The sequence below is a fragment of the Periplaneta americana genome, chromosome 6 (assembly GCF_040183065.1).
Source record: "Periplaneta americana isolate PAMFEO1 chromosome 6, P.americana_PAMFEO1_priV1, whole genome shotgun sequence".
In the NCBI taxonomy this organism is placed as follows: Eukaryota; Metazoa; Arthropoda; class Insecta; order Blattodea; family Blattidae; genus Periplaneta; species Periplaneta americana.
Window position 1 is genome coordinate 128506758 of NC_091122.1, and position 72089 is coordinate 128578846.

A 72089-nucleotide genomic window follows, 5' to 3' on the forward strand; every position below is an offset into this window, starting at 1 on the left:
AGTTGTCTTTCATGTATATATGAGAAAACATATTACAAAAATATAGTCTTAAAATAAATAGTAGTCAATGAAAAGTCAGCACTCCGAAGATTGGTTGGAACCTCGTAAGTAACACCAATAAGGCATGACCTCAAACGGTACGCAGTAAAATGTGATTTCATGGTTTACACGTGTCTCTAACAAATAGCCACAGTCATTTTCTTTTTAAATCGCACTTTTGTTCGTAAGTCAGTCTTGATAATAGAATTGTCCTAAAAATTCAAGTAAACTGGTGTCAGGAACTGTTATTTCACTCATTATTTATTATATCAGCCACAGTGCACACTAACACTTCAACTGAACACAATTCACAAAAAGGATAACTCGGAAACTAAATTATTTTCAATGTAAAAGCTAGCTTCTTGCGACCAGGGTAGTTCAGTTAGAAAGGGATGAAAATCTGCGGGGTGGGTTACACAGAAGAATGAGTGAAAGAAACCAGTCTGCTTGGAAGCTGGTGTGTGCAGGCTTCTTGTTTACTGCTGCATCACGAATCATCTTGAGCTGCCGCATCACAATATTTAACGCATAAATATAAATTCTATTAAAATTAATAAATAATTCTGTTCATAAACTGCACGTTTATTATGAAATTATTATTAACTCGGGAAGCTGTGCTTTTTAGCTTACATTGACGCTACGCCACTGGTTTCAATTATGACATGCCTAATTTAAACTTTCACATCAAATATGCTTTCTTTTAAATCACCACTTGAGATACGTTTGAATTTGAATACTTACACATATGTATATTAGGCAGAGTAACCTTCAATAGTACATTATGCAACGAGCCTATAATGGTAGTAATTAAGACGCAAGTATGATTGAGTCTTAATTACCATTATAGGCAAGTTTCATACGACTTTTTATGCTCGACCATATATCTAATTTGAAAGTATTGAAAATTAGGTCTTTTTATGGTTATGTGCGAACTGACCTGAATTGTGAGATGTGCGCAGACGCGAAAGTATTGATTTTTTTCCGAGGCCGAATGTCATTGACCTTGGCACAGAATAAGAATGAACATTAGTCTGATAATCCGCTCAGGTCTGATATAACCTGGAAATTGATTTAGAATTGAAAAACGAGATGACAAACTGAATTTATTTGAATATTATTTACAATTAACGCTAATTATTATAGTAACAGAACATAACCTTCTGCGACAGTATTGGATTTCCAGCCTCCGTGACTTTTCGCTAATTGTCTGTCGATTGCATATCCGAGAATAATCGATATAACGGTACAAAGCTGACTTGTGATTGGCTGAAGACCTGTACTTTAATGAGTAGGTGTACTTTAATGACATGATTAAAGGACTGCTACCAGGTGTATAATTACTACATTTCGGCATGGTCGAACATAAAGATATATTCAATCCTATTATATCCTTGTGTTAAATTAATAGTAAGCTTAGAAAGTTATCTTATTTCATTGACAAAATGTTTCCAAATCTCTATAAATATTACATAGTAGTTAACTAGGATCAACAGAATTATTTATGATATAGTTATTCTAAGTTGCAAAAGTAGGCCTAGAAGTAAATTTTTCAAGTGTCATATTGAGCTTTGGCACATCCAGGTGAGCTTCATGCTCTACTAAATATTACCAATATACTTAGACTTTTTCCTGGAGAGGACGATACAATACCAAGGCTTTAAACCTCTAATCCGCCAACATTCTCGCTGCCATAACTCCGCCGTATGTGTAGTGAGAAAAAAGGTGATAAGTGGGGGAATAGAACTCTTCGAACTCTATCTGTGGTGCAAAGGACAACCCTCTGCCCCCAGACATATGGACGGTAGAGGCCGGCAAATTTAAAAACAAATGGTCATTACACTATGACTTTCCAAAACAGACACTTACAAGATTTTTCTCTACACAAGGAGAATGAAGGGGCTCAGAGACCCGTCCGTTTAATAGTAGCATCCTCACATGTTCAATAATAATCACCACTAAAATCCAGAAAACCGTGGCAATTTTTTCTAGTCTAATTTTTTTGGTACCTAAAATATTTCAGTCTCTAATCCAAGAAATAATGGCCATACCGACGAACGGGATGTGGACCTGTAGTCCCCTTACACTTACTTCATACATAGTAGCATCAAAATAGGAATCCCGAACACAAGCTGATTTTCCCGCCGACATACCTCCGCAGTACGTGTAGTGAGAACAAACCTGATGAGTGCGTTGAATTCAGCTCATCGAACTCTATCCTCAGTATACAGGACAACTCTCTATCCCCGTACGTTTGAACGGGAGAGGCCGGCAAAATTTAAAAAAATTGTCATTTTGACCTTCCAAAACAGAATTTTCTCTACACAAGGAGAACGAAGCGGCTCAGAGGCCCGCCCTTTTAACGGTAGCGTCCCCCCATGTTGACTAATAATCACCGCTAAAATCGAGCAAATCCGTCGTACTTTTTTCTAGTCTTATTTTTTGTGTATCTCAAATATTGCAGTCTCTAATTCCGGAAATAATGGCCATACCGAGGAACGGGATGCGACCCTGTATTCCCCCTTGACTTACTTCTTACACGATAGCATCAAAATGGCAATTGCGAACACTTTCTGATCTTCGAGACATTCTAACAGCCATAACTCCGCAGTACAAGTAGTGAGAACAAAGCCGATGAGTGCGTTGAATTCAGTTCATCGAACTCTATCCTCACTATAAAGGACAACTCTCTATCCCAGTGCCTTTGAACGGGAGAGGCCGGCAAAATTAAAAAAAATGGTCATTTTGACCTTCCAAAACAGAATGTTCTCTACACAAGGAGAACGAAGCGGCTCGGAGGGGCGTCCTTTTAACGGTAGCATCCTCGCATGTTCACTAATAATCACCGCCAAAATCGAGCAAATCCGTCGCACTTTCTTCTAGCCTTACTTTTTTGGTACCTAAAATATAGCAGTCTCTAATTCCGGAAATAAAGGCCATACCGAGGAACGGGATGCGGCCCTGTATGCCCCCTTGACTTACTTCTTACACGATAGCATCAAAATGGGAATCGCGAACACACCGCCGACATTCTAGCCGCCATAACTTCGCAGTACATGTAGTGAGAACGAAGCCGATGAGTGCGTTGAATTCAGCTCCTCGAACTGTATCTTCAGTATAAAGAGCAACTCTCTATCCCCGTGCGTTTGGACGGGAGAGGGCGACAAATAAAAAAAAATAGTAGTTTTGACCTTCCAAAACAGAATTTTCTCTACACTAGGAGAACGAAGCGGCTCAGAGCATACCAGCATGTTCACTAATAATCACCGCTAAAATCGAGCAAATCCGTCGCACTTGTTTCTAGCCTTATTTTTTGGGTATCTAAAATATTGCAGTCTCTAATTCCGGAAATAATGGCCATACCGAGGAACGTGATGCGGCCCTGTATTCCCCTTTGACTTACTTCTTACACGATAGCATGAAAATGGCATTCGGGAATGCTTTAGTAGTAGTAGTAGTAGTAGTAGTAGTAGTAGTAGTAGTAGTAGTAATAATAATAATAATAATAATAATAATAATAATAATAATAATAATTCTTTATTTATACTGGCAGACTTAAGGCCATAGGGCCTTCTCTTACACTGTACCAGGTCACAAAGTATACAAGCAGTTAAAATTTCTTTCTGATTTTCGAGAAAAAAAAAAAAAAGGGAAGGGTTTAAACCACTATTCCGCCGACATTCTAGCCTCCATAACTCCGCAGTACGTGTAGTGAGAACAAAGCCGATGAGTGCGTTGAATTCAGCTCCTGGAAATCTATCTTCAGTATAACTCTCTATAGGCCTACTCGTGCGTTTGGACGGGAGAGGCAGGCAAAATTAAAAAAAATGGTCATTTTCCCTTCCAAAACAGAAATTTCTCTACACAAGGAGAACGAAGCGGCTCAGAGGCCCGTCAATTTGACGGTAGCATCCCCGCATGTTCACTAATAATCTCCATTAAAATCGAGCACTTTCTTCTAGCCTTATTTTTTGGGTACCTAAAATATTGCAGTCTGTAATTCCGGAAATAATGGCCATACCGAGGAGCAGGATGCGGCCCTGTATGCCCCCTTGACTTACTTCTTACACGACAGCATCAAAATGGCAATCGCGAACACATTCTGATTTTCGAGAAAAAAAAAGAAGGGGCGAGAGAGAAAGAACCACTACCCCTCCGACATTCTAGCCGCCATAACTCCGCAGTACATGTAGTGAGAGAAAACCGATGAGTGCGTTGAATTCAGCTCCTCGAACTCTATCTTTGGTATAAAGAACAACTCTCCATCCCTATGCGTTTGGACGGGAGAGGCCGGCAAAATTAAAAAAAATGGTAATTTTGACCTTCCAAAGAGAATTTTCTACACACAAGGAGATCGAAGCGGCTCAGAGGCCTGTCCTTTTAACGGTAGCATCCCCGCATGTTCACTAATAATCACCGCTAAAATCGAGCCAATCCGTCGCACTTTCTTCTAGCCTTATTTTTTGGGCACCTAAAATATCGGAGTCTATAATTCCGGGAAAGATGGGCATACCGAGGAATGGGATGCGGCCCTGTATTCCCCCTTGACTTACTTCTTACACGATAGCATCAAAATAGCAATCGCGAACACTTTCTGGTTTTCGAGAAAAAAGGGGGAAGGTTTAACCACTACTCCGCCGACATTCTAGCCACCACAAGTCCGCAGTACATGTAGTGAGAAACAAAGCCGATGAGTGTGTTGAATTCAGCTCCTTTTCATCCCTGTAGTTCTTTGAAGAGAGACTGCTGCTCTTTTTATAACACTATCCCTGACCCCTTCTTGGAGTGAATAGGGACACATTCTTAATTTAAATATTTAAAATTCTGAAAACACCATGATCTCAGTAAGTAAATGTATAAAATAATATGTTTTATATACTGTATTTCTAAAGAAAGCAAAAAATAAACACTAACTCTCATATTACCGGGTATATTCTTAACAAACATTAAAAACTGTCTCTGTTCACCCCAGTTTACAGTATTTAATAAAAACCCATTTGATTTCAACCATATATATCATTTAACATTCAGTTCACTACGCATTTTAAATCATTTAAATTGGTATCAGCATACACAGTGGTTAAGGAATTCACATTATAAAGTAAGCCCTAAATCATTAATTGCCATCAGGAAGAGCAGCAGACTTAATATTGATCCCTGAGGTATATCACAACAAATATGTGATTCTTTTGAGCATTTCTCGAAAAATCGAAAGAGAATTGGGAGGAAAAATTTTAAAAGGTACGCAAAACGCGTCCTTGCAAGGGGTTGGGGGCTGTACAAAACTAAATATGTGAGCTCCAAGCCTGTTGGCCACTAGTCTCACTCCGGGTTACGCTGCTCCACTCAAGGAACTCTAGAAAATTTTGAAGGGGAAGCCGAAATTGGACGTAACCTCTTAGGTACCACATACGCGAGGGGGACTGAGATATGATCAAGTGATCACGGAACGGGAAGAGGAAGAGCTGGCTGGTGTTTGCCGTTAGGATGGCAAGATGCTGTCATCTGTTGTTCGATGACAAAGCATGTGAAGGCCGTCGGAAGAAGCGCCGTGAAATCTAAATCTGCAATTTGAGAGGTCCCTGTCCTTTCAATTTGCGACTAATTGAGTGACCTCGTATATTTAATAGACTATTTATAGGTTCTGAACTAGGGCATACGTCGTTTATAATAAAGGGGAATATATATGGGGAAGGGCATATAGGTCCGTGGCCCATTTCTTATAGGGCTCATCCCGACATTTGTCTTACGCCTGAGGAAAACCACGGAATACCTTAGGCAGGATGAGTTGTCTCATATAAGAGACTAGCCAATTTGGCTATTATGTAGGAGATGATTGTTGTCATGAGTCTTGTTGATTTGTCTCCATTTCGAGACCAGCATGAGCATTTCTCATTATAATACTGTAATATATAGGTACAGGTAGTAAGTTGGCACTACAGTAGCAGGAGTGTGGAAGCTTAACAGGGCATGTGTTTACCTAGTATTGTAGATTGTATTAAATAGTTTACTGAGTTTCACATTCATTTTTAATAACAATAATACATACATAACATAAGATAAAACAGTAACTATGTAAGTTCTATTTTTAAAATAAGATTTAAAAATAATATTAAGGGCGCCATCTTTAATTCCATAATAATTTAACTCATCTATATTTAAATTGTGTTCAATGCAATTGAAGGTCTTACTAAGATCACAGAAGAGGTACTGGTTACTAATTTGTTTTCTAAGTTATCAAAAATAAATTACTCCAAGTAAAGCACCTATTGCTTCATATGTAGACAATTCATTTCTCAAGCCAAATTGATTCTGATTAATAATACCAAGGTTTCAAAGTAGTGGTATACTTGATTAAATACAACATATTAAAAAACTTTGGATATAACTGAAATCAAGGAGATTGGTCTATAGTTGCTAGGTGATAGCCTATTACATTTTTTATATTCAATTCAATTCAATTTATTTAGGCATTAGACATACAGTTTTAGGCTTCGTCACAATACATTGAAAAACATATAAATACATTTAAAAAACACTAATAAAAGACACAGTAAAATTTAAATAATACAATGAAAACCTGAAGTAATTTGAAACTTTTAGATTAAAGAAAACTAACTAAATTGGAATTAAACTTATTTATTAAAATGCAATTTCATACAAATTTGTGTTGAAAAACTCAGCAACAGAATAAAAAGGATTATTTAATAACGAATTGTAAAATCTAGTTTTGAAGTTATTGATTGGTAATTTATAATATTGACTGGGGAACTTATTATATAATTTCATCCCCATAATTAAAAAGTTTGTTAATAATTATATATAATAATAATAAGTTTTCAGTCAAATACACTTTTCAATTTGTGAGGTCAGATAATCTGTTACATCACAATATTTAGTACGAAGTCACTAATATTTTCGACTTTAAAAAGTCATCTTCAGGTGCATAAGATGCAAACAATATTTAAAAATAGGTGATAAGTTGATCTAGCAATTAATAACATGGTAAGTAATGCACGTACTGGCATTTACAATTATATAAATTTCGTGTCTCTTGAGGTAAACTGTACATGGTAAAAGCTGAACACTGATGCTAGATTCTCGTGTGTATATAAGACAAGGAGAAGGCACAGCATGATATTAACCTTATACAATTAAAGGCTAAGTATTCTCATTAGATCGTATCATTAAAATTAAATTTGTACAGTTTGATATTAACTACGTTAAAATGTTAAATATAATGTATAAATTTAAAAGAGATGGAGAAGCTGTGATGCAAATGCTGTTGGTAGGAGAGCACGCAGTCTAATTCGTCGTGGTGAATGTCATAGTTGTATAGTTGTTCAGTTGTTTGCATCCAGACAAGGGGGCGTGTTTCACCCGACGTTACATGTTGGTTCAGAAAAGTGTGAATACAATTAATAATTATATATAATACAACGTCGGGTGAAACACGCCCCCTTGTCTGGATGCAAACAACTGAACAACTATAACTTACAACTATGGCATTCACCACGACGAATTAGACTGCGTGCTCTCCTACCAACAGCATTTGCATCACAGCTTCTCCATCTCCTTTAAATTTATACATTATATTTAACATTTTAACATAGTTAATATCAAACTGTACAAATTTAATTTTAATGATACGATCTAATGAAAATATTTAGCCTTAATATTGTATAAGGTTAATATCATGCTGTGCCTTCTCCTTGTCTTATATACACACGAAAATCTAGCATCAGTGTCCAGCTTTACCATGTACAGTTTACCTCAAGAGGCACGAAATTTATATAATTGTAAATGCCAGTACGTGCATTACTTACCATGTTATTAATTGCTAGATCAACTTATCACCTATTTTTAAATACTGTTTGCATCTTATGCATCTGAAGATGACTTTTTAAAGTCGAAAATATTAGTGACTTCGTACTAAATATTGTGATGTAACAGATTATCTGACCTCACCAATTGAAAAGTGTATTTGACTGAAAACTTATTATTATTATTATTATTATTATATATAATTATTCATTGTATTCACACTTTTCTGAACCAACATGTCTTTCAAATTTAAAAAGTTTGTGTTGCTCTTGTGTAATCTACAATATGGGATATTAATTTGTTCACTATTTCTAATTTCATGATCATGTATTTTGGTCACTAATGAACTGGAAGAACCTCTGAAACCTTTAAACTACCAGGGAACTTGCCTTGAATTAAACACAAGTTAATTATGTAACTTATGGGAAGTAAGACAGCACTGCTTATACTCTTTACAAAATAATTAGACATGGTCTATCATAAATATCTTTGAAATATACATTTTTCACAGTCCTTAGTGTATCAAGAATCTCATCATATATAAATTTATGATATAAAATTACATCTTTGGATAACAACTCTATATACATATGTCGAATTTGTTGTCCCAATATCTGATTTAATTTTATCAAAAGAGTTTTTTAAAAAAAAAAACATTAAGTTCCTCTTCAATATACCATGATAATTATTATAAGCATACTTGTCTTTGCTTTCAATTTCATCAATCAATGACCAAGAACTCTGAATTAATGCTTCATTATACAGCAATCTCTCGATTATCCAGTTTTAGAGTTCTCCGCACATAATTTATTTTTGTCATGAAATTTTTAATACATGTGAACCAAGTTTGGAATTCGAGTGTGCAAGTCTCAAAGTGCAAACATCCAAACTCGTGGGAACACATTCTATATATCTGTTCAATTATTGGCATTTGCTGACGACATAGACATTGTGGCAAGATCCAAGAGAGACAACAGGCAAACCTTTAGGGCTATTAAAAACTCAGCAGAAGCGATGGGTCTAAAAATTAATGAACAAAAAATCAAGTATATGGCAGTGGGTAGAAATCAGAGAATAACTGAGACCCACATTACTATCGACGAATTTGATTTTGAGAAAGTACAGAATTTCATCTACCTCAGATCACTAGTAAGCAATACTAATAGCACCACAGAAGAAATTAAGAGGAGAATCCGGCTTCAAATGCTCAAACAATTACGCTGAACATCTAGCCATATTAATCCATTTATGCCCATGCCCCAGTAATGAGGCGGCGTATATTTTAGCCTCCCACTGTTCACAAAGACTTTTTTTCTTGCTGTAACTGTTTCGAGATATTAAGTTGGTACTACTGAAGAACGACAGTGTACAGTTTATATAAGCAGAGCCTTCAGTTCTAGACAGAGCACAAACAAAGGAGATTTTATGAGAAGATGGCATTTTCAAATGTGTAAGTAATTTCTTATGTACAGTTACTGATAATATGATTATATTTTATAGTAAACACTTGCCAAATAATGTAAGAGAATATGCATTCATCATATTATTTCAGTCTACTTCAGTTTTCTTTCTATTACATGTTATATTATACCGTCCCAGAAGTAGAGCACTAGGCACAGTTGAGTAGGGATTTTTTCTGTTATACCTAAGTGACTTTGTCTCGCTGTAGACGAAATTATTGTCATTGTGGAGGAATATAATAACATCCTGGATGCTGATATATTTATTAACCCTCCTGAGGTAACCGTTTTGAAGAAATTTTACGATATTTCCATGTATGTGATAATGGGAAAATAGACAAAAATGACAAATTTGCTAAAGTGAGGCCACTGTGGTCGCTTCTAAATGAGCGCTGGTTGCAGTTCTTTCCAGGAGGAACCAATTTCAACATCGATGAAGCAATGATACCATATTTTGCGCATCACAGCACAAAACAACATATTCAAGGTCAACCCATAAGATTTGGTTACAAGTCATGGCGCTTGTGTACACGTCTTGATTACCTCGTTCAATCTGAATCGTACCCAGGGGGTTCTACTGGCAAGATAATTCCTGGGTGAGTCTGTTGCCAGAATTATCTTGCTAGTCCGTTGTGGTGCACCTTCTTGCTGAATTTCCAGAAGAAAAAATTTTTTTCTTACATATGGATAATTTCTTCACGTCATTGTCACTTTTCAGAAAACTGAAAGAGAATGGTCATGATGTAACTGGCACTATAATGGCAAATCGCACAGCAAAGGCTCTCCTGAAAACTATAGAGGCCATGAAAAAACTTCCGTGTGGTTCACATGACCAAGTGACAGATGATATATCAGGAATCACTCTGGTGCGTTACTACGATAATAGTACCATAACCATTGCATCCACGAGCACAGGCACGGAACCCAGGAGAGAAGCACGACGTTGGCATGCTGTCCAGAAAAAGATGACAAATCCACAGCCTGCCTGTATTGTGAACTATAATCTGTTTATGGGTGGAGTAGACAGGATGGACCAAAATATACAGAATCAATATTCGAAGCAAGAAATGGTATTGGCCTCTCATTGCTTTCGACTTCAACGCCACCATGGGCAATGCTTGGCAACTGTATTGTCTAACACCAAGGATGGTATGGATCTTCTGTCCACGTGATGCATTGTACAAACATATCTAATGCAATACCCCGAGACTAGATTACGTATTACGTCCTGGTCGCTCACCACTCACTAGAAAATGACAGGTTCCTGATGACGCCCACCTCGATGGTCGTAATTACATGAATGAAAGAAGTGAAACTCAAGTAAGATATGCAGTGGCATAAGAATACCTTCAGAAAGTGTAGGAAATGTAATGTAGGCTGTTACATCCATTGCTTTGAAAAATTCCATACCTAAGTTGCAAACTATGACTATTATCTGAACTAAGTGTAAAATAAGAAGTGAATAGCTCAAATAGGCCTATGTTTGTTTGTAATGAAGAATTGCTTATAATTTTCTTATATAGGTGCTATAATATATGAAAAAGAGCTCTACAGCATTTTTTTTTTAGAAAAAAATATCAATTATCAAAACACCCATCCCATTCATGTCCAGTGCCTCTACAAACTGGCCAAGTGAGTTTTGTTTTGAGTAATTTTCTCTTTAGTTATTAAGTCTTATGATTATAATATTGAAGTATTTCTCAAAACTGCAAAAAAAAAAAAAAAAAAAAATTAACTTGGGCATAAATGGGTTAAAACCTATTCGACATGTACAAACCATGGAAAGTCAACAACAAACAATCTTAATATTTACAGACAGCAGAATATTCACGACATGGTAGACTACCTAAGTGGCAATGGAAGAAAGTAACAGATAATTTTTTCATCTGCTACGAGCTTGGGCAGGAGTTGCTGCAACAAAACCTCACTCTCTAGGTACAATGAGATCAAATCGTGGAGAAATCCCAGAAGAAATTCTACCTGCGAAGAACAGAGAGGAGTTGCCGACCATGTTTCGTTATGCAAATAACACACCACTGGCCTCTTATGTGCCCAAGAGAAACAAAGCCGTGATTTTTTTGTCTACACAGCATAAGGTAATGGAGGGTAACTGTATGCAGGTGGCCAAGTATACACAGTCACTTTTTTCGGCATCACTGGACGACAGCTAACAGTCTAGTAGAGTAGTGTGATCTGTAAGAGATTGTGTTAACGATGTGGACACTTTATTCATACGATTACATTATTGAAAATGGTAAGTTGATATGTTTCGCTAACTTGACTGTAATTTCACGAAGAAGTAAGATAAGGTATTGGTCTCTCCGCAATAAATGTATGGAATTACTATTAACACCTTGGACAATGCTAATATTGCTGGTGAGGATGCTGTTATTCCCGCCTGGAGCAAGCAGCACTTATTCCATCTACACCGGATTGAACGAGACAGTATGGGAGCCGGGCAAGTGTGCGCGCTAAATTCAAGTTTGAGTACAATTATTGTCTTTCACCCGGCAGCTTGCGTGACAGGCTAATTTTACGGCACTTTATCTCATAGATCTCATTTTGCTGTTCCATTACCATTTTATATACGATGAAGATAACTGTTTGTATTTATTTCTTGTAGTTAAAGAAGACATGGGGAAGTATGAAAGGAAAACTGAAAAATCATGTCTCACTCAAAGGCAGTTCGATGAGATAAAAAGATTGATTAATGAAGGAGCTAGCCAAAGGGCTGCTGCCAATAAGAAAGACTGAACGCAAGAACTGAAAAGCAGCTTTCAAAATCGGGTTCTCAAGTGTTCAAAATTTAAAAAAGATATAAAAAAATATGGAGGAACCCAATCGAAAACTTCACTGCACGACAGCTGACATTCGGGCCTAGCACATCCTAGTAATAAACAAACTCCATCAGAGAAGACATACATCTGCCCTGGGTGTGATGTATCTAATGAAGAAGTTTGGGTACAGTGTAATGGGTGTGGCGAGTGGTGGCACGAGTTGTGCACGTCATGAATGTTTCTTAGTGATCCTTGTTAATAAGTTGTTGCAATACAGGCCTGTTGTAACTAAGTGAAACTAAAGAAAACATACATTAAAAAGTGCGCACAGTTAGCTGACATTCTGCATACACTTACTCGCATATGTCATCTAGGTGTTCGCATTCGCCAACTTATCTAAACTTGTATGCCACAATAAATGATTATCACTATAGGCAGTTTTAAGAATGTATAAATATTCTTATAGTTTCCTTGTGTATGGACACCTACTTAATGTTACAAAATAATCACAGACGACCACATTATGAGCGAATTAAAACTAAGTGCGCACAGTTACCCGCCATTACCTTATGACTTTCGACATGAATGAGGGAGAGAAGAAGCCAGAAGTTATATTGTACTACAATGCAACAAAATCTGGTGTTAACACTTTTGACATGATGGCACGTCAATATGTAGTGAAGAGGGGCACAAGAAGATGACCTCTAGCTATATTTTATGATATAGGTCTAGTGGATATGGCTGCAATAAATGCATACATACTCCATATAATGGTGTCTCCAACAATAAGTAAAAAGAAGGGTGCGAGAAGGCTTTTCCTCATTGGTGTAGCAAAAGACATGGCAGAAGCAGAAATCAAGAGGCGAATGGAGAACTTTAAAAAAAAAAAGGGCATCAGTCATCAGTAATGCAGTGGTTGCTAGTGGATTTCAACATATTCTTCCAGAATGTCCGAAAAACCCAACCAGAAATTCACTCTAACGATCAAGATGTGCTAGCTGTCCGAGAGGAAGAGACGAAAAAACTAACCAGAGCTGTGATAGTTGTGGGGACTATGTTTGTCAAGATCACTCTGTCAGGAAACTACTATGTAGCAATTGTAACAAGTGTGTATAATGTACAAATTCAAACATAAAACAAAAAAAATTTTAAATAAAAAAAAGTACAGTATGTTTGTAATATTGAATATAAATGTAATTCACCTATAAACTATAAAATGTGTCTCAATTTATGTACAACTGTATTACAACATGTTAGTTACAGTTTGGCCGTTCCTTTTTGGCCGGTGGATTCTGGATGCGCTGTCGTCTCACCACACAGTGCGAGCCTACATTCCGTGGCGCATGAGCAGTGTGACGAAAGCATAAAGTATAGTGAGTAGTGAGTGATACACGAAAGTTGCTACGTGTTGAAATGCCGCCTGTTATTTCAAAACTAGCATCCAAGACATTGCATAGTCAATGCCGTGAAATCGTTTCTAATGTTCACGCATTCATGAAGCGTGAATCAGAGGCCGGAGAGATGCTGATACCTTTGAAGAGGGTTCAGGAGAGAGTTGTAGTGGCGACCTGCGTGTCTGAGAGATCAGTGAGAAGGATTATCAAGGAGAGCCAACGTGCTGAAGAACAGGGAACTTCATTCAAAACGCCTGGTAAAAAACACAATGTTCCGAAACGGATCACTGATATAGATAATTTCAATACAGATTTCATTCGACGAACAATTTATAACTTCTATGTCGAAGTGAAATGCATACCAACAGTAAGCAAACTCCTTTGTAAGCTGAAAGACGGAATCAATTTTTCTGGTGGAAAAACAAGTTTAAAGTTGATATTAAAAAATATGGAGTTCAGATGGAAGAAAACGAGAAACAATCAAGCGGCTCTAACTGAACGACATGACATCAGGTCCATGCATACAGCGTACCTACGGGCTATTAAGAAATATCGAGAAGAGGGTCGTCCGATTGTTTATGGAGATGAGACTTATATACATAGTAGCCACACAAGACCTAACAACTGGAGTGATGACAGCACGGCAGGTTTGATGGCACCAACATCCAAAGGCACCAGATTAATAATCGTGCATGCAGGTGGCCGATCAGGTTTCGTTCCAAACGCACTACTTATTTTTAAATCAGGAATGTCAACAGGTGACTACCATGACATGAACTCCGAAAATTACCAGCGTTGGCTCAAAGAACGATTAATACCAAATTTACAGCCGAATACTGTGTTAGTGGTAGATAATGCTTCCTACCACAATGTACAGATTAATAAACCACCAACATCAAACACTCGGAAAGATGATATGAAAGCATGGTTTACAAGCAATGGCATTGAGTACATGGAAAATATGCTTAAGACCGAGCTTTATGATTTAATAAAATGGCACAAACCCCAACATAAGAAATATCTCATAGATTCAATAATGGAGGAACATGGTCACAGTGTCCTGAGACTACTACCATACCATCCAGAATTGAACCCTTTAGAGATGATTTGGGCTGACGCAAAACAGTGGGTAGCCAGTAGAAACACTACATTCAAGATAGCCAATGTTATGGCGTTATGTCGGCAAAGCTTTGAAGAAATCGGAGTAGATAAGTGGAAAAATGTTTGCTGCCATTCAGAAAAAGTTGAATCTGATTATTTCGAAATGGAAGGGTTGGTAGAAGATGCTATCAAAAGAATAGCATTTACAGTTAATGATAGCAGTGATAGTGACAGCGAGTCAGAAGACGGCGAAGATGGAGCAATATCAGGGATAGAAGAATTGGAGTGAAAAGTTTATTCTTTACTAGTGCAAATGTTCCATATATTTTAGTGGGATGTCCAAATATCTCTGTGCACGTGAAAAAGAGATATGTGTTTTGGTGTAAAACTGTTTGTATAATATTTATAAGTGAAGAAGAAACAATTATTTTAGTGTAGAACTTATGTGTAAATATTCCGAACATTTCATTCGACTTCATTAACTGCTGGTGCTCAACTTTTCCACTGCACTGACTGTACTCACAGTCACTCAACCATCTTGGAGGTGGGCGGGTGGAAGGATCTGCTAAGGGTAAGTCACATGCTAGCTCAGACTCGCTTCAATTTTGTCACACACATCCCACCGGCCAGAAACGACCAGCTGAACTGTAACAATGCGTGTTCCATTACCCTACAATATTAGACCTACATTTTTTGTTTCCAGAAATATCGCTCAGGAAATGAATTTACTCCAGCAGTAACAAAGAAATCGCTTGAGGAAAATGGACCAACTTTACTGCTAAGTACAGGCTAGGTTAAATTACGTGTCGATCCCGTTAGCGAATATAGTTCAGCCTTATGCATTCCAACATAGGTAATGTACAGATGTTTCATTATATCTCTGCCAATCAGTGGTTGTTAAGTTTCAAGTGGCTTATCTTAGTTATGGGTGTCACTGTATTATAAAGCATTACAACTTTTTGTGATCTCCACTATACTCCAGAATAGTGCAAATTAAAAGTAATTAAAAAACGTGTTTCTTTATTGATGGTGCAAGGGTATTAAGTACATAAAAGAGATGTCACTTGCATAAAAAATAAATAATTCAATAATGCAATAACGATATATGTAGTTACGTGATATTCTGATCTCCTTTCCTCCCCACTGCAAATGTGACGTTGCACAGAGGCGGGGATAAAACATAAGATTTGTACTGCTGTGTAAGAAATTTTGGAATAGTTAATTAATTATGTCTGATGTTAACTGTTGCAGATGATCAAAACACCCCCGACAAACATCAGTATAGAGGATGGTGCACGTATGTCTATCAGCTGGCCATACTTTATTGTTCTAGATTCCTTCTTCACAGAGCAGCACCATATTAACCCTCCATATGTAATAGACAACTCCTCAATTCCCTGTTCTTCCACCACATTAGACAAACCATCCCATTCTCTCTCCTTCTCCAACATCCGATATGAATGTCACATATTATGTAACTCCTACTCTTGCTTCTTCAAAATATTTTCCCCAACACCCTGCTGATCAATCGGGTCCATCCTTGGCTATACCTGTCTCATTTCAGGATAGCCAAGCAAGGTGCATAGTACTGACTGCACAGAGAAAGAGATCTACAAGAAAGGAAAAGGAAGAAGCTGAAGAACTTCTGCTAAAATATTTAAAAGAACAGGATGAGAGGGAGCAGCAAAACACCAATCGCTTATTTGCCATAATGGAACAGTTTTTTAGCTCACCCCCAAAATGTATCTCTTTGTTCTAATATACATATTTTAAATAGTCGAGGATTTCAACAAGAAGATGGAAGAAATGCAGCTAGAAAACAAACAAATGAAGAGGAAATTAAAATTCTGGAAGGATAAGCAGAGGAAGAAGAACTTGGTATTTTTGGCATAGAGGAACTGGAACAGGAAAAGAACGAGACAATGTACGACACTGTATTCAAAGTGTGCTGGGGGGTTTTCTTCATGGATGTGAGCGACGGACAAATTGAAGAAGCCTACAGGGTCGGGAGAGGGTTGAATCGATTTTTTTTATTGGGTTATTTTACGACGCTGTATCAACATCTTAGGTTATTTAGCGTCTGAATGATATGAAGGTGATAATGCCAGTGAAATGAGTCCGGGGTCCAGCACCGAAAGTTACCCAGCATTTGCTCCTATTGGGTTGAGGGAAAACCCCAGAAAAAACCTCAACCAGGTAACTTGCCCCGACCGGGATTCGAACCCGGGCCACCTGGTTTCGCAGCCAGACGCGCTGACCGTTACTCCACAGGTGTGGACTGGTTGAATCGACCTATCATGGTCAAATTCAAAAACATGTTAACAAAGGAGAAAATTCTGTGTAGAAGAAAGCACTTAAAAAACACAAATATTCGACTCAAGTTGGAATATGATTATAAGACAAGATGTAGAAGAAGATTGTTGGTACCGTTTATGTGGACGGCTAGGAAGAACAGACATTCCGCCAGGCTGTATGGAGATAAACTGAACATCAATAATGAGACTTTCGATCTAGAATTTTGTTTAGAAAATTTAAATCAAAAGGAATTGGTCAGAGGATATGGAAGGAAACAGGAAGGACTTGAAAATGAAAATGAGGAAGATTATAATTAACCAAATGGATGGAAGAAGTGAGATTAGTAGCCAAGGAAGTGTGGCAGAAGTTTTAAGAAGGAATTCAATTAGTTCCGGACAATCTGAAGCAAGGGCAGTAACCACACAAGGAATGTCTGACACAGCAAGTTCAGGAAGAATGGAAGCAGACACCTATGACGGCACTGAAAGGAGAGATGAGTGGTCACAATTAAGTTCATTGTCACCATGCAAGCAACAATTACTGAAGACTGTTGACAATAGCGGAAGGGATAAGATGACGAATCAGCGGGAAGAGTAGGTCACAGAAAACAGGTCAAGAAGGTGGTTAAGGAGAAACAAACAAGACGTCCGGAGCTGACAAGGAGGGGAAGTAAAGAAGATTTGGGTAGTCCATCTACTTGTGAGGGGAAGAAGGAAGGAAATAAGGAACTGCAGACTACAGTCTACGAAGTTGGTACTTAAGGGGATGGGGGGAAGTGATAAAAGTGTGGCAAAAGACATAGAAACAATTAAGTGAGTGTTCAAGGAGTAAGAGTAACTATCAAAATAATTGGAGGGAAAATGTATGAACGAATAAGTGAATTAGTGTCCAGAGAAACAATAGATGATAAAGGAGGTGAATAGAGGAAATTGGAAGTGTTTGTTAATAGGAATTGGTAGTGAAATGTTACTCTTATTGAAAGTGTCGACTAAGTTAGAGTACAATCAGAGAAATTGAAATGATAGGAAGAGAGGAAATATTTCAATAAGTTTACAAATAAAGGTTGAGTTGACTTACAAAAATAGTGCCTAATGGAAAATTTATAGGGGTGAAAGTGAACAAATAAACATGTGATTCGGTGACTAATGGAGAAATAGGGGACAAGAGTGATGACAGAAGTGAGGAGAGGTAGAAGTGATTGTAAATTAGAGATGAAAGTGAATGATTATGATTAAGTAGAGTTAGTAAAAAAAGGTAAAGGTATCCCCGTAACATACCATGAAGGCACTTGGGGGGCATGGAGGTAGAGCCCCATGCTTTCCATGACCTCGGCACTAGAATGAGGTGGTGTGGTCGGCACCACGCTCTGACCGCCTTTTACCCCCGGGAAAGACCCGGTACTCAATTTTATAGGAGGCTGAGTGAACCTCGGGGCCGTTCTGAAAGTTTGGCAACGAGAAAAAATCCTGTCACCACCTGGGAAGAGTTAGTAAAAGTTCGTTTAAAATTAGGGAAATTTTAGATGATAAGAAGTATTTCAATATAAGTAAACAATAAAAGTAGTGAGGTGTTCACTAGATAGATGGGAAAATTTTAAGGTGAGAGGTTAGAAAGCAAATTGAGGGTATGTATTATAGTAATAGGGGTAGCAAAGGTAAAATAAGATGACTGCACACGTCGATGGAAGTTTGTATGTGTTATTGTAATTAGACGAATACAGAGATGTGGTGGCAACCCATTACTAAATAAGAGCTGTAGAAATAAATATATCATATCATATCAGATATAATTTAATATTACGCCAATTTTTTTTTATTCCTTACATTGTTAATTTTATTTTCAATTTAAATTTTCTTACACTGTTAATTTTATTTTCAATTTAACTTTTTTTACATACATGCAATTACTTCAACATGCAATTTCAATAAAGTAATATCCGTATTGACAGTTATTAAAATAATGTCAATGTAGATTTCATAAGAATGAATATTAAGTCTGATATGGTAAAAATATACAACCATGAACACATTACCGTCTGTTGGGAAGAAGTTAAGTTTAATATTATGGAGGAAAGTTCTACAAAAAGTAGAACAAATTATTCTGTGGTTAGATGTATTAACACAAATAGAAATTATCCCCCTGGGGACCAAGTTTTTCATATTCCCGAACAGTACGTAGCACATAATTAGGGGAAACCTTGGAATGCAGCATTAAAGCGAGACACGATTGATGGGAAGCCATGGAACCCGACAAATATTTAACGTGTTTGTAATCGGCATTTTATAGGTGGAACACTGACAAGAGATCCTGACAATCCTGGTTATATCCTATACCAAGATTGTGTATGAATCCAAATACATCGGCTCAGCAACAACAAAGAGAGGAGAACTGAGTGACGACTAGGTACAAGAGGCGAAAACTTAGACATGAAAATAAGATGGCCGACGTAAGTGATATGGAATTATATTCCTTGCACATTCAGTGACGTGAGTACACAGACAGACGTAGTGACCATAAGTAGTGGCAATGATGTGAATACATTGTTTTCTTCTCTGCGAAATAATTGTGAAGCAGAAGTCCAGACAAACCTGTCAGTGCCTCATGTAAATAACCAGACAATGACTGACAGTGGTTTCAAAAGAGATTGTGGTGTTAATGCAGACTTTGTAGATATCATTCATTTTGTGGGTTTAAAGGAGTGAAAGAAAGAGAACAGCATCTTCCTTCTTGCTGTGTTTCATATCCTGTTATCTTTGTTACCTTCTGTCAATAAAATATGCTATTACTTCTATTAATGAAATGTAAACTCAGTATTAGTTTTGCAGCTCTTGACGTTATTTTTAACTGTCACAGAACTACAGCATCTGCCACTTTCAAATTTACTCTTCATCATATCTGTGAGAAAACAAAGGAATGGATTTTCTGGCCACAGCAATCCACTATTATAAATACTATTGTGGCAACCCTGCTAGAAGCTTCTTGTTGCCTTGGGGTTCGGGCACACGTCCAGCGGAGGGGAGGGCGCACAGGAGGCACGAGGAACGAGGCGAGCTCCGCGGGACACTGAGCGTGACGTAGAGAGGAGAGGGGAACGTCTACATGCCGAGAGGGGAAGGAGGCCGACTGTGGCGGTAGTGGAGAAACTCGAGGCATTTCCAGAAACAGAAACTTCCAGGGTCGAAGGTTCGTGAAGTGTGGTTTAACTAATAAAAAGCGAGCAGCCTTCGAAGAGAGCCAGTTTTAGTTTGGACAGCAAGCCAGTTCAGTTTAGAACAGCGAGTCAGTGAACGTCAAGGAAGCCAGCCTTCGAGACCTGGGTTCGACTTGAAGAGGACTGCAACTATGACAGCGACCAGGTGAGTGCGGCGTATCCAGATGTCTTGAGTTCGATATACTGTGAACTTGAGTGAATGAGCTAGAAGAACTAGCTAAGGCAACGAACTGAGAACTGACAGTTTTGTTTTATAAATAGTGCTTTGTGAACATTAGTCGAGATTAGCAGTACATTGTCGTTCTCAATAATCTAAGTGAATTGTCATTGTCGTCTGTGGAGTGCAATAACGAATATTGTGTTGCTGTGTGGAGTGAAATACCCATTGTTGACAGGAGTGTTTAAATTAAGTTATAGAAAGGCATTATTGTGAATAAAAGCAACATTATTGTTGTGTGAAATAAAAGTAACACTATGCTAAATGCATTTAAACGAAATTTCAAATTATGGCTTCAATTTTTTTTTAAACGACAGCATATTTTTTATTTGCTCGTATAGTTCTGTTTCGTATAAACTTCCTTGTTTTCACTTTCTAACACGCAATAAATAGGTTGTTTTTCTGATTTGTGTTTGAATATTTCTCCTACATTTAAAATATTCTGCAGCAACACTATTAGGCTTCTTCCATTGTTGCAGAAAAGATGTTTTGGAATAATCTCTCTCAGTATTAATGTGCTTGTTTCTCAAGCATAAGCCCGATATTTCTTCTCTCAGCTTCTCTTTTACTGGAAATATGTGATTACTTTTAGCGAGTTTTGCAACTTTCAAGTGTAGAAGCTCTGAAATATGATGCATCCCACTGACTTTTTGTAAAACCCATGCATATCTCTATAGACGACGGCATGAGTATATTCATTTGCATGCTGTGCACTCACATGACTTATCTTCCACATCAGCTGCTAGGGGCGCTCATAGTCAAATTATTGCCATGCGCACACAGTCTATAGCCATGTGCAAGTCAAATTCAAGTTGTCTAGTTATGGAATTCGATTATGCCCAGAACTTTCCAGTACCAAAATTTGAGTGTATAGCAAAAGTTCTACAAATGCCTTCCATGACTTTTTGTGTTTAATGTGTATTTATGTAACGAAGATTCTTCATATATCAACACCTTTATAGAAACCGGAGAAAAGAGATCAAATTCATATATGCAGAGTGCTTCAGGAGGAATAGCAAATATTTTAGGAGTGGTAGTATGGCCTATTCCAAGTAAAAAAAAAAAAAAAAAAATTATTATAAACATGTGTCCAATTTTCAATGGGTGTGGAAATACAGCTATTTCAATGTTACACATAACAAATGTTAGACGTGGCAAGGAGAAAAGATATCAAAACTAACCTAATGCAAATCCTGGAAGCACCAAAATATGATGGCATAAACATGGAAATATTGAAATATGCTTCTCCAGATTTTCTATATAAATTTCTAGATTTAATTAACATGTACTGGAAATATGGATCTGGCAGAGGAATGAATGGAATCAGTGATTGTACCCATTTATAAAAAAATAAATCGTAAAGACTACAATAATTATAGCGAAATCAGTCTTTTGAATTCAGTATATAAAATATACACAAAAATAATAACTAACAGATTGAGCACAATAGCGCATGAAGAACAAAAGAGGTAGAAGTATGGATGCACAGCCATCCTGGACGAGTAGTAATGCTGTATCAGGTGGAAAAATTGTTTGGATCTGTGTATCTTAGAGCAGTGTTTCTCAAACTTTTTTGAAGTGGGGACCACTTTTTTAAGTCAGAACAGTTCCGCGGATCACCTTACTCTTGTTCCCTTCGAAAGCAAATTTATCATTTCTATAGCCTATTTTAGTACCAGTATATCATACCGCAGAATCACGAGTTCAGATTCTCTATAACACCATGGAAGACAGTATCCTACAAGCTACGAACGATTCACTAGTCAGAAATCATGGGATAAAGAATAGACATAAACTAAGCGAAAACACAATAAGCTTAATAGAAGAATGAAAGCAGCCCAAGAGTACTCGTTAACAGAATATGCAGAATTAAACAAAAGGACGAAGAGAGAAATAAGAAAGGATCTGAGAGAGAGTATAATACAGACAAGACCAGGCTAATCTTGGAGGAATGCAGATCGGTAAAGAAATTAAGGATCCACTTGAGCGAAGGCAAACATTGGATGTTAGGAGTGAAGGGGACCGATGGAGACAGGCAAGCCTCGAGGAAAAATATAATAGAAGCCTCCACGAAATTCTACAGAACTCTGTATACAGGCGCCCGAATGCTGAGGAGCGACATCGAAACCATGTATGCAAGGGATGATGAAATTCCACCCATTGTAACCAGCGAAGTCAGAAACACCATAGGCCACTTGAAGAATGGGAAAACGACAGGAGAAGACGGAATACTCAACGAATGTCTGAAGTGGGGCCAGGAAGTAGTAGTCCAAGCAGCTACAAAATTATTCAACACCATACTAGAAACAGAAGAGTTTCCCAGCCAGTGGTATAAAAGCAACATAATACTTCTGCACAAGAAGGGAACAAAAGATGACCTGAACAATTACAGGCCTATCAGTTTGATGTCCAGCTTATATTAGGTATTCACGAAGATATTGACAAGTAGATTAACAAAACTTTTGGACGAAAATCAACCACCTGAACAAGCAGGATTCTGACACAGTTTCAGTACCATCGACCATCTCCAAACAGTAAATCAAATAACAGAAAAAGTCAAAAGTTCAACATGAAGGTATATATTGCATCTGTAGATTACAGCAAGGCCTTTGACTCAGTGAAGCATTCTAAAGTTCTTGAAGCTCTAGACACAATGGGAGTCGAACACAAAATTATAAGATTATTGGGCAAGATCTACATCAACAGTTACGCAAAAATCTGAACAGAGGTGGAAGGAGAAGTATTTAACTTAGGGAGGGGAGTGAAACAAGGAGATCCCATTTCACCGAAATTATTCACCTGTCTGTTAGAAGTACTATTTAGAGAAATGGACTGGGGCAAAAAGAGATACAGGCTGAACATCAACGGTAGAAGACTATCAAATTTACGCTTTGCAAATGACATTGTACTTTTCGCCAAGTCAAGACAGGAATTACAACAAATGCTGACTGAACTCTGCGAGAAAAGCTCAGAAGTTGGGCTCCAAATGAACCCAGAGAAAACTAAACTAATGACAAATGCAGACAACATCCTTATAATGGACGCTGGAATAAGTCGACGAATATGTATACCTGGGACAAATTGTGTCACTCTCCTGTAGGAGAGAGAAAGAGATACGAAGAAGAATATGTTTGGCTTGGAAAAAATTTTGGAGCTTGAAATTCAACCTGCAAAACCAAAGCATCAGCACCAAACTTAAATTTGAAGTTCTGGAAACCTGCGTAATCCCAGTAATGCTGTACAGATGCCAAGTTTGGTTTCTGACAGAGCACAGAAAAACCTGCTTCGTGTGTGCCAGAGGAAAATGGAAAGAAAAGTCCTCCAGCTGAGACTGCAAGACAGGATAAGGAACACTGACATCCGAATAAGAAGCGGTATGCAGGATGTACTGAGGCTGGCGCTACATCTCAAATGGAAATGGGGCGGACACGTGAGTAGGATGGACTGTGGACGTATGCCTCGACCATGTGGGACCCACGCATTGGGAAAAGAAGCAGAAGACGTCCAAGGAGAAGGTGGTCGGATGTGTTCCGGAGGGAGACTGGAGCGCAGTGGACGAGAACAGCGAGGGACAGGCAGGCATGGAAAAGACTGGAAGAAATTACCAAACACTATGTAAACTGTGTATACCCATAGTTGTGTATTGTTTATATAGTTATTTTTGTGTGTGTCAGTTTGGAGAGTTTGATTCCGTGTATTGTTGGCATAGTTCATGTATTTAGTATAATTTTTGTGTTCAATTGTATGGTTTTGTGTGTTTTAGTTTGGATAGTTTGATTCCGTGTATAGTTGGTGTAGTTCGTATTTAGTTAGTATAATTTTTGTGTTCAACTGTATCTTTTTTGTGCGTCTAGTCTAGATAGTTTGTGTGTTTAGGCTGTACAATTTATGTGTGCAATTTGTATAGGTTTTTGTGTATTTAGTTTGTGCGTGAGTTAAGACTATGTATGTGTTCAGTTTGTGTATTTTTTTCTTTTTATCGTGTGTTTAGGGTGGATAGTTGTGTGTTCAGATTATAATTTATGTGTTTAGTTCATAAGTGTATAGTGTAAGCTGTCTTGGACTGGCTCCCCAAGTGTAGTAGACCTTCAGCTCACCCTACACTCCTGTACGAGGACGTTGCCGTTATGGGATTTCAGGCTTTTCGTATTTCGTATACTTATATTTTAAAATAGAATTAATTAGTTATACTACTTTTGTAATTATATTTTTTGTAGCCAATCACAAGTAACTTATAACAAATTCTATGCATTGTTGGTTCGTCGCTTGCCTGTTAGAAGTTAGTTGTTTGAAATCCTTCTTATGTGATACACGCTAGTAGTGTTCCATGTCTCTGTTAAATAGTGCTCATTATAAATAATGGAAAACTTGCTTCAATCTGGATATTTGAAAAGAAAGGAACATAATGATACGCTTCATTTAGACAGGGCTAATAGTTCAGAGGCCGTGTGTGAAGAAATATATTAATTATAGTGCCATTAAAGAAATATCTAGTCCTAGTGGTAGCTGTTCAAAGAAAAAATACTTTCGTAAATATGACAAGAGTTATTTGGAACTTGGATTTACTTGGTATGGCAATGAGAGTGAACCAAAACCTCGGTGCGTTATTTGTTACAAAGTGCTTTCAAAAGAGTGTATGAAACCCGCGAAATTGAAACGGCACTTAGAGACGAAACACGCAAGTGTAAAAAGTAAATCTGTTGGATTTTAAAATACGCAGAGTCTAAAATTTCTTATGTCGTCATCTTGAAAACAAATAAAAAAATTAATGGAGAAACATGCCCGATTTTCAACAAGTAAAGATGCAATTTGGCACATTCTATTATTGGTGTACGACGTACAGTACATGCCCATTTCAATGTGCAGACTGGGTGTCGGCAAAACTATTAAGAAAGTCATCAATACATCAAAAGGTTCGGTACTTTGGTCCTCTGTTATGAATTCGGGTGGTCCCTGGCTGGGTTACAGGCTCGGCGCCAGATAAGCAGGGAAAAGATGGCTAGAAATGCTATGTTCATAGTTCATAGTGTTTTAAATCCCCCTTTTGTTGCTGAGAGTAGAGTGGGAAGTGGGTAGATGGGTAGGGTAAGAAATTTCATAAAACATTAGTACTGGGAGAAAAAGTGAAAGGCGATTGCCATGTGTCATTTCCAGCTATAGTTTGATACGCAATTCATTCGAATTTTATTTTTTCTTCTGTCTTTTTTGAAGGACCACAAGGGCAGAACTCGAGGACCACAGTTTGAGAAACGCTTTCTTAGGGTAACACCATCAATGTTATAAAATTCAGATAACTGGACTACACCCATTTAATGATAATGTGCTCACTAATAACATGTTTGTGTCTGCTTTGCAAACCAACCTCAATCTTACTTTAGAACTAAATAAAATTTCCTAACAGTGTCAAAGATGGTGTAACTTGGGACAACATCGTATCCTGCGAATTTTATCACATATAAAGCGAAAATTCTCATTTTTTTGCTCTTGGTCTCTGTTTTAGGCTTAAATATGGTGCTAGATTACAAAAAGTGCTTGGTGCACATAAATATAGAGATTATTCTATAAGTCAACTTGAAAAAGCAGTTGCAGTAGAAAATGGCATTTCAGTGAGAAAGCAGCTGAACAGTTCTGGATATCGAATGCACATTGAACAGGAAAATCAATGGAAAAAATTTAAGCAAAGTTGGAAGACCATATGTACTTTCTGATGAAGCCTAAAAACAACTGGTCCAGTATCAAATATGTGTGCAGTGTTTGACTATGGCTGGGGATTCCCACTAATGATGTGTGATATTCGTCTTATTGTCAAATCATATCTTGATCGGTTGGGTATAAGAGAGAAAAGATTTAAGAATAATTTCCCAGATATAGATTTTGTGAGGTCCTTTCTAGCAAGATGTAAACATGAACTGTCAAATAAAATGTGCCAAAATGTAAAGATAGTCGAGCAATCATAGATACAAACTTTATTAACGACTACTTTGATGAATTGAGTGTGACATTAAATGGTGTCGAACTCAACCTTATAATAAACTACGATGAAACCAACATGGCAGATGACCTGGACGACATAAAATTGTAGTTAGAAGAGATAGCCGACACCCAGAGAGAATTATTCACTCTACTAAAGCAAGCACTTCTGCCATGTTCACTGCTGTGGCTGATGGCACACTACTACCTCTCTATGTTACATATAAGGCTGATCATCTGTACAACACATGGACAGAGGGTGGTCCTAAGGGAACAGTCTACAACCTGTCCAAAAGTGAGTGATTCACTCTTGAAATATTTAAAGACTGGTTCAGAATGATTACCCTACCATATTTTCGAAAATTTGACAAGGATGCTGTGAAAGCCATGATCGGTGACAATTTGGCGAGTCATATATCACCTTGGATTATAGAGGAGTGTAAAAGCAACAACATAAAGTTTGTTCTTCTACCTTCCAATAGCACTGGATACACTCAACCATTAGATGTTGGCTTTTACCGGCCATTAAAAATCGAATGGCGTCAAACATTAGAAGAGTGGAAAAACAAAAATCACGGATCTATTCCCAAAGACAAATTTCCACAGCTTCTCAAGAAGATTATAGAGGATATGAGGACTGATACAATTGAAAAAAACATTAAGAGTGTGTTCAAAGCATCAGGAATCGTCCCCAATGACCAGGACGAAGTATTGAAGAGACTTCCACACAAGAGGTTACAATCTAATGATGAAGTACCAGTACCTCTAGCATCTAATAATACCAGTACTGACAACTCAGGCAGTGACTGGGTATTAACATTTGAATCATTTTGAAAGAAAGTAGGAGAAAAGAAACAGAGCCTTTGAAGAAGTTGAGAAAGAAGAAATTAAATATTCCATCTGGAAGAGGTATTGAATTTTCTTCGGTGGAGATTACTGAAATACCGGAACAAGATACACCAGCATTGCAACCGAAAGCAAAGAAGTTGCCTACCAGTATGTAATAGCTGTAAACAGTAACAACATTCCTGAGACCTGACAGAAAGAGCAGATGGCTGGAAGAGAATGGCTTATTGGTTTCATGTCAAGATACAAAAGCTCTCTTTAAGAAAACCAGAAAGAACTAATCTATGCAAAGCAGCTTGCTTCAATCAGGCAAACCTGGATAGTTTCTATGCCAATCTTAGAGAGGTGTACCAGCAGTTTGGTTTCCTCCCACAAGACATATGGAATGTGGACGAAACTGGTGTAACCACTGTGCATGTCCAGCCAAAGGTGATAACTACAAAAGGTTCAAAACAAGTGGGAGACAGATAACCTCGGCAGAAAGAGGAAAGCTAGTTACAATCTGCTTTTTCATAAATCCACAGTGCCACCAGCATTTGTTTTCCCTTTGAAAACATTCAAACAGGAAAAATTCAATGTATATCCATCTGGCAGTTTAGGACTAACACATTCCTCTGGTGAAATGACGTTATCTGAACTTGAAGATTAAATTACACAACACTAATGCAAACATTTGGTTTAATCAACAATGTTTGAAAGAAAAATTAACACCTAATTACGCAAAAATCAAAATCAAGAGCAAAACTATATCAGCTAAAAAAACAAAAACCTTAGCTGAAACAACATGGATCAAAAACGAAATTAAATTTTTATACAAAAATGCAAAGATAAGTCTTATGATTGAACTTACATATTTTTCATTATATTACTAGACTTATCTGAACACAAAAAATGAATTGCAAATTACTCAATGTCAATCAGACAGTTTTATATAAACGTTATCTGAACTTGAAGATTAAATTACACAACACTAATGCAAACATTTGGTTTAATCAACAATGTTTGAAAGCAAAATTAACACCTAATTACGCAAAAATCAAAATCAAGAGCAAAACTATATCAGCTAAAAAAAACAAAAACCTTAGCTGAAACAACATGGATCAAAAACGAAATTAAATTTTTATACAAAATGCAAAGATAAGTCTTATGATTGAACTTACATATTTTTCATTATATTACTAGACTTATCTGAACACAAAAAATGAATTGCAAATTACATTCCTCTGGGTTTATGACGAATGAAAATTCCTGAAAGTTCTCGAACACTTTATTAACCATGTAAAATGCTCCAAAGACCAGTTTTATTACTCTTCGATAACAATGAAACACATTTTAATGTTTACATAATACAAACAGCCAAGGACAATGATGTTGTACTTCTAAGTTTACCCCCACACTGCAGCCATAGTCTTCAACCCTTAGATGTGTCTGTGTATGCCCAATTTAAAGTTAGTTACAATAGGGCCTGTCAAGATTTCACGATCGGGCTTGAAAATGCAGGGAAACTAATCAACATTTACCATATTCCACAGTTGGCTGCAATAGCCTACAATAAAGTTTTTACCAGACAAAATGCAACTTCTGGCTTTAAGAAAACTGGTATCTGGCCATTTCATAGTCAGGTATTCACAGATGTTCATTTGAGACCAGCTACTGTCACAGACAGACCCCTCGAAAGAGAAGTTCCTGTTACTACTTCAAGTCCAGTTAGGCCCAGTCAGTTGAACAATGCATCTGAAAACCCTCCACATCTTACTCTAGTCTCCCTTCATTCCCTAGACACCAGCACATAACAATCTATATCAGCTACTGGAACTCCTAACACCAAAGATTTACAGCAAGTAAAAGACTGTTTACCAGAAGATGTCTGTCCCTACCCTAAAGCTAGTCCTCGTGATAAAAGCAGAAAAGGAAGAAAACCAGGTAAAATACAAATTTTGACAAGCACATCCATCAAAAACCAAATTGCATCGATGGCAGAAAAAAAAAAAAAGAATGCAAGAACAGCAGAAGAAAGAAAAAAATGAAAAAAATATCCAAATCAAAAGAAACTGAAAAGACAATATTTGTAAAAAGAAAATTAATAGAATTGGAAGAAAGCAGTGGTGATGAAGATGTGTCACTTCATGATTCTGAATCTTCTTTTGTCTGGGCTGAGTTACATGAAAGTTGTAATGAGGAGGAACCTATTGTAGAAGGCTGTTATGTTGTTGTAAAAGTAAATGGTGGTGAAAAAAAATGCCACAACTCAAAATTATGTTCGTCAAATACAAAAAGTTAAAAAAAGTAGCTATGATATCAAATTTTTAAAGAAGCAAGAGTTGTCTTTCCACTTCACCATCACAAATGAAGTAGCTTATGTGCCAGAAAAACACTGTTGCTCGTTTACCAAAAGCTCATGTAGATTCTAGAACCAAATTCAAAGACATGCTTTATTTTGATGTAGACCTAGCTGTTTATAGCATTTTTAGGTAGGACTTCTGATTTCTTGAAACTGATAAATAATTTGTAATATTGTAGTACGAAAGTTAGTCTGTTGTAATCCCTTTGTGAATCAATGTTTCATTACATATCTAATAGAATTTATTAAAATAAAATGTTTTCAAACATATATACAATTTTTGTATTTACAGCATTCCTTAAAGCCTGTCCCATTCCTCCTGTTATGATGTCCCATCCTACCTGCTTAGTACGAGAGGGATCCAGGAAATAACGACCGTTTTGTTGTAATAATTAAAAAAAAATATATTTATTTGAAAAAACAAAGTCTGTTACATAACTGAAGCTTCCTTTACTTCTCTACATAATCACCACCTACATTTAAACATTTGTCGTATCTGTTCACTAGCTTTAGAATTCCCGTGTTATACTCCTCTGCCACCAGTTCATTAAGCCAGGTGTTCACTGTCTTCTTCAACTCTTCATCACTTCCAAAATGCGTACCACCCAGAAAGTCTTTTAGCTTAGTGAAAAGGTGAAAATCGCTAGGAGCAAGGTCTGGACTATAGGGCGGATGATCAAAGATTTCCCAACCGAATTGATCCAGCAATTCTCGAGTTGAAGCAGCAGTGTGCAGGCCGGCGTTGTCGTGAAGAAGCACAACTCCTCTCGAAAGCATTCCTCGCCTCTTGTTTTGGATGGCTCGCCGTAGTTTTCGTAAAGTCTCACAATAATGATTTGCATTGATCGTTGTGCCTTTTGGCATGAAATCCAGCAAAAGAACACCTTTGCGATCCCAAAAGACAGTAGCCGTGACTTTTTATGTTGAGAGAGTCTGTTTGAATTTTCTCGGTTTCTTGGGTGATGAGGGATGATGCCACTGACGTGACTGGTGCTTGGTCTCTGGGGTGTTGTGAGACACCCAGGTCTCATCACCAGTCACAATTTGATCAAGAAAGGCGTCTCCATCTGTGTGATATCGCATCAAGAATGTCAATGCTGAGGCCATTCTCTGAGTTTTGTGTTGGTCACTCAGTTGCCGTGGAACCCATCGTGCACAGATTTTGTGGTAGCCAAGATGTTGCGACACAATTTTACCAAGCAAAGAACAAGAAATGTCAGGAAAGGCAATATGCAATTCGTCGAGTGATGTGCACCTGTCTTGCAAGATTCTGTCTTCAGGTCTTCTGTGATGAGTGATGGGCGTCCGGGTCGAGTTTCATCGTGGACATTTGTTCGCCCATTGTCGAACATTTCGCACCATTTTCTCACATTTCTTTCATTCATTACAGTATCACCATACACTTCTTTCAATTGCCGGTAAATTTCTGCAGGTTTCAAATGTCGGGCATTCAAAAATCGAATCACACTCCTCACCTCACAGTCGGCGGGATTATCAATCACGTCGTTCATTTTGAAGTAACACAAAATGCACAATGCCGACTTGTTGCAACCAGTACTCACAACATTATGAGAACACATGTTAAGGAAGCCAGCTGACCTTCAAACAAGGAAGGGGAGTCAGCTGCGCGGCGGGTATGCGCGAACGGTCGTTATTTCCTGGATCCCCCTCGTAGAAGGGATGGGACATTTGACAATGTGACAAAATTACATGTGATGTCCAAAATAACACAAATTCATGAACTTCTGTACAGTAGATTAGAGGTTCAACTATATCACCTTTTAAAATTGTAGTTCATAACACTCTACACAAAACAGGGAAAACATAAAATAAATCAAAAGTGAAAAATGTCCCATCTCTCCACACTCTTCTCTATGTTTTGATCAACTTAACATTTCGATTTCTCAGTCATTTCAAATTTAAACAGTTTTCACTTTGCAGCCAGGGTCCAGGGTGATATAAGTGTGAATCTTCAATTTTGTTTTATTGCCAGTGTTTATAGGTATTGCAAAAAATGAACCACATTCGAAACCTGAAAGTAGTGAATTTTTTTAATCTCACAATTGAAGAAAAGCTTAGAATAAAGAAGAGAGGTAGGCCTGTTTCCAGATATTAAGTTAATTCAAACAACGAAGTGCAAAGGAAAAGAAGTTAAAAGAAAATTCAATTGTAATGTCTACTCGACTTATGAGTGGATATGTGGTTGTGACGAAACTAATTTTCTCTATTGCTTCCCATGTTTACTTTTTGCACGAGGCCAGGATGTAAGCGGTATGTGGACGAAAGTTAGTTTCAGAGATATTAGTCATTTAAAACAAAAGGCCACAAATTCCAGATTTCACATGAATGCGGAATTGGACTTAAAAATGCTTGGTAGGAGTAACATTGGGCAACAATTGGACACTGCGTTCAGAAGAAATATTAAGCAGAAAAATATGCAAATTAGTAGAAATAAGTATTTGTTGGCACAAATAATAATAATCCGTGGCGCTACAGCCTGTGAAGGGCCTAGACCAACCAGTCAGCTGCTGGCCTCACGCCCACATGCCAAAGCAGAGGTGGACGATCATCCAACCAGAATGGAGGTATCGTGTGGTTAGCACAATGATCCCCCAGCCATTATAGCTGGCATTCGCAACCGGATTTCGCTACCTATTGTAGCTCCCCAAGTGCATTACAATGCTGGGTGGGCACCGATCCCATACACTGATCGAAATTTCATGAGAACCAGCGTGCATTCTGTTACACGAGTCTTAGGCAGGATGCCTTAGACCACGACGCCACAGCACAGGACTGGCACAAATAATAAACTGTATAAAGTTTTGTGGTGCATTTGAGCTAGCTCTACGTGGCCAAGACGAAAAGGATAGTTCCGCAAATCCGGGATTTTTTCGTGGATTAATAAACTTTACAGCTGAGTTGGATTCTGCACTTAAAGAGTACATGAAAGAAACAACTGTGTTTAAGGCCACTTCAAAAGACATGCAAAATGACTTGTTACAGTGCATGTTGGAGGTGTACCATGAGAAGGTGAAGGAAGAAATAGGAAAACCAGACTATGTATCAGTCATAGCATTTGAAACTATGGATTATCATCCCTAACACAAATGGTGATAGTGTTGCATTATCTTTTATCCAATGGCAAACCTGTGGAACGATTTTGGTCTTTTGTGAATTCAAACAATTGTAATGTGGCATCTCTGTCAGTCTGTATTACAGATGTTTTGTCGCAAGTAATCCATGACAAAAACAACCTAATCACAAAGCTATGATGGAGCTAGCATCATGAGTGGCAGAAATGCTGATGTTCACGTGTTAATCAGGTAGGACTAACTTTACACACATTACGACCACTGCTATGCCCATAAAATGAATTGTCACTGTTCAGCAGCTAAAATGAACATGGGAAAGTACTTTTAATTTCAAAGCTAAAATTTGTTGTCCAGTGTGTTTAAAAACATGCCTGAATGTTAACTGAATTTGTACATCAAGTAGGATAATCAAATAGTATGTAAATGTTATTTTGTAGTATATAATATTATTTTATGCTTCTATTACATTCTCTTTCAGAACATAAATATAGGAAAAATTTCATAACCCTTCAATACAACAATAATCCTGATATAATGACACAACTTTCTTAGTCCCCAGAAAATTGTTGTAGCGTAGTTTTCCTGTATAGTATCTCCCTGTCACTACCATGCCACTATTTTTCCAATAAAGTCTTTTATACATTTCCTCACTTCTGAAAGACTTACTGCAGTTCGAAAAGAATGATAAGGTCGTACAGAAAGTTTATCACCCTGTACTTGGGAATAAAATAATTAAATAACACATTTTCTTAAAAAGTCTGCTTTGTATGATAGATTTCAAAGCAACCATCCAAACACAACCCAACATCACACTCCCTACAGCAGTAAACAGTGTCTTTTTTCTTCCCACGTTTACTGCATACTACACATCGTCTTTGTGGTCTTGATTTCTTCCCCCTAGGAAGAATTTTTCGTATAAAATGCCTCCCCTTCAACCGAGAGACTGTGTTGTCTGAAGCATGTCGACCCAATGTTTTCTTTTCTGCATCACAAAACTTCTTCAATATCTCCTCCACTAGCGTGATTCTGAATGCCAGAAGATCAATAGTACTACCTGTATTCTGTTTGTAAAGAACCATCGTATTCAAAGCTGCAGCATTCAGAAGTTTCCTAAATATTTTCATATACCACTTATGCATTTTTTTCTTTTCTGAAAGATATGTTTCAAATATCTGGTTTACAGCGCCCATATTTTGGTTGTAGTCAATACAGATCACTGGTTTTTTTATCTGTTCTTCTCTTCTTAAAATAGTTTTCATTTCGTCTGTGTGATAAGTGGATATGAATGGAATATCTCTCTTATCACGCCATTTCATTATGGTGATAGAACCTGAATGTTGGGATATAATTTCACCTCTTTTCAATTTACCTTCTTTTACCTTTTTCGGCATACCTTTCTCCCTTAGATTCACAGTACCAGCACAATCAGTTTTATTCTTTTTCAGAAATCTGGCAAGCTCTAATGAATTATGAAAATTATCCATCCATACTGTATACCCTTTATTCAAAAGAGGCTTCAGAAGTGTCAAAACAACAGCTGTTGTTTTATTTGAGCCTTCTTTAACTGATAATACATCCAAAGACATGTTCTTACCAGTACAGACGAAAAATGACCATAAGTATCCTGTACTGGATTCACTTAATTCATAAACTTTCATTCCAAATTTTGAATTTTTTCTAGGAAAATACTGTTTAAAGGACAATTTACCTTTCCATAGTGTTAGGGTCTTATCAACTGAAATATTCTGAGATGGAAGATAAAGACTTTGAAATTTTTTGTTCAAATGGGAAATAATAGGATATATTTTATGAAGTTTCTCAGGGCCGTTGTAATCTTTTATAGAAGAGCTATCAGAAAAACGTAAGAACTTACATATCAGTTCCATCCTATCCCGTGAAATAATATCTCCAACACCAGGTGTAGATATCAGTCTTTTACGTGCAAAATATGAGCGGAGAGTAGGTTTCTGTATAATTCCCATAAGCAGAAAAATCCCAAGCAATATATACATCTCATTTAGTGTTACAGGAGTCCACTGCCTCATGGAAGATCTTGGAGGGAAGACTCTAGAGTTTATGAACTTTTCTGCATACCGATTGGTTTCCAGAACAATATTTTTCATGAGATCAGTACTGAAAAACAGCAAAAATATTGACAAAATGTCGCACACACTGCGTGCACCAAGTTGAGGACCAGCACTCCCTAAAAAATCTTCCCGCTTTGCTGCATAATTCTTCATGTCCTCCCACTTGTAACAGGCAAGGTTTTTGGTGGATTTGTGAACAAGATCTTCATCATCACTTTGTTCTGCATTTATAACGTCTGCCAATGCATAATCATCAACAGAAATTTCACTATCACTGCCACTATCACTGTCACTAATCAAACTTTGACTAGAATCGTATCTTTCTAACTCTTCTAATTCTTCCAAGTCGTCAGAATTCTCATCATCGAAAGAATTCTCTTGCTTACTGGCTGACCTTCTCTTACTAGATGATGCCATGACTTAATTACTATGGCAACTATTTATGTAACTTAATCTAGTACATCGATAATATACATGACATAAAAATTGTTCCAAGAGTGTAGTATTTACATTAATCAAGTCCTTCCTATATTAGGAACATAGAACATCATAACTATGTATAACTTCACGAATTAATTCTTATAGAAAGTTAATGTAAACATCATGTAAGCAAATGAATAAAGACATCAGTGCTGACAGTAAAGGTATCAGTCTTTCACACTGCTGATCCAAACTTACACCACAGTTCCAGCATATCACAAGGCACAACTGGTTCAGTTTGTAGGAAGAATTCCATGTTAATACCTGAAACATGTGAAAAGTGTATGTAAATCCGCAAATTAAAAAGATTTGTCCAGAAAGTACCCAGCCATTTTGAATATCCTGAGAACCAGTTGTGCGGCCTTGATGTAACTTGGCAATTATTCAGAGAGGATCTTACTGCATATTGTCGTTGTTCCTGCAATAACTCATGTGCAAAATATAAAATTTTTCAGTAGGAAGAAAAAATACATTTATTCATTCTATGGCAGTGGTACATAGAAGATTGTGAATTCTTACATTTTCGAAAGAAAGAAATATAATTACATATAGGAGATTTTATTATTTGCTGTATCACTATTTAAGTTATTTAACAGAGCAAAAATCTGAAAATCGATAAATATGTCACATAGGAGTTATTGCAGGAACAATGATGATATGTGTAAACAATCACTTTCTGAAGGGGCTACACAGCAGTGAGAGACTGCCGAGTGGGCACGTGTACTATCTGATAATCACATTCAAAATGATCAAGCAACTTCAGTAGAACCCAATTTATCTGAAATAAAACGAGCAGAGCCATTTTGGATAATATATATTCTTTTTTTTTTGATAATCCATAGAGTACTATTTCCAGTAATACACTCAACAAGAGGTTAAGACCTATGATATCACAGAAATGAATAACGCGGAATCAGTTTATCACCTCTCATTCAGCTGTAACTGATTCTACAATTCTTGGATTGGGGGCTAAGTAGATCAAAAGGTACATAACAAAGAATAACTTTAATCTGATGGGACCAACATATACCCACTAGCCATTACATCATCTCTGTATTCCTCATCTTTCACTGTTGCTACCTCTCATCACTGGAACTCTCTGCCGCCTGAAGTCAAGGGCTGCCGAACATTGAAATCTTTCAAATCCAAGTTAGAAAATTATCTTACGACGAGTTGCCAAACTAACTATTATGACAAGTGTTGTATTGCATGTTTCCACGTATTCACATTTTTTTATGTTCTAGTGATATTTAACTTATTTTATATTTTTGTTTTCATATTTTCCGATAATGGTATATCTATAATGTGATAAGTTGAGGTATATATAATCATAAGTTTCCTTACTGTGTGTACTTATAAATATTGTATTCATTGTATGCTTTGTACTGCACTATTTTATTACTACTTTTAGTATTATTATTATTATTATTATTATTATTATTATTATTACTATTCTTATTTTTTATTATTATCATTATTACTATTATTATTATCATCATCATCATCATCATCATCATCATCATCATCAATAATTGTCTTACTTCTTTCATACTTTGCATGTCTCATGTATTTTGACCTGCTGTTCACATTTTATTATGCTTTTTTCTTTCTTTCTGTATGTTATATGTTATGTCTGATTTCTACTTACTTGTTGTTACATTTTATTATTATTATCTTATTCAGTTTTGTGTGTAAAATTGTAGTGTACTTTGTAAATTTGTAATGTTTTTTGTAACGCAGTTTTACTCCTGGTTGAGTGTTAGAGAAGGCCATATGGCCTTAACTCTGCCAGGTTAAATAAATTATTATTATCATTATTATTATTACTGAATACAAAACAAGCGAACTGAGGGTATGGGAAACAGATTTCTCTGTCTACTGCATTCCTTAAAGGACATTCACTCTTATACTTCGCACGAAAACATGACGACCTTCCCTCATCCCCTTTACCAGTTAACTGCAGGCACGCGCAAGGGATAAACCCTTAGCCGAGTTGCCAATTTTGAAGTCATTGTGATTTGCGAACGTTTTTCAAACTGTGTTCCGTGAAACCGCGATTTTCAGAAAGACTATATTATCTTTGTAAATATACCTTAATTTATAATTACTAAAACAAAATTGGCATAAAAATGAACAAACTTATTTTAAAAACACTTTATATTTATATTTTCACTAACATGTTTTGCCTAAATAAACAAAAAAATGCAGACTTCTATAATAAGTGTTAAATTCTCATGTTACTGAAGTTCCAGAATTTTATACTTAATTAAGAATGTTGCACCGGTAAAATTTTCTGAAACTGTGATCATTGAATAGTTATAGAATTTATAGTACAAAAGAGTAAAGTTAGATTTTATCAGCTTCGCCTTGGGTGATAATTTCCACGAACGGATAAAATCTGTTTACTCTAGTATGCTACACAATATTTTATCCATTACTGGTATGTAAATTTAATTTTAAATTGTAGGGCTTTTCTTTGTACTGTGTTGTTGGCGAAGAAGTTCATATATATTCATTTTACTATTGCTAATATGTTGGTTGTCATGTAGAGTGATTTAAAAGCGTTTAATTCACTGCTGTAAGTTAGAAAACTTTTAAGCACTGCTGTGAATAATGTCATTATTTAGGTTGCTAAGGACGGTGTTGCTGTTGGCGATATCTCTTTCGCATGCTGTTCACATACTGTTCGGCGAAGTAAATCACGTATAAAATCGTCTATCTTACCGAATTCTGTTTTAATTTGTTTATTTTCTCTTTAGTTGGTGAACCGTAATTCTTAATTCCTATGCCCATATATCCAACTCCGCCGGTTGCGTCCGATGTTAAGTGATTAAGATTTATGCTTATTAAACTGCCTGAACTTTCGATTACTTTATGTATAGAATTTCTAACGTTAGACACAATTTTAACACTTTGTTTTCTTAGCTACGCTCCTCTGCAAATAAGATATTCTGTTTTCTTCGACGGTGTTCTTTGTTGTTCTTGTCGTGATGGTCCTGGATCTTCAGGTGTATCAGGAGGCCTGGCTGCGGATCATCTGCTCCAACACTCATTAATCATGGCCGGAATAAATTAGACATATTGAAGCGCACAACGGTATAAAACAACACGTCGACAAAGACACTGAGAACGGGTGAAACCCAACAGGTAGAGGCAATGACTGCTATATTTGGCAATGCTGGGGTCTATTGTATTTCTGCCACGCGGCTAGGGGTTGAGTAGAGGATGGGGGTTTATGAGGGATTACCAATTCCAAGAACAGAGGCCGTCATGTTTCCGAGCCAAGTATATTTGTAGGAATATAATGTATGGTAATTACTTTCAAGTGTATTTTTTAAGCCTTACTACGGAGTGAGAACACAACTGTCACAGCTGTCTCATTGGAATACACTGACAAACTTTTAGAATATAAGACGCACATATATTTTAGATATTTCTTTCTTTTTTTTTTTAAATAGGTTCACAGTATGGTTCAAAGATATGATATGAAGGCTATTTTTACTTCACAACTTCGGTTAAGCTGGGTTTCTGTTAAGTGAGGTTTTACTATAGATTGAAGAATCTACATTAAGTTTTGCTTCCAACTTCTTATATTCCTCTGCAGAAACTATTTGAATGACTAAAGATGGTTTTCAGGAATGATTCAATAAGTGAAAAACGCAACATAGAAAAACCAAAAAAAGAGATGGAGAAACCAACTTCAATTTAAGAATTGAGAAAGAGGTAAGAAGCCTAACATGTCTGACTGGAAACGAACAGGCCTGGGTTCAAATTATGATTGGGATAAGTTACCTGGCTGAAGTTTTTTTCTGAGGTTTTCCTTCAACTATTAAGAGCAAATGTTGGGTAACTTTTGGTACTGGACCCTGGACTCATTTTGCTTCATTAAACCATTAAGAATTAACGCAAACTGAGAAAAGATACACTTTCTTCACAGTATTTTGCTTCCACTTCATTTTTTGGAGGGTTATTTTACGACACTGTATCAACATCTCAGGTTATTTAGCATCTGTATGTAATAAAGGTGATAATGCCAGTGAAATGAGTCCGGGGTCCAGCACCGAAAGGTACCCAGCATTTGCTCGTATTGGGTTGAGGGAAAACTCCGGAAAAAACCTCAACCAGGTAACTTGCCCTGACTGGGATTCGAACCTGAACCACCTGGCTTCGCAGTCAGGCACGCTAATCACTATTCCACAGGTGTGAGGTGTGGACCACTTCATTATTTCATCCTTCTAAACTTTAATAATGAAAAAGCTCTAAAGCCATTTTCGACAGTGTCTTACTTCTGTAGTTTAGATACTTTGGCATAATAGCAACCACACTTTGGCAACAATTGTCCAGTCACTTTGCTGCCATTTTGAAGAGGATTCTTCTTTTTGTATTGTACTGTAACTATGGACGAAACATGAATTCGTCATTATAGTCACAAATCTAGATTAATGCTCGAACATCAAATTTAAGAAATCGTCAATTATTATTACTTACTTACTTACAAATGGCTTTTAAAGAACCCGCAGATTCATTGCAGCCTTCATATAAGCCCGCCATCGATCCCTATCCTGTACAAGATTAATCCAATCTCTATCATCATATTCCACCTCCCTCAAATCCATTTTAATATTATTCTCCTATTTATGTCTCAGCCTCCCCAAAGATCTTTTTCCCTCCGGCCTCCCAACTAACACTCTATATGCATTTCTGGATTTTCCCATATGTGCTACATGCCCTGCCCATCTCAAACATCTGGATTTAATGTTCCTAATTATGTCAGGTGAAGAATACAATGCATGCAGTTCTGCATTATGTAACTTTCTCCATTCTCCTGTAACATCATCCTTCTTAGCCCCAAATATTTTCCTAAGAACCTTATTCTCAAACATCCTTAACCTCTGTTCCTCTCTCAAAGCGAGAGTCCAAGTTTCACAACCATAAAGAACAACCAGTAATATAACTGCTTTATAAATTCTAACTTTCAGATTTTTTGACAGCAGACTAGATGACAAAAGCTTCTCAACCGAATAATAACAGGCATTTCCCATATTTATTCCGCATTTAATTTCCTCCCAAGTATCATATATATTTGTTACTGTTGCTCCAAGATATTTGAATTTTTCCATCTCTTCGAAGGATAAATCTCCAATTTTTATATTTCCATTTTGTACAATATTCTAGTCACGAGACATAATCATAATCTTTTCGGGGTTTACTTCCAAACCTAACACTTTACTTGCTTCAAGTAAAATTTCCGTGTTTTCCCTAATCGTTTGTGGATTTTCTCCTAACATATTCACGTCATCCGCATAGACAAGAAGCTGATGTAACCTGTTCAATTCCAAACCCTCTCTGTTATCCTGAACTTTCCTAATGGCATATTCTAGAGCGAAGTTAAAAAGTAAATGTGATAGTGCATCTCCTTGCTTTAGCCCACAGTGAATTAGAAAAGCATCAGAAACTAGCCTATACTATATTATGCTATCTGTGTTTATTTTATTTTATTTTTTTTTTTTAATTTCTATTTTTCATTCATATTTATATCTGTGTCTTGTATTTATGTCTATATGTATCTGTTTTTTTTTATTAGTATTTATATTTGCATCTTGCATTCATATCTGTACTTATCCCTTTTATAATGTTCTCTTTTCCATTTTCTTACATATAAACTATTTGCATTGTCTGTTGTAATTGGGGCTTTGCCCTGTTAAAGACAAATAAATGAATAAATTATGATCCAGAAACAAACGAACAATTTAAAAAAAAATGGAAACATTCTGGTTCTCCCTGCCCAAAGAAATTTCACACTCAAAAGTCAGTAGGAAAGGTCCTGGCACCAAGTTTTTGGGACCAACACGGAATAATTACGGAAAATTACTTAGAAGGTGAAACTGTAATCTATAAGTGTATTATTCTGCATTACTAACTACGTATCGGGGGAAAAAACTGTGGAAAAACATTATGGTAGAATTTCCAAAAATATATTGCTCTTGTAAGACAATGCATCCACTCATTTGGTTTCCAATTGATTGACCATGCTCCTTATTCACCAGATTTAGCTATTTCCGAAACTTAAAACCAAAAATAAAAAGGAAAGATATTTTCATCGAATGAAGAAGTAAAGACTAATAAGTGCTGTGGAAAAGTGGTTTGCAGAACAAGACAATTTTACTTTTTTAATGCTTAGAATTGCTTATTACCATTCTGCTAAGTGTAAAGAATTAAAAGTAAACTACGTTGTATAAATAAAACCTTGTTCTCAGATAGAGTAACTTTTTCATTGTTAGATTAACTCCTCATCAATACCGCCTCACAGCCTTTCTACATAAAATCACACACAAGAGGATGAACAATATTTTGAAACTATTTTAAACTAAAATATTTCCGACACAAAAAACTAAAACAAGTAAATGTGGGTATTTTATAGGAGAGTTCAATGTGTATGATGTTACGAGATCATTTAAGATATAGGTATTAGCGTTAACACTCGTATCTATGCTATGTATAATACATAATAATAATTACATTCAACTTTGATGGTTTAGGCATACTACAGAGCACTACAGCGATAAGTACCAGTTTATTCTTTGGTCGCTAGGTGGCACGGTGCTTGAGCGACTGCCAGCAACCAGGCCCTTAAACTCACGGCGCTTCACCAAATTAAAACTTACATGCATACTTACTAATCATAATATGTTGTATTTAACATTAATTATTATGTGTTATATTAATTACAGAATTTTGTACTCACCCTCATGATGGTAGCTGCTGGAAGTGTTGACAATTTTGCACTATACAGAGTTCACATTGCTGTAAAAAACTATCGTTTACATTCATGAGCTCCACTGCACTGATTTATGTAATTGTATCACGAATGTTATCTTTCAGTTGTTCAATTATACGAAGATTATTTGCATACACTCTGTTTTTTAGTGTTACCCATAATAAAAATCTAACTGTGTTAGATCTGGGGAACGGGCTGGCCATAACTCCCTACTGATAATTTTCCATCCAAAGATACAGCTGAGCTCTGTCATAGATGCATTAGCAGTATGAACAATCGCATTATCCTGTTGAAAATACCCTGTTAACCGTTCGTGATATGTCAGTTTTTCACACAATAGTCCCAAAATAAGGTGTATACATGTATCTTTCACTATTTATTGTCTCTTCATAGAAGAAAGGTCCAATAATTCTGTGGGCATTGATGACACACCACACTCCTACTTTTGCCCATGCTGTGGAACCTCGATCACATGTTGAAGTTTTTCTATTGCCCAGTGCCTATTATTGCGCGATGATACATGTCCATTAACAAAAAACCTTGCTTCATCAGGAAAAAATCGATCTGAGATCAATTTCGTCATTATGAACTTTTTCTACCATCCAGTTACAAAAATTGCAATTTTAATTGATGAACTACAGTTATTATAAAGGGCTTTAATTGTGACCGGGAGGAAAAAGATCTTAAGTCAATTTTTTGTGAAAATGAGATTTTTATTATTCTGAAAGCGGAAACAATTGTCTACAATATGGTAAAATGTTAAATCACATAAGACTCCTGACTGGATTTATAAGCATTACCAAATGTCCTAAGTACTTTTTGAACCGAGCACACACAGAATAAAGGACTTAAATTTATTTAATACTTTATTTCTTACAAACCATCACATGTTTACTTTCCATGCTTCCCTATTAAAAAGATCTAACTTGTATTTTAGTTATTTTATCACATACTGATACCCTTTTCTTTTGAAACTTTAAGCACCAGGTAAACAGTCCTATAATTGTTTAAGTTACATTTTGCATTCCTAATAACTTATATTTCTCATTTATTTTGACATGAAAAAGATCTTATATTTAAATAGTCCCTTCTACTCAGTTTGGTTTCTAGTGTTAAAAGGGCTTAAATGCGGCTATTTTTAGAAATAATCAAGAAAATTGTTAAATGAGCAACATTACCTATTTTAGAAGAAATATAAACAAATAATATCCAGGAAAAACCTCTTAATTAAAAAAACTCTATAATTGACACCAATTTCAATCTTTCTACTGCTCTCCTGAAAATTATAAAATTTTTACTTAAGACCTTATTCCTCCTGACCACAGGTTGCTCGATGGGCAGATGTTTTCAAGCACCGAATATCTCACCATTATGCAATCTCCACGTGGTAACTAAATGAGCAGCACGGCACAACACAACAAAACATGACTCCTCTGTATAAAAGGGTTATGGCGAAAGTATAATAGGGGATTGTGGAGGGCTTAAGTCTCACAAGCAGCAATGTAAGGAAATGGATATTGTCTTTGCAGATACAACAAATATTAATCACAAATATATACATAATGCGTCATTTTGGTACTCACCTTATATTCTATTCACTGTCATCACTGCGTAGCTGTGTAGCTGCTGTGTATGTCCTTGGTTTTAAACCAGCTTGGCCATATCGAGAATACACTCTCTGAATATCTTGTAGGTACAGTTCGTCCATAAGCTGAAGAGAAGAAAGGGCTAAAATGAGATAAAAGGAAGTAAGATAAGGTAGCAAATAAAAGGAAAGAGTGGGTAAATGAGAAATAAAATTTCCAAAAGGAAATAACATTTCAAGGGATACCTAGTCATTGTGGTATACCTGAAAACGAGAAAGTCGATAATATTGCAAAACAGGCATCATATTTGAAGGGTACACGGGAATAACGAATAATGTCCATTCAGAATAATTTTGAGATAAATGAAATTTAAAGTTTGAGGACTTGAAATGTATAGTTTATTGTTAACTTACTGTTATTTTTTATCACACAAGAATGTACCATTATAAAGCAAATATGTGACAAAATATTGTTTTGATTTCATGAATTACAACAATGCAAAACTGCAAAAAGTCTACTTTGCTATGTTTTATAAACGGGAAGAACGAACAATGTCACAATTTAATTGAATATTTGTTGGGAATAGAATCAGGCATAATATTTTCAAACAATGTAGCACATGTTTACTTTCGTGTAGGGTATCCTTTTTAAAGGTTATAAATATTGTTGACCCATTATAAATATTTTTATCTTTGAGTGTTCATTGTTCCAAACAATTATTGAAAAACAAATCTACAAACTAATCTAATTGCACTGAATTTTCCATTGTGAATGAATAGATTGAACTATAAAATCGTCTCATTCACTGTTATTGACTTCTTGTGACTCGTCATTGGTGGGAGAAAGACTGAAATATTCTCTAGCAGTTGGAGAACAAACATTTTTCAAAATTTGTAATTCCTTGTACATTGCCTTGTAGCTGTTTACAGTTTACAATGATGAATGGTTTGGTTTCCTCCTAGAATTCGCAATCTCTTGCCTTCTGTCATCGGGTACTTCACACCTTGCTCTCTGATTGACAAGTCCCATGTTTTTGTCACATTCCATGTACGAGTGACCTCGAGTGGGAAATGTGATCCACTGAGCATCAAACCTCTTCTTAATATGTACTACATAACGACAAAATCTAAATACCGTAAAGTTCCTATTTTGTCCGGAACAAGAATCGTAGAAGATACGGAGTTCACCAACGCAGCTTGGTACAATATTCATACAGTGGTGTATAACATAGAGCAAACTTCCTCAGAGCCTTTACTTTAAATATTTTGGTCATACATGTCTTCCTGTTGACAGCGTATGTATGTTACAAGAATAAAAGGGCAGCTGTCGACGATAATAGCCCTCAATAGTTGAAAAGTTTGGAACTGGTAATTCTTTTGGAAATCCATGCAGATAGCTTCTTTATACTCTGACTTCCTGGATTTTAGACGTGCAGCCTGTTTTACTTCATAGAATTTATGTCCTTTTCTCTTGTGCAATTCATTCTTTCAAATCAAATTTTGTTTCTCCTTCTCAAAATTATCTAATTTACTTGCATCTTTTTCATTGGAAATTTCTGATTTAATGTGTGAAATGTCAGCTAATGTTGTATTTAGTGACAAAAATTACTCTGTATTGCTCGTAAGACACAGGGTTCGCAAGAAATTTTTCTAAGTGTAACTTAAGCAGCTTAGAAATATTGAAGTCCTCTGGAAGATACTACCTTCGGCTATCGTGACGAGATTAGTGGACTTTCTGACCTCTAAGTGACTGAATGTGCTGACAAATTTTAGATAAAATCTCTCCTTTCATTTGGTGAGCCCTGTTTCCATGTTTAACTCTTGTTTCTGTATGGGCTTTTCCAGTAGTAGTCAATGACGTTTTCAAAGTGACTAAACGTCTGCCTGTTACTCCATGTAGAGCAATTGCTTTATAAACGGGAACATCAGTATTTTGACCATCTTTGTTTATTCGCATTTTATATATATATAAGAAAAATTACGAAAATCAGCTTCGGCTTGTGTTTTTCTGGATCTTCTTCTTTGCACAGGAAGTACTGAAATTAGTCCTGAAAGGTGAGCATTTTGAGTGTCATATGATGCTAATTCATTGAAATGTTTAATAAGATCGCTTCTTTCACTTTGGCTTATTTTCTGAAAACACGGAAAACGAGAATATTTACAGTCTTCTCCCATAATATAACTAATAGGACGAATTTTTTATGCATCTGTAACACGTCCTGTAAATTTTCTCTTCCTTGAATTTACAGAACATGGAATGGGTCCGGATAATTAATTTTCTCTAACGTCAGACATTATAAAAATAAATTGCACTAACTACAAACACTACAATATGTACCATAAAAGTATAATAAAGGAAATAATCAATACCCTACCACAGACATCTGAACACTGGAATAGTACAGCTGTTTGTATTATGCTCACAAGTAGTTCTAATGAAAATTAATGGAATTTATTGTCACATGGAATAACAGCTAAACATCATTCAGTCATTTAATAATATTATTATTGTATAATACAGATTGTATTGGCATATGTAAAAAAAAAAACTAACCAGCAATGTGCTATGACTCTAAGATCAAATTTGTAAAAGCTGTCTGCATTAGTTTCTGTGTTTAAAATGGACATTGTTCGTTCTTTCTTGGGATGGATGTGACATTGTTCATTCTTCCAAAGTATACAGAAACTTTAACGCAGAATACTGAGGACAATTTTCGTTCTTACATAATACCAATGCAGCCAAATGAAAGTACTCCCCTTCTACTATCAGATGGCACTATCAACTCAATTTCGATTTTTGATGGACATTGTTCGTTATTCCCGTGTACCCTTCATTTGCAACCAAGACCTCTTCAAGTGATATCTCTATCCAGTGCTTTTGCTTCAGTAAAGTCTCATTTTATAAACCTATGGATCAACAATTGGCTCCCTTCTAACAAAGTAAAAATTTTAGTCTGTACAAAAGAAACCAAATGACCTGGAGTTAATTACTTAGTGGGGTTTAAAAAGGGCGCGTCAGTTACTATGGCTATTTGCGCCCTTATCTAAAATCCTTCACAAAACACAAACACAATAAAATAACCAGAATGCTTAAAAGAACTAAAAAACGTTGTCACGGTTAAAATGAGGTAAACAAATGCAGTTTCAACAAGGTGATGCATAAAAATCATAAAAGTGAGCAGTTCACAGACCTTAGCTGGTATTTAAAAAGAAACAATAAAATAATAAAACAAATGCCACCAGGAATAAATTATCTGGTGCATTTCTAAAATGCTCGGATGTAAAAGGTCCAAATGTCAAGATTGTTAAAAACATATACTAAAATGGAACTTCCAGATGTAAAGGGTCCGGAGGATAAGTAAAACAGGTCAGTAAAAAACTAAATCACCCTGTCAAGTCTCAGAACTGAATTTGTACAATTAAAATCGTTTCCAAGAGCGTCACGTAGAGTCGGCCGAATTCCATATTATCGACGGACACAGTCATATTTTCTACAATGCAATAAAAAATGTTCCACTGTAAGTGGAACATGGCATATATCACATTCCAGCTGAGGCTCGCCATGTAGGAGATGGCCATGTGTCAGATGACAGTGGCCAATCCTCAACCGGGTGAGTTGAACCTCTTCGTGTCGTGACGTTCTTGTTGACGAATACCAAACAAGACCAGTATTCTTTATTCTACGTAATTTATTTCCCTCTTGTGCAGACCATTCTCCTTCCCATTGCCACCATATTGTATGTTTCAGGTAATTTTGAATATCTTGTCACCTCTCACGCCAATACAACTCAGACCTATTCATAGCACCATCCCTTGCTGCCTCGTTAAATGACCTGGAAATGTACAAAAACTTGCCCAGACATGTTCAAACATTTTTAACAAGAGCCTGAACAGGTCACATTATCACACAATTGTACCTACACTGATTTCACATTTCGATAATACTACTTGTCTGTGGTGTAATAATCATGATGGAGATATGGAACACATTCTTCTATACTATCCATCCATAAACCACAAAAGAAGTAAATTAAAATCATCAGTACCAGTTGCAGAAGACACAACCCTGCAGTATATATTGACTACACCCCAACTCTGGTTACTCTGACATCTATAATGAACACCGATCTAAATACCCCTCATTTCTCGTGAAAAACAAAAACTGAATAGACTACAGTGGACTCTAGTTGACTTTTTGTTGTCAGCAAACAATTGGATACATTAAGAAGATTGATTGATTGATTGATTGATTGATTGATTGATTGATTGATTGATTGATTGATTAACGTCATAGGCATCGAACACTCCTGTGGAATTGCCCAAATGTGTTCAATTATCTAGAAAGTCAGCATATGAAGTTAGTCCTAGAAGTTACCAAGCCTGATTGTGGATCCAAGTGCCATGTGTTCAAATCCAGCTCAAGATGGTGAATTTATAAGCATGGCTTCTTTCAAAAGTGCAGTAAATCTAAGTGGCTCGTGTTACATTTATAGTAAGTGAAAGAATTTACACAGAATTACCAGGCACCCGTTACTCACCTCTTCAAGTTCAATTCTTTTGGAGACATGTCTTTAGACCAATGTCATAGTTGAGGATGCAAAGATATCTCCAGAAGTTTCAGGACACCACAGAGTCCTCTAGTCGACAATAGAAGAAAGGAAGTAGAAAATGTGTGTTGTAATAGACCTTCACAGGATAGCAGCAATCAAGAAACCTAAAATGGAGATCATGAATATGAATGACTGATTTTTAACATACTTATGAAGACCTCCAAATAAAAATAATATAAACAAAGTAAAAAAAAAAGGAGAAACTAGCAAACATGCCTACAATACTATGTGAAATATGCATAATTTGTACTAATAGAATAAATAGTAAAACAGAACAAATAATAACGAAATAAACATAGTTTATATCCGCCATTCCACCAATACTGATAATACTAAAAAAATCACAAGCCTTTCCCAGCGCTAGACAATTCTGAGTACTATATGTAAAGCATAAGAAAGGCCTTAACTAACCTAATGCTAGGTTATGTTGGTAAGACTGAAGAAAAAGTTGTTGTATAAGCAGAATACAAAGAGAAGTACCTACTTATTGTCTATAGTGATCTTCCAGTTGTATCACAATGAAACTCGTTCATTCTCTCCAAAAGTTGATATTAATACTTGTCGATTATTATCTATTCTAGAAACATGTGATATTACACAAAGCCAGTCAGGGCCTCTGCAACAAACTCTGAGATGTTTTAAATTTAGCAATGAGGATAATGTTTCGTGAAACAACCCATGTTATCTGATGTGATGTTTAGGAGCTATGCGACATCAAAGAAAAGACAGGTTACAGTGACTTTATTACAAAATGAATTATTTACTTATTTACAAGTACCCTTACAGACAGGTTACAGAAGGTGCTCAAAGTATCTACCCTCAACCTGATTACATTCATTAGGCCTACACCATTGTAGTAGTGACTGTCAATGGTCGGTGTCGAATTTTATCAAAAGCAGCAAATCGCACATCAGTTTCTCTTTGGTGTCAACTGGTGTGGTGTACACGACATTCTTCACATGCCTCAAAAGAAAAAAAAAATATCTAGGGGCGCTAAGTTAGATGTTCGCAATGACCATGCAAAAGGTACCACCCTCCCTAGCCATTGCTCCTTATAGGTATTATGCAACCAGGTTGAAGGGCAGCGGGACACATCATGCTGGAACCACATGTCTGTGCACACTGCGAGGGGTACATACTTCTACGGCAGCGGAAGCATGTTCCAAAGGATCTCAAGGTAAGTTGCTCCATTCAAATGGGGCAGCAAAATGACAGCCCTAGCAAATGATTACCAACAATTCCTTTACTGTAAACCTTTGCTTGTGACAAGACCTGAAATTTTCATAGAATCTGACAATCACACTGCTATGATGAAAGTACTGTTAGGCCTATTCAATCTATGGTATGCATACCTCCTGGGGTATGTGGGGTTGTCTCAAGGGGTACCTAGACATTAGTGTCCTGCAATGTCCGAACATGAGAGAGGCAACCAAGATATTATAAAATTCGCCTTATTCTATATGAAAAACTAATTGTAATACATATGCTCAAATCCTTATGCAGTTAAAATCTGAATGGATCACACTCGACAAACTCGAACCAAACATAGCGCCTGTAATGCACGATGCAAGTACAGATCCCACTGACTTACTTACTTACAAATGGCTTTTAGATATCCTGGAGGTTCATTGCCGCCCTCACATAAGCCCGTCATCAATCCCTATCCTGAGCAAGATTAATCCAGTCTCTACCATCATACACCATTTCCCTCAAATTCATTTTAATATTATCCTCCCATATACGTCTCAGCCTCACCAAAGGTCTTTTACCCTTAGGTCTCCCAACTAACACTCTATATGCATTTCTGAATTCACCCGTATGTGTTACATGCCCTGCCCATCTCAAATGTCTGGATTTAATATTCCTAATTATGTCAGGTGACAAATACAATGCGTGCAGTTCTGCGTTAGGCTATGTACTTTCTCCATTCTCCTGTAACTTTATCCCTGTTAGCCCCAAATATTTTCCCAAGCATAAGGCGCTTCTCGAAAACCCTTAACCTCTATTCCTCTTTCAAAGAGAGAGTTTAAGTTTCACAACCATACAGAACAACCATTAATATAACTGTTTCATAAATTCTAAATTCTAAAATTTTTTGAAAGCAGACTAGATGACAAAAGCTTTTCTACTGAATAATAATAGGCATTTCCCATATTCATTCTGCGTTTAATTTCCTCTCAAGTGTCATTTTTATTTGTTACTGTTGCTCCAAGATATTTCAATTTCTCCACCTTTTCAAAGGATCGCATCCCACTGACTACGAATGTAAAAATGTTAACATTTATTTTATTATACGGTACTTGTTGATAACAACCCATCACCGTAAAAAACAGCTTGTTACGAATCCTTCAAATAAGCACATATGTGCGAATCCAGAAATGAATATAGTGTAAGTTGGGAGGCCGGCAGGAAAAAAGACCTTTGAGGAGGCCGAGATGTAGATGGGAAGATAATATTAAAATGGATTTGAGGGAGGTGGGATATGATGGTAGAGACTGGATTAATCTTGCTCAGGATAGGGATCAATGGCGGGCTTATGTGAGGGTGGCAATGAACCTCCGGGTTCCTTAAATGCCAATATGTAAGTAAGTAAGTACTTGTTGATAATTATTGCAGTTTACATATTTTCTTTTACAATACCAACTCTTGTTTTTTTTTTATCTTCAATAACATTTTACATAATTCAATACTATTTTATTATTATTGCACCAATAACTATTGTATGATGATGATGATGATGATGATGATGATGATAATAATAATAATAATAATAATAATTTGTTTTGCATACAATATCAATCATACTATTGTGTTTTTTTAATATATAGCCTAATTGCAATGCAGTTTAGGGATACAAAGGTAAAAAAATGTTATTTCAGGGGTATGCTAGCAAAAAAGATAGAATATGGTACCACTGGTGTAAAGAATGTAATCAGACTCAGGATAGACACTTTTAAAATTTTCTTTAACCTGCCCGCAAGGACACTTAAAAAAAGAATAATTCACTTAATTTACTGTAAATAAGCTTATCACTAAAATCCATCTTTTTTTCAATGTCACATAGTTCCTAAATGACGAGTCAGAGAACATGGGTTGTTTCATGAAAAATAATGCTCACTGCGAGATCTATTTCCTCAAGAGTTTGTCAAAGAGGTCAGGTTATGACTTCTAAAACAAAGACTCATATTTATCATTCAATAATAATTAAAAGTACAATTTATTTATAGTCTATATGAAATTTAAAAGCAAGAAATATAGAAAAATTAAACTCAACAGAAATAGATTTTGGCGATGGTCAGCTAGGATTTCTGGGAAGGATAAAATTAAGAATATCAACAATTAAAAACAGAACGTAACTAGACCTAGGTCCCTTTTGGAAGATATTAAAACAAAACAACTGAAATGGTATAGACATGTAAAGAGGGAAGGCAGGTTACCAAAAGAAGGGTGATTGTTACTTATGTCCCGCCCACTATAGGAGACTTAAGCCAGTTTTACACTAATCCTAAACGTTGAGTATAACTTGTTGCTTGTGTAGGCAGTCTTTTACATTAGATTTGCGAAAATTGGTTTGTAGCGCAACATTGGCAGTGATAAAAGTGTGAAATATTCAGGTGAAATGAGCGTTGAGCGACTTCCGCCGATTTTGGAATAGACACCGACGCACTTGAACTGCCAACATAGAAAGCAAAAAATCACACTCAATTGCTTTCACCTTCATCTTGATGGGATAATAAAAGCCTAAACTAACCTAGCCTAACCTGCGTCGGTGTCTATTCCAAAATCGGCAGAAGTCGCTCAACGCTCAGTGGGCAGTGGATACTCTACATTGACCAAAAGATGTTACAAAATGGTATCCACCAAGAAGATGGAACGAGGCACGCCAAAACTTACTTGATTACAAGGAATTGACGAAATGATGATAAAGTATAAACAGAGGGAGAGTGAGAGAACAGGAACAACTGGAGGATGAAGATAAACTAAATGGGTGCTGGAAGATGTGACAACATTGTATACCATGCAGAATAAAAGAACACATTTGTAGATCACATAGCAATAGGATTATTAGAGGCCTAACTGTTTATTCTAGAAGTGCCCCACGAATGGTACCTCTACCTTTTCAAGCATCGGAAATACAATGTACAGTAGGCCTATCATTATTTCCTCAAATTTTGAAGAAATTTCAAGCCTAGTTGTTGAAAATTGACCTCATATTGGGTGATGTAGTGCAGCAAACGCAGTTTAACAAATCTGCCAAATCTTTTAGCAAAATTACTCAGTTCGCACATTCTCATTGTCATTTCTTTGGACTGAAAATACAGCCTCATCAAAAGCTTTTCTGAAAATTGCTGGTGCAGTTTTTTTTTACGGAATAAAGGCAGGCACTACGGACATATCATCCGCGTTCACAGCAGTTTATTTGAGGTACAGAAACTACATACAAAGCTCTCTGAACACAACTGAGCAAGATTCGCTAGCCTGGGTAACAGAACTGACATTCACTTGCATTATTCTTGTATTCAATTTAACAAAATAATTCCAAACGTATAGCTCTTTTATTCATGTGATGTGTGAGTGGTAAGTTTCATTTAAAGTAGACAGTCAATTACAATCTAGTTTGTTTGGTTAAACTACCGTAAAACCCGAGTCACACGGGATAGTTTACAGGAGTCAAGTGCTTGAAGTCTCTAACCTTGATGCTATATTTGTGATCACACGGAGACATTAAACTTGAAACCATGCTTGAAAAAAAGCACGCGCTGAATGTTGTATTCGTAGTGGTGTTTGAATTCTTCTATTCTGTTATAGTTAATAAAAATCAATAGTGAACTAGCATTTTTAACTTGGTGAAACTGAAGATGCCACTAGCACATAGCCTATTAAAGCAATTGTGCAGCTAACTGGAGCCTTGTTATTGTATGAATTACAAAATATTCTGGAAAAAAAGGAAAAGAGAACATGGGTTAAGAAATGGATTCGTAGAAGAATTATGCACAGTGCATCTAATACCTTGTTAGAAGAATTAGCTCAAGAAGGTCCTGCAGAATACAGGAAACATCTCAGAATGAGTCCTGTTTTAAGGGTTTTTAACTTTTTTCGAATCACTTCTACGTCTATGTTTTCGAAACCTTGTTCCATGAGTTCACTGACTAGTTTCTGGAATAATAATTCCCGCTTGTTTTTATTGAGGTATTTTTTGTCACGTATATTCCATACAAGTTCATACTTCTCATACACTTCCAAAAACTTTATGATATCGTTGGAATTCCACTTAGGGGCGCTCATTATTAATAATTATTAATTTACTTCGACAATAGGCCTAAAACTACAAACTTTCTACTTGCAAAGTTGCTACAAGTTCGCATTCACATGCGGAAAGTGGAGTCAAGTTGGTCACGTGATGGGAAAGTGGACACAAAAGTTGACGGGTCGTCAACTCAAATTCTGCTTGACCGCCAAGTCACAACTTGACTGTCTCGACCATATCACAGAGCCTTGAAGGAAAGTCGACTTGCTCCAAGCACTTCATTCCTATAAACTATCCCCGGGTGAATTGGCCTTAAGTTAGCCTATTTCTTTTTTCTTTTGTTTTCCGTGACTTTTGAGAGCATATTGGTCATTTTAATGATACGATGGAAAGATATGATGTCGTCATCATCATCATCATTGGCGCTACAGCCCAAAACGGGCCTGGCCTTCTTGATTCTCTGCCTCCAATCTTCTCTATCCCGGGCTCTCACTTCCCAATTCCTACACTTTAGTAGCTGCTGACAATCTTCTTTGATTGAGTCCTTCCATTTTTTCCTAGGTTTTCCAATAGGTCTTTTGCCATATAAGATATGTCATATCACTTAAATAATCCCTTCAACTAACCCACCAACCTTGTTACATACTTTGGCTTAATATCATTTAGCTAACCTCTCATTTACCCATAAAGAACGTATGTATAGGATTACCAGATGTCCAGATTTCGCCTGACATGTCCTCCTTTTTAGGTGTGTATCCTGCGTCTAGCCAGGCATTGTAGAAAATCGTACACTGTCCTGCTTTTAATGCTACTGAACAATAAAATACAAATTTTCACGATTCAAGATTCTAAACTGTTTGACCAGTTCTGCAACCCTCAAACAGTATGCAGTTAACCTAACTGATGAAGAGTATATGGTAAATATTCCTTAGACAGACAATGGGCTAACTTCTTGAAGCATTCAAACCCTGAGTTAAGCTCCCAACTTCTTCAGATCTGCAATTTTTACTTTGCAATACCAAGCCACAATGCACATGTGGAGAGGATATTTTCTCTCATCATTTCTCAGTGGACCAAGGAGATTAACCGTCTTTGTGTAGAATTCATCAGAGGAATTGTGTTTGTGAAGTACAATTTAGACATCTCTCTTGTATGGACTTTCACATTTATTTACTGGATGGCAAGCAACATTCATTGCTTAATGAAATTGGGTCATCACAGAAGTAACAGGAACCAACTAATTAAAAAAAGGTTAATTTATAATATATATTATTACGGTACTAATATGATATAATTGCTTGGACAGCAAAAGAAATGAGGATATCATGCAAGAACTTCAATTACAACCAGTCTCTCAGTTTATAAACAAGTACCACGTGCAATGGAAAGACGGAGAATGACTCACTGAGACCGTAATGGGCCTTGAGTTTTATACTGGTTTGGATGATGATGATTACTAGGTGTCTTGCATCAGTTCTAATGCAAACCAAGTTCAACAATTTACATTCTTATCAGAATTATTACAATATCACATTTTTATGTCTTTTTTTTTTTTTTTTTTTGGAAAATCCTGCTTTTTCAGAAAAAATGTCCTTTTAATTTTTTTACTTCTGGTACCCTACGTATGTAACGGGTTAGTTGAGGGGATTATTTAAGTGATATAAGATCATACCTTCCCATCGTATCTTTATTTATTTATTTTAGTAGGTTATTTTGCGACGCTTTATCAACAGCTTAGGTTATGAGATGAAGGTGATAATGCCGGTGAAATGAGTCCGGGGTCCAGCACCGAAAGTTACCCAGCATTTGCTCATATTGGGTTGAGGGAAAACCCCGGAAAAAACCTCAACCAAGTAACTTGTCCCGACCGGGAATCGAACCCGGGCCACCTGGTTTCGCAGCCAGACGCGCTGACCGTTACTCCACAGGTGTGGACTCGTATCTTTAAAATTACCGAATATGAACTTATAGTTTTTCACATCATAATATTCCATTAAAAACTATGGATTTGAGGGAGGTGGATATGATTGTAGAGATTGGATTAATCTTGCTCAGGATAGGGACTGATGGCGGGCTTATGAGGGCGGCAATGAACCTCCGGGTTCCTTACAAGCCATAAGTAAGATATTCCAGTAATTTTTTTTTCAAAGTGAGGCACTATAGGCTTATTTCAAGTGGACTAGCCTTCAGACTAGTTCCATAGACTAGGTTAGTTTCTGTATAGGCCTTTAGGTAACTGATCGACAATATGTATTCTCTAAACTTAGTTACATGTTGTGTAAAGTCGATTGATTACTAACTAGGCTAGACTATTACACTTTATAATGTATTATAAATTAAAATTCGTATTCACCGGGAGTGAGATTGAAACCATGTTGAACGACCTGTGAGAACATGGCATCCCGAACACATTCACTATATTCACAATAATAATTATAATATGTGGCCGGTCATATCATTATTTCTGTAAATTAACTTACTGAGCAGATCACATTAAAATACTACTGAAAAGTCTTTCTTCAGTATAAAGTAAACAATTTTTTACACTTCTGTATCGCATCTCATATAACACCATCAATGCCGGTAAAAAATCTGTAAACAAAGCAGTGTTGCCAACAAAGATTCATTAAATTTCTTTGTCTTTCTTTAGATTTCTCTTATAAATCCAATAGTTTTTCAATTTTCATAGACAAAAGAACCATTCCGGCCCTTTCAATAGTATACTGAATGTAATTGTGAGCTGTTGTTTCATCCATAGTCAGTGTCATTCTATTTTTCTACTGTTGTAAATTTCTCTCCAATAATTGAGGCGTTATGATTAACTCCACTTTTGGTTATTTCAGAGTTTCTAAGTTGGCAATGTATTAAATTGACCATATTTTCAGTGGTCAAAGTGATTAACTCCATAGTTCAGTAAAAAGCTCACAGAATGCAATATTATTCTTGACTACAACACGGATTTAATTGTGTGTATTCAACTTTAACCTTGAATAGCTCAAAATCTTTGGAAAAGGAGTTAATCATGTTGACTTCTGAACGCCTCAATTAATATAATTTGAACTGGAATCTCAAATACAAGCAGGCGCATAGCGCTTGACATACAGCCCGCTGGTTCCAGTGTAACGCCGATTCCACCGCTCGGAGCGCTGTTCGGATCTAGATATTCGTAGCAGAATATACTTAAAGGACTCATCGTTGCTTATTAAATGCTTCGTATAACATTTCATGGATAATAGACGTAGTTTCCAAACTTCTCTGTCTCAATTATATTACAACAAAAGACTATTGTTCTTGATATTACATATAAACTGAGGGACTGTCTTCTCTGTGCTGAAATTCATACACCAAACATTTCCGGAAATAACAGTTGACACATTTTACATACATATTATTATTATTATTATTATTATTATTATTATTATTATTATTATTATTATTATTATTATGCGGGAAATTAAGGTACTGCATTATCTTTAATTTCCTTTTCATAATTAAGCATTTGAAAGTAGGCCTAAATTCCCCCCCCTTTTTTTTAAATACGATATGAACGTTTTAACCGACTGATAGGAAACTGCAATCACAATGCACGAGAAGTATAATTATTGCGCGATTTTTTTCTTGCAGTGGTGAAATCGTTGCTTACGAGCGTAAGCAACTGGTGAAATAATTTCTATAGGCCTACTGATTAATCTGCTGTATGGGGTATAGTAGGCCTAATAATAAACGCTATAGTAGTTTAGTGTGTGTAAATAGCCTATATTTTGAATTAGAAGTCATTAAATTAGGAAGTTATCTGTAATTTGTGTGATTAAAATGGTTTACTGCTGTGTGCCATTGTGCAAATCGAACCAGACTAAAGGATGTGGTTTTTCGTTTCATCATTTTCCACAAGATGAACGACTAAAAATGGAGTGGTGTCTAGCCATTTCTCGCCAAGGGGACAAACCAGGGACTCTTTGGACGCCAAGCAAAGCATCACGTATCTGCAGCAGACATTTTAAAGAAGCTGATTTTAGCATTAGCACAACATTAAAACGTTTGCTTCCTAATGTGGTACCATCCGTATTTGATGATTTCCCAAAACATAAACAAAATGTTTCAAACATAAGTAGGAGTAACAAAAGAAGAGTAACAGAAGCGGTAAATAACATCCATCCTGCTAAGAAAAATAAACCCAACATTGAACCAAGTACATCAGCTTTCAATGAAGCAAATGTTTCAATTGAAGAAATCTATGAAGCACATAAAAAATCTGTAGCCACACAATGCTCAATTGAAAGTAAAATAATTCCCAAAGCCATTAAATTACAACGTAAAAAATTTACCATGAAAATTTCGAAACAAAATCAGCTTATTGGAAAACTAAGACAGACAATATGTAATTTAAAAAGCAAGCTCTGCAGTTTACAGAAACAAAACGAGAAGAACAAGGAATTGAAAAGCAACTTACCAAAATAAAAAAGCTGCTAAAGAAAGTACTGGTACCTAGTTCGAAAGCAAGCTTTTTGATTGAACAAATTCAGGCTTTAGGAAAACAAAAATGTAAATTCTAAAAATCTGCATATTGTCACCTAACAGGTCAACTACCGGCTATAGATTACTAAGAAACTTGGGTATTTTACCCTATCCCATCAAAAGACATTAAAAACTCAAAAGGAGAAACAGGTGTCACCTCTTTGATAAAGGCTTGGCTCATTGCAGCTAACTAAAATTGATGTATGACAGAAATTTGGACATGTTTAGGAATGACAAACAGTGAGAAAAATGCTATTGGTTTTGAAAATAAGCTGGCCAATAAACTGCTATGCATTCTGTTCAAGGGTCTGTCTACAAAATACAGAATACCAGTGTCATTTTATTTTACACACAATTGAACTGGAGAGGCAAAATTGACTATGGAGGCCCTAAAAGTAGTGGAAGATATTGGATTTAAAGTAATTAGAATTGTGATGGATAAATGCCAGGTTAATGTTGCAATGTTCCAACATCTATGTATTAAGAAGAGACAACTTATGAAAGAGCATAGGATTCAAGAAAGAAAATGTTGACAAATTAAGCAATAAGTAAACAATAAAAACGATATGAAAACAGTTTACTACAGGGTGTGCACATGTGCCAGTGTGTATACCCAGCCACTGCCACTGATCCCTACTGTAATTTGTCTCGCTATTCTTTTCCAGCGAACATCTTCAAAACTAATTATCAGTACTGCATTCCTTTCAGATCATTTTTAAAAAGTGCCCTTTTTTATTTGTATCGCAGAGATAAAATTTTTCGCAGAAACAGCCAAATTTTGCGAAAATTCGCAACAAATTTATTGTCATAAATCAGTCAATTTATGATAAACATTGTATGATACTTCTTACTGGATCTTTCTGTCACATTTTACTTTTGTCATTAATAACAAAAAAGCCTGGCTCTTCTTATAACATATCAGGCACGACTCCATCTCATACTGCCAACTTACATTTGTAATAGTGACTGCTAAGGGAGCTGAAACCTAGCAGTATTGCTACTCATTTTTGAACGATCTATGTAATCTATTACCCTAGATCATATATACCCAGATTGCTCGGCCATATAGGCTTTGATGGCAACAACTTTTATCAGGTTTGCTATACTGCCATCTAATTGTTACATAAGGAGTCACGTCATAACTCCCATTTGAATTGCATTAGCGATTGTACTTCCATCTCATGTTCATTTACGGCAGACGGGTGGCGATTTTAACATAGGGATGAGCTATCTGATATATATATAATCTAGGCTATTACCTGTATGTTCTAGAGGATAATAGAAGTATGCATACTTCTTGATATACAGAATTAAGTTCCAGGTTCTATTGAGAACCAAGTCACAACAGAACAATGTTGCAGGACAAAGCAAAATAAAACTATTTTCGTTATCGTATTAAAATCTGTGGTACTTAATGCTGTAAACCAAATTTACAGGAACAAGTTAATAGGTTACATTAGGATAATTGGATTGGGTTAGGCCTATGTTAATATAAGAATTGGAAATATGTACATATTTAATTAAATGACACGACTCATTTAAAAATTTAATACATAATAAAATATATATTCTTTTGTTTAAAAAAATATATTACACTTCTCACTCAGATGTGTATGTATGCAGCTCTGTGGAGTTTACATAAAACCTATGACTCCAACTCTCTCAGTATCGTTAAGAACTGATGAACGCACTGAATGGCAAATTACGCGATAAGATAATTCATTACCATCGTGTAAATCATCAAGCTACATATTTTTATACTTGCAAGTTACATTTAAGTATAAATCTAATTAATATAGGATACAACAGAAATTAATAGTTCTTAAAGGATTCTAGTGGAAAATATAAAGCATTATCCCTGCACCATGTGCTTAATAAGTAATTCAGTCTTAAAAAATGTGAGGAAGCTGACAGCTCACGTGTTAATACATGTACCGTATAATATTTTTTCAAAGAATTTATATCTAGGTTAAATCAGAGTTTGTATTTTTTCGCCAACGCTTCACAGCATCCAAAATTGCTTTTGGTGCAAGCATGTCTATGCACCAGTAGATATAGGCCTATAGTCAGGATTGCTCATTAATTATTCTTGAAATTTGGTGCTCTTTTCTCAATAAATGCTGTCATACCTTCCTTGCGATCATGCTGAAATGTAAAATAATACTTTAATTTTAAAATCTACAAAATAAATTATTATATCACTACGTAACATATGAGGTATTGAAACAGAAGAAAAATTACAATTTAAAATTATTTATTTGCATTTTAAACCTAATAATTTAATGGAAATAAAAACAATAGAATATTTTAGTTGAATTAAGAACTTTTACACATATTTGGCCAAATAACCAGAATCTCACTTATACACAAACTCTCCATGAACCTACTGCCACAAGTCAATATCTCTAAATATGAGTTTTGATTTTAAAAAATCAGCGATTTCTCGCAATACTGTAACTTCTTTGACTTCTTGTGAACTGTGTAACAAATTATCTTTAATAAAGTAAAGAAATTTGATCAGTAAATATCCAGAGAACATGTATTTCCTATTACCATATTTACCTGCATAATGGATGCCTCCGCATAATGAACGCATCCCTATTTTTTGCATTAAAATAAAAAAAGAAATTTCTACGTAATGGATACATAGAGGAATGTGAATCTGTGACAAATGATAGCAGTGATGCTAAACCTGATAGTGAATGAGGAAAGGCTGTGTTAATAATAACAATAAAGTGTCTTGTCTTATTGTCGTTGTATTCATTGTTACAAGTTATCATCTGTTTATACAATTACTGCTAACTATCAATCGTCTTAAGTGCAACACAGTTGGTATATAAATTAGCCGCGGCCCATATCTTTACATATTCTATCAATTATTCCAACATTCAAGCTGGTGCACCTTTAATACATGTTTTTTTTTTTCACTAAAACTTTTTTCTCGCATAAAGAACACACACTAGTTTTTTTGTTATAAAAATCGACAAAAAAATTGCGTTTATTATACAGGTAAATATGGTAAGTGATGTATCCGATGTTAATGTAAATTGTTTCAAAGGCTGGAAATAAACCTACTCTAATGTATAACTTCAGTTTAGTTCATTGTAATCTCTGTTATTGCCAAATGTTGTATATAATTTCTATCTATGAATAGTTTATAGTAAATTTTGTTTTTCCCAATTTTTTGTATCATTGAAATCTAGCTGTAGATTATTGTAATATCTATTATTTCAAATTTATTGTATAATTTCAAATTGGAGTTCATTGTTGTTGTAGTTCTTAATTATTTTTGTATAACTTCAATCTATTAATATAAAATACTTTTAAGAATGTAATAATGTTAGAAACTTGTACTGTATACAAATCTATAGATTGATAATAAATAGTATTATTATTTTTATTATTATTATTGTTATTAATCTAATCTAATCTAAAATGTCACAGCAAGAAAAAAGTATCCACTAAATCAATAGAATACCAGTACACATTTAAATCTGATAGAAAAAATCAGCAAAAGACAAATCATATCGAATTATTGAAGAATTTGTGATAGATACTCTCAACACAAATAGTTTATCCCAGGGGCAGAACTCCTCAGTCAACATTTAACTCTTGGGCAAAATAAAACGGAATTCAAGGGTGAGTCTCAAGAAATACTGTTGCAATTACTTAACTCCTATCCATATAGAAAACATAAATAAATACATAAGAGTTTTGGTGAATTTTGAAGACATATAGACCTGAGATGATACAGATTAGATACTTTTAACAGCACTAACATACCTTTTATGTAAATATCTTATCAAGTAAGTCTCTGGGAATAAAATTACTTATGATTTAACTTAAAGGAACTGGAAAAGAGAAAGAAAAGTTATATCTAGAAGTCAAAACATTTCTAGAGAATAATTTCTTGGAAGAGTCAGACCAAAAAAAAACTGTCAAAAAAGAAACCATAGAAATCAACACCTACTTAGATTGAAAACAGGTCATGTCAGTCTGACTACATCTCAACCTCAGACAAAGACACAATGTCCAGGACTGAAATATTTATGATGCACACTTTGAGTTCTTTGTGAGTCATATTTTTGAGACCAATTTTTCATATAAGTTGATGACTCACATATTCTTATTTCTTAATATGATATCGGTACTGAAGTAAGGGACTTTTCTTTTTACAGAAGTGTCGGGGAAAATACCACGAGTAAATTGAAGTAAAAAGAATACACACACATATATGTGCGCATGGGTGCGAGTTCTATTGGCATAATGAATATAACAAATTGTAATATACAACTACTGCCATCTTCAAATAAGATACAATACTGGTCAAAATTTTTCGATCACCTATCACAACTATGGATTTGTGGTTAAAACAGGGATTTCGTTTTGAATATTCTATCATATCATAATGCTAGAGAGAGAATTTATTTATTTTGTTGGTCTATTTAGTTTGTACATTGAAATAAAGTATGTAGTTGTTTTTATAGCTGATCGAAAACTTTTGACCAGTGGTGTACATGTAGTGTAATTAAGGAAAAGGACTATAGGAAATCTCTTTTTTTCATATTATTTTAATTAGAACCTCTATTTCCCTAACAATTTCATATCAATGTATGAAGCCTTTTAAATACAACATTTTCACTTTTTCCCTTTATGGTACAGTCACAAACATAAAAAATGCAATATTATAAAGGAAATGATATATCTGCTCTCAAGAGTATGACAGAATCACAAATCTTGTCTTAAATGAAAGCTAAGACTGCTAATCAATTTAGTTTGATGATTTTTAGAAATTTAAATTTTTATTTTGCATTTTTATGAACACAAAGAAAAATTGCATGTCTATTTCTAACTTATCATTTAATTTGCAATTTGACAATTTCCTCTTACAGAATTATTCATGTATAATGTGAGAATATGCCCTGAAAATGTCATTCAATTATCTCTATTATTGTCTGAGATATTAACCCTGCGTTAGTGTGGCACGGTGTCAGAGACCGACCTTAGAATAAATTTACTGTTCTTTCCCCATCCACTCAAGGACAGGGGTTGTTATTTTGTATAGCTTTCTATTTTATTGCCCTTTACATACCAGAGCAAGGCCAGTTAACAAAAGATCCCTTTTTCAAGTAAGACGAGGCGATTCGGTGTCAGAGACTGACCACACTGTTGTCGTAACTTGGAGATCGACAAGCAAGTATATAACTTCCATATATATATAAATACAATTTTATATAATAATGTTCGTATTTTGTTAATTTAATTACAATAAGGATAATTACAAGGAGGTAAAGTGTAAAATTAGCATATTGATGAAATGTAATAAAATAGGATATAGGCCAATCTCACGTTCATCACATTATTATTATTATTATTATTATTATTATTATTATTATTATTATTATTATTATTATTATTATCATCATTATTATTATCTTCATTATTATTATTATTGTTATTATTATTATTATTATTATTATTATTTATATATGTAAGTTGTGGTGGCCGGTTAGCTCAGTTGGTAGAGCAGTTGGCTACGGACTGGAAGGTTCGGGGTTCGATCCCAGGTGGTGACAGGATTTGTTTCTCGTTGCCAAACTTTCAGAATGGCCCCGAGGTTCACTCAGCCTCCTATAAAATTGAGTACCGGGTCTTTCCCGGGTGTAAAAGGCGGTCAGAGCGTGGTGCCGACCACATCACCTCATTCTAGTGCCGAGGTCATGGAAAGCATGGGGCTCTACCTCCATGCCCCCCAAGTGCCTTCATGACATGTTACGGGGATACCTTTTTTACCTTTTATATGTAAGTTGTTCTAGATGTAATGAATTATGAACAAGAAAGTCGAATTCAGAGGCTACTAGAAAGTATTCATATTCCGAACATGAACCAGTATCAAATAACGAATCAGACGCTGAAGAAGACTATATCATAGAGGCGAGAGAAGATGATTCAGGAAGTGAACATGAGCTAGACGCTGAACATTATATTGTATTGTAGAAAAAAATACAATGCATCCCTTTCAAAGGTCCCACATTTCAATTAATCATTGCTAACAAAAATATGCGGAATTATGAAATGAGACAGGTATTAAAAGAAGGAGAAACTCAAAGAAGTTTCATTGTCACACACTAATACACCCCCTACATGTACATTATTGGTAGCACGAACATCAAGTCTATATTCGATTTCATTTCACGTTGTGTCCAACAAGTCCACTGATACTGTTACAATATTGTGTCACAGATACGGGTCCGTGAAACTGGAATATCTTGTAGTGGAGTCGCAGACACATGGTCTTTTACTTAGCCCCAGAGAAAGAAGTCCAGTGGGGTGATGTCTGGCGAACGTGGTGGCCACCAAATTGGTCCGCCTCGTTCAATCCAGTAATCTGGGAAGGTTTCTGTTAGGGAATTCCGAACATCCAGGCTCCAATGAGGAGGCTCCGTCTTGTTGAAAGATTACTTGAGGTTGCAGATCAGCTACCTGGTGGTACAAGAACTGTTCCAACATGTTTTGGTATAATGTACCAGTTATTGACTCCTCATGGAAGAAAAAAGAACCGATAATCCTGTTCTTCATCAGACCGCACTAAACTTTTACTTTTGGGCTATTCCGGACATGTTCACGGTAGACGTGTGAATTTTGTGTACTACAGATCCTTACATTGTGCCGACTGACAGATCTTGATGCACGAAACATTGCCTCGTCTGAAAACAAAAGGTTTTCAAGAAATTGAAGGTCAGTGTCAATACGATCCAGCATTTCAGTAGAAATGTCTGACGACTTGGCCTATCATCTGGTTTTAATTGTTGAATAATTTACCTCTTGTAGGGTACAAACGAAGTTGCTTATGAAGCACTTGATACACAGTTGATCTCGGCACATTGAACTGTCGAAATGAATGGCGAATTGATTTTTGAGGAATTCTCTGAAATCGTGCTCTAATTTCTCCAGTTTTCTCTTGTGAGACACGTCGACGAGAACCTCCTAATTGTTTGTTCACACTTCCAGTCACCAGAAACTTCTCACACCGTGCCTTAATGATTTTCCCATCAGGCGCATTTTCTCCATATTCTCTTCTGTAATTTCTTTGCACGGGTAATTATTAATTTTGTCTCTGCATACCAGAAAACATTGTGCACGTTGCTGCGGAGTCGCCATTTTGTTTTATGCCACTGTTGCCGAACATGTGACAGATGAATTAATTTGGAACAAATGAAATAATTCTTTGAGATTCTCTGTCTTTTATTACCAGACTCATTTCATGATTCCAGTGATTAATTAAAATGTGGGAAGTTTGAAAGGGACACGGTATACTGTTTCAAGTTTCGTTGCTCTTACAAAATATGGAGAATGGGGCTTGAGTTAAAATCCTGAAGTGGAATGACAGATTTGAACCTAGGATCCTTTACCAAAATGTAACTAATTTAAATCTGAAACCACACAACGGAGTAGGCCCATAAACCTTTCTTTTATCTAGTTACCACATATTTATAATTTAGGAAAAAATTCTCATTGGAATTACAAGATTTGAAGCCAGACCTCAGGCAAAACATTCTATAGAATCCCCCTCTATATATTATGAAAGTCCATGAACTTCAAAATAATACTCTCTCATCTCTTCACAATTTATAAGTATTTCCAGTTACAATGAATGGGACACGGAATTAAACAATTTGTATTGCAATAACAGGCTCTAACCCAAGACTTGGTACCTACCTATCCTTAATTTGAACCCAAGATATCTAAAAATTTAAGTCAGCTATCTTACCCACAAACATAACATGAAATAAAACTAAAAAGAAAGAATATATTAGTAGGATGGTCTGAGAGACCGGCCACACTAAAGATGTTGCAGTCTTGAGCCACATTTACGCAGGGTTAATATTAAATGTTGAAAAATGTAAAATAAACTCCAGATATTCAACAGATAAGTTTGAGCACACTGGAGCTCAGTTGCTATTTAAAGATGACGTAAAACTAATTATTTTCTTTCTACCGACTTGAAATTTCGCTCAAATGAAGTCAATATTATTAAGTATTTTTAGGCTAAAAATAAAAAAAAGTTAATTTTCACACATGTTTGGTCATTCCTTAAGTCCTTCCCCTTAAACTAATATAACTTTTAGCTCCCCTCACAAAAAAACTCTCTTCCACTGGGTATCGGCATGTTATAGAGTTTAAAAAATAAGGCAGACAAATTGAAATAACGTAATGTGTACTACTATCCAAATTACAAGACACAAAAATCATCCCTTATAAGTTTAAAAAGTAAGATAACTGACTTCATTTATAAATTTTATTGCTTAACTAGATATGTATAAGTCATTAATACCATGTCTAATATTGATTGCTTGTTTACGAAAATATTTCTTAAAGCTTGTGTGAATATTAAAATATATTAATGATATACTGTGGAATGAAAGATTGTGATTCCAAAACTTGCTAAGTCCACTTGGCCATTTTTATTATTTATACTACATATATATGATTATGTTTGAGTCCTCTATCATTATATTTTAAACTTGTTTTCTTACCAAAGCAATGCCAGTTCTTGTCTAAAAGTTGTGTTATTGTGTTACCACTTGAAAACTCGCTCAGTTTGTAGACTGGTGGATACAAAAATTAGCATAGTTCTTCCATAAAAATTAACTGAATACGTTTTGGAATCACACTCTTCAATAAATAAGTATATTCCTTCCTTTTCAAATAAACAGTAAGTTCTAAAACTAATTGCTTCTGTGGACATTTACTCATGCCTGACAAAGAGCAAATAATTACTAATCCTTTAAGAAAGAGCTATCCCACTGGTCAGAGAGGACAAAAAGTCTGTTACATTGTGTGTTATTTTGTGATGAGTCTACCTGTTATGCATTAAGATCCTTATCTTCCATTGGTGATATAAATAGGCTACACTTAAAATGTCATACTTTGCATATTTAATTCTATAATGTAATGTGAATTAATATTCTGGGGCAACTATAAAGCTAAACATATTTTTGTTTTACTAAAGAAACCTATGAAGATAATGACAGGTGTGCATAAAAGGACGTCATGTATAAACATTTTCCAAAATTTAGAAATCTTGACATTACCGGTACTTTGTGAGTAGACCTACATTCTTTCCCTGATGATGTTTATACAGTAGAATCCCTCTTAACCGGCACCAAAGGGACTAGGCTAGTTTCGGATACGAGATTTTGCCGGATAATTGAATAAATACTGGTATATACAAAGAAAAAGTTCGTATTTCATGGTGCCAAATGTTGGAAACTGCAGCCATCTGAAGCTTATTTCTCTATCACTTGCTCATAACTGAATAGACATAAAGACTGTGTGAATTTTCCTTATTAAAACACATCACACAACACAAATAATACACTGTTAGGTTGAAATATTCACTGAAAACGAAAGTTCGTGCGAACTTCTTAATGTGGCAACACTGACAGCCCGAACATAACTAAATAAACATAAAAGCTGTGTGGATTTTCTTTATTAAAACACATCACACAGTACAAATAATACACTAATTATAGGTTCGAATATTCACTGAAAACAAAACTTCGTCCGAATTTCCTAATGTGGTAACACTGACGGCCCGAACGTAATTAAATAAACATATAAACTGTGTGGATTTTCTTTATTAAAACACATCACACAACACAAATAATACACTAATTTTAGGTTGTGAAAATGAAAGTTCGTGCGAACTTCCTAACGTGGCAAAACTGATGACCCAGACTATGGCAATATGGCAGATTTAAACTTTTTTTTGGCACAGTCAAAAGTGTCATTGTTTTGGTATTGCCGGTTATTTGGGTGCTGGTTACGACGAATTTTACTGTATTAGAAGCAAAGATACATTCAGTACTAAACAAAACATACAAAGAAACGTAAAAAATTATATATTACAGTTATATGAACACTAATAAATATAATATAATAATTAAAGAAATTAGTGATAGATATGTTTCTGAGATGCTTCTTTAATAATTATATTATATTTATTAGTGTTCATATAACTGTAATATATAATTTTTTACGTTTCTTATCAAATCTATGAACACTGTATAATTGGCCTAACATGTGTGGTTTATCTTTGAATATAAAACATCCATAATTTTAATATAAGACACAAATCAGATCTGAACTGTGATAGAGGGCATTTTCAAACTCTCATGTCAAGACAGGAATGAATTTATTGGGCGAATTTTGTTATTTATACACGGACATCGAATGATTTCTATTTGTAGAACTTGCTAGCTTGTTTTCTGCTGAGTGTTCTGTTGGCGTATGACTAGTGTGGACAAATTATAAATAGGAGACCTTGTACATTTAAACCTAGGAAACAGTTGAAAATGCAAGAACTTTAAAAGAGATCTTCTACATCATATAAATCTAAGTCCTGAACATCCCAGATACCGTAAGTGAACAGCTATTGAAAAATTCAAACCTGTCGTTGGACATGACTGTCGTGCAAAATATGCAGATCGGAAATTTTAATGTTTCCGAATACTGTGTCTCACATACACACACACACAGAAACAGACCAAAGAAAATGGATGTGGAGTTGAAGATATCATGAAGAAATACTGGGCTGCAAGATTGCAAAGTAGTAAGTAGATCAGAACATTAGATAATAACTACCAGTAACTAGAACAAGTGATAGATATCATCAGCTCCTCTCCTACAAGAAATTTAACAGAAAAGACAACATATAACATATCTCCAAAATTGCTGAGATAATAATAATAATAATAATAATAATAATAATAATAATAATAATCCATGGCGCTACAGCCCATGAAGGGCCTAGACCGACTACCCGGCTGTTAGCCTCACGCCCACATGCTGAAGCAGAAGGGAGGTATCGTGTGGTTAGCACGATGATCCCTCCAGCCGTTATAGCTGGTATTTGCTACCTAACGTAGCTCCCCAAGTGCATCACGATGCTGAGTGGGCACTAGTCCCATACACTGGCCGAAATTTCATGAGAAAATTTCTTCCCCCATGAGGACTCGAACCAGCGTGCATTCCGTAACGCGAGTCCTAGACGGGATGCCTTAGACCGCGATGCCACGGCACGGGACAATTGTTGAGATAACAGATTGAAAATAATCTAGAAGTTTCCAAAGGGATGGACATTAAAAGAATAATAAGAAGAGGAAATCTATTTTCACTAATTATGTTTCGTGAAGACATTTCAGCTCTTTTTCTATCGTCTTAGAAGTTCTTAAATGTCTAGATAACTACTGTTCTTAAAGTTATGTTACCGTAAATAAATGTGCAGATTTGCAAAAAGTAGGGGTAACTTATTACTTACAGTTGTAAATGTCGTGTTGAATGTGCTTTTTTCAAATTGGAGACCATGTTGCAATGTTGTTTCAAAGGCTGAAACACAACATTAGTTAAGGTAGGTATAGCTTATAATAAAGTAATAATATAGTAAAGTTTAAACAGTAGTATGTTGAAGAATTTAATATTAGCATGTATATTAGACTGAAATTTACCTGCTTTAACAGACTTCTTGCAAAGTGCAACAATAATCTGGGAATTTGATGAAATTTTCTCCCCAAGTTTAACAGCTTCTGCCACCAGCTGGTCGGGAGGAAAGACCTTGCTCACCAAACCTGAAGTGAAAAAAAGCTTTTACAATTTCTAAAGACAGATGGATATCAGAATTCCTTAGTCAAAGATTCATTGCCACTAAATTCAATAACTCACTTTCTAGTTACAGACAAACATATCGAGGTCTACCTCAGGGCGCTGTCCTCAGCACAACTTTATTCAATATTTATATAAATGACTTACCCTCCCTCCTAGAGGAATCAAACATGAAAACAGCACTATTTGCAGATGATATAGTTTTGTGGACTTCCGGATCTTACAGACATAGAGACAAAATTCAAAATTCTGCTCTTAAAGCTCTAAATCAACTACATGAATGGAATACATCAAAATTGTTGACACTTAATTTAAGCAAAAGTAACTACCAAATATTTTCACTCGGTAAAAAAAGAAAGAGAATTCAATATCCAATACAATGGCCAACACCTTCCTAGGACTTATGAATCCAAATATCTTGGAGTTATTTTCGATAGTAAGTTAACATGGAGCAACCATTTGAAATACGTTTCTGAAAAAGCTCGTAAAAGATTCTCCCTTCTAAAAAGACTAGCAGGAAAGAAATGGGGATGCTCTAGGAATATTTTGAACACTACATACAAAATGTTTATACAGCCAGTGCTGACATACTGCGGAGAAATTTTAATTACTTCACCTTTCATAAACGACATAGAATATGTTCAAAACCAAGCTCTCAAGACTCATTACTGGTGGAATCAAAACAACTCCAATAGATTCTATGAGATTCCTCACTAATATTAACTGCATCAAAATGACAATAGAAGAAAAAGCACTGATTCAATATGAAAAACTTATCAGATTACCAGGAAACAATTGGCATTCATACAGTCCTCTCTGTAGATTGAAAACTCAAAAAAGTTTCATATCCATTGTTCAAGAATTAAAACAGAAAATCAATATCCTGAATTTAAGAGAAAACTTACAAATTAAACCAAACCCTTTAACTCTATTAAATATAGAATATAATCTAAATTTAACAGAAGAAATACTGAAATCAGAAGTAAACACTGAAATACTGAAACAATTGTCTTTAAAGACAATTAATATTAGGTACCCTCCACAAAACTGGCTTCATTTATACACCAACGGATCCTTGATCTCCAGAGAACAAGGTGCTGGTGCAGGTGTTACGTGCTGTCTCTTCTCCCTTTATAGATCTCTTGGATATGGAACAACAAGTTTTGATGGTGAAATCATTGCAATAAGTGAAAGTCTCAGGAATCTGCTATGCCACATCAATAAATTTAGGAATGCAGTTATATTGTCAGACTCCAAAGCAGCTATTCTATCAATTGTCTCTAAACACACACCTTCATCTCAAACAGCAGAAATAACTAAAATGCTCTCTCGATTAATATCACTCAATAAAAGAATTGTATTCCAATGGATACCAACCCATTGTGGAATCCTGGGAAACGAGAGTGCGGATGCTTTAGCAAAGAAGGGCAGCACTGCTACTTACAGACCTGTTACTAAATCTACGTATTACTCTGTGAAGAGATTTATTAAATCTACATACTTAGACTTCAACAAACAAAATTTGATAACTCAATCCCAAGGGAAAAAATGGAACTCCCTGTATCAAAATCCACAGTTAATTCCCGATTTACCACGAAAATCGTCTGTAGCTGCATTTAGATTGGCAACAGGCCATGATTGTTTGGCCAAACACCTGCATAGAATTGGAATATATCAGTCCCCTAACTGTCCATTGTGCAACTCAAACCAAGAAATGGATTCGGAACACCTCAAAATCTGTGCTTCAGTGGCTGGTCATGATAATATCTTTGAAAAATATTGGAGTGCAAGAGGTCAAATGACTTTATTGTCTAACGCCTGACATTAGAAAACAACAACAACAATTTCTAAAGAAAAATAATGCTTTGTAATTGTCGTGAATCTTAATTTTCCTTTACATATATTAACAGAGTAGTTCACTTTGCGGAGAATTATATTTTCCATTCATAATATTAGGTTGATGCATAAGTATATAGCGTTTTTGTTCAGCATCACAACTCTGCACTGTTAGGAGATTGATTAACGTTGTCATTTGTGTTATTTATTATTTGGAGTGTCGTGCTTGTAAATAAGCTTTAAATTTTGCGGATTTGAAGAAAGTTCGTGATATTTGTTGATTAAGGAAGATGGAATGTCAAGTGCAAAAAAAAAAAAATAATGACACTTCTGATATATTCTTCTGTTTGAGTTTAATAGTGGAGCAAAGGAGTGGAGGCGCCTCGAAACATTAATTGTGCTCTGTAAGGAGAAAATACCATCGGAGAAAGCACTACAAGCAAATGGTTCTGTGGTTTCAAGACACAACACCCAATAGAAAAGTAGTGTCCATCTACAGAAGACGATGTTATGCTTTTGGTAGGATAAAGAAGGCGTTGTGTACTAGGAATGTAACCATAACTGCTGATATTTATTGCCAACAACTCAGATGCGACCACTATTGAAGAAAAACGATCGGAAAGATTATATCCTCCACTAACATAACAAAGCAGCTATCCTGGAGCTTGGTTGGAAGGTGATTTCACATCCCCCATACTCTCAACCTTGCGTCCTCAGATTTG

At 35.8% G+C, this 72089-nt stretch overlaps 2 protein-coding genes across 5 annotated transcripts in view; both read right to left on the minus strand.

The window, feature by feature from the left end:
• Positions 1-20614: 20614 nt before the first annotated feature.
• On the minus strand, positions 20615-55958 carry LOC138701723 (piggyBac transposable element-derived protein 4-like). Of its 3 annotated transcripts, none has more exons than XM_069828924.1 (4): positions 55833-55958; positions 48033-48208; positions 43493-43620; positions 20615-35395 (listed from the first exon to the last, which is right to left on the minus strand). In XM_069828924.1, exon 4 carries the CDS (start codon positions 35066-35068, stop codon positions 33314-33316), a length of 1755 nt encoding a protein of 584 aa, XP_069685025.1. In that variant the 5' UTR covers positions 35069-35395; positions 43493-43620; positions 48033-48208; positions 55833-55958; the 3' UTR covers positions 20615-33313. The 3 variants fall into 3 exon arrangements, with proteins under 3 accessions (XP_069685025.1, XP_069685026.1, XP_069685027.1); XM_069828925.1 differs by having other exon boundaries at positions 43493-43637; XM_069828926.1 differs by lacking the exon at positions 55833-55958 and adding an exon at positions 55706-55830.
• Positions 55959-59400: 3442 nt separating this feature from the next.
• The window catches only part of LOC138701725 (enoyl-CoA hydratase, mitochondrial-like), a 56714-nt gene continuing 44025 nt past the window's right edge, over positions 59401-72089 (minus strand). For both annotated transcript variants that reach the window (XM_069828931.1, XM_069828930.1), the window contains 3 exons: positions 69378-69497; positions 69191-69258; positions 59401-60012 (listed from right to left, as the gene is read on the minus strand). In XM_069828931.1, the coding sequence (XP_069685032.1) occupies positions 59947-60012; positions 69191-69258; positions 69378-69497 (254 nt within the window). In that variant the 3' untranslated portion in view covers positions 59401-59946. The remainder of the gene's footprint in view (positions 60013-69190; positions 69259-69377; positions 69498-72089) is intronic.

What these genes read in the sequence shown, in the direction of transcription:
- LOC138701723 (XM_069828924.1), bottom strand. Translation starts at nt 35,068, where the DNA reads ATGGCATCATCTAGTAAGAGAAGGTCAGCCAGTAAGCAAGAGAATTCT.